Raw genomic sequence first — 72,089 nt, forward strand, 5'->3', positions numbered from 1 at the left:
GAATTTTAAAAATAAAGATGAAGGTACACACATGAAAATTCGTTTTCATGCTGTTCTTGGAAAAGCCCCTAAGGAAGTATGGTCATTGATTAAAATCAAGAAAGTGATCAGTATGAAGAAGGATGTGGTTTTCGAAAACACAGTCCAGAATGTTAAGTATGTGGTTGCCAGGGCAAATGGAAAGATTTGCGAATTTACAATTGCTGATTTTCCTTTGATGAACTTGTATGATCTCATACAAGTTTCATTGCTCTTAAAAGACAAATCATTTTCATTCCTTCAAAACACTGAACCGGATGAATTCAAGCTTGGAGTTGCTCACATCAAGATTTTTATCGAAAATTATTATGAGTGCTTGGTACTAACAGATGTGGAGTTAGCTACTGCCAAGGGAATGGAAATAAAAGCACCTATGGCTCCTACGAAGACTCAGGTTGAATTGAAAAAGTATGCTGATGGTGAAATTTGCCTGAAGCCTTTTGGAATGGTCTTCGCAGGAAAAGACAAAGCTGGAAAAGCTAAAAGGTTTTTATTCCAAGCAAGTGAAGTGGAAAGGTATTCAACGTCACAGTATACGAACTTAATTGTTCGTATGAATCATTGCAAGAAGAACAATGAGGGTGACAAGAAAGAGCTGAAGAAGATTATCTCCTGGTACACGGAGATTCGAAGAGTATTACTATATTTCATCACGCTTCTTACAAATTGAAGACTTCGACTATGATTACAAAGGGGGGGATTGTAAGGGTCGAATTGTTGTAATTAGTCGAAGTATGTTTTGTACTCTTCGAATATTTTGTAATGTATTTTACTAGGGCACTTTTATTCGAAGCTTTAGTGTCTATGCCTTAGTATATTTTTTGTACGCTTTCAGTTCCATATAAATAGGGTTATTTACTAGAGTTAGATAAGAACTTTTACAGACTTGTCTCTTGTACTCTGTAAAGAATTTGAAAGCGTAATAGAGCATAACAAATCATATTTACATTCCGTGTTCAAATCTCGCACTCTTACTTGAATTCATACTCTGATTAAATCATTACTCGATTCTTTGATTCATCAGGAGTCCATCGCTGCCAGTGTTCTGCAGGACTGTCATCAATTACTCCGGTAGTCATCACCTATTTATCACCAATCTAACATCACCAATTTCTTATCACTCGTCACTACCCAATTCATGTTATAAGTATAAAATACTTATATAATTAAATCAATTCAATATCATATGATATTATTTTATCTAACACATATCACCTTTGGCACATACAGTGTTGTAAATATCGGCCTAGGCGGCGCCTAGGCGCTAGGCGGTCTCCAACCGATTACGAATAAGGGTTAGAGGGTTAATTAATCACCCCTAGTCAATATCGGTCAAAACCGGTCCAACTCAGTCCAAATCGGACTAAATCGGACTAAATCGGACCAACTCGGACCAAGTCAAGCAAACTCTAAGGTTTCCGAGCTCAAAAGAGTTAGCTTGCCCAAAAATTAGATGGGTTTGGTTTTTCAACAGATAGAAGCTCCTTTTTATAGAATAAGTTGCCTTTAACGAATGTGTCCGGAATAAATCCAAGACGACGAATGCGAAATATCAAGAATCAATCACCATAATATGCAATTAATCTGATAATGGTTTTGTGTATATTGATTATGATATGAACGTACAAAGAAAACCCTAATCAGGAAAAAGCTTTTTTCAAAAGCTAACCTAATGATTATTTATAGGAAACATAAAATATTTACCAAAAATATAAAACCAATGCCTTAGAAGAGCTCGATGAAGAACTTCTACTGTAAAGGCAAAGTAGGGAATCACAAAAAGATTAACCCTAAAAAGGCTTCCCTAAATAACCAAACATGCCAAATCAGTTTCAGTATCTCAAATACTCAACAATCTCCCCCTAGATGATGAAACTGATGAAGATCACGATTTTCGATCTTCTTGAATTTCTCCGCCTAAATTGTGAGACTCATCAGCACATGGGGTCTTCAAAGTGAGAGAAACAAATATTATCTTCCAAATACGAACTCCCCCTTGAATAATCATCACTCCCCCTTGAATCTTCAACAAATACCATGGAGAGAATCCGGAAAATTAAGAAGAATCACCAACAATCTTTGCTACCTCATAGAGTAAGTCATATAACCTGCTCTGTCATAAGGAGCGATTTTACCAAAATAGATCTTCAAAACCCGTCAGATTTGATGAAATAATTCCTTGTAGAAAAATTCGCAATTCTCAAAAATCAAAATCGAAAAAATAACAAAAATTAATTTTGCATTTTTCGATTTTTAAATATTGGATAAAAAGAATGGAGTAAGAAGCAATTATTTAGAAGGGTTTGAAAAGAATAAGACCAAAAAAAGGGATAAGAAATGAAAATAATTTGAAAAGGAAGGGTAAAAATGGTAAAACCCACAAAATTGTAAAGGAATTAGGAATCTGGGGTAGAAAATGTTAAGATCTGAAAGACTAGGGGTTGATTTTGACAGAAATAATGCATCTTCATGTAAATGGAACGAAGAATGCATGATCTTTGACTCCAAAAGTCAAAATCCAGTTTAACGAGCATATTTGAGTCGGGACTTACAACGATCCAAAGAAATTCCGATTGAGACATATTCCTAGTCATGATTCCGAGACCATATCCAATTCCGATCAGCAAATAAATTTTGATTGCTTAAATTCTGAACTCGATTTTGAAGCTTCAAAAGTCCGATTGCAAGTTTCAACAAATCTGAATCACGATGGACTCCAATTCCGATTCTGAACGATGACTCCGATTGGTGCTGATTAATAACTTTATTCACTTGCGAGTTCGATTTTGAGAATGAATTTTCCGATTCCGATGCGAGGAATGATTTGGACGAGAGCAGTTTCGGATGTCAAATATTGGTTCCAAAACCCGATTCCAGAACTCCGATCCCGGTGAATGATTTCCGAGTTCGTGACATCCAATGCCAATACCGAACGTATACAGATGAAATTCGATTCTGATTTCGTATACGAACACATCTTCAGAGCTCCGAACGATTGCAACCTCCGAGCCTAGAACACCGAACGCAGAACTCCGAACACAGAACTCCGAACGACTCCGAGCGTTCGGAGATGAACAGTGAACTCCGAATGTAACAGTTTCGTATTTGATTTTCAGTTCCGATACCGAGAGATTTGAGTTTCCGATTTCTGTTTGCGACTATCAACTCCGAACACGACGTCAAACATAACTGAGTTTAACCAAAGTTTCAACAGCAACCCTGATGCTTTAATAAAATGACAGTTTGTAACCACGATTCCAAAAGTAACATCTTTTGGCTATAATTCCGAAATTAACCTTTAATGTTTTAATAAACTCGCAGTTTTTACCCAAATTCCGAAAGTACATCTTTTTGGCAAGAATTTCGAATCTGACCCTCTTTTTTGCAGTACACTGACAGCTTGCACCACTTTTGCTGAAATGTGTCAGATGACAGTCCTCTTTTTGCAGAAAATGTCCGTTTTCACCCCCTTTTCCAACTTTTTCAGTTTTAGTCATTTCCCACAATTAAAAATCAATAAAAATTGATTTCTTCAACAAAATTTCTCCGTTTTGACCAAATTTCATCAGCTTTCACCAGATTTTGTCTCATTTTTCATTTTTTTAGACAAAACTTTATGAGACCTTTGGTACCCATTTAAGATTCAAGATTGAAGTTGGTTTCTTGTACACCCATTTATTCGAATAGAATCGATCATCTTCTAAAAATAATACATGCTTTTTAGTTGGAAAACAAAAATTTCCAAAAAATTCATTAAACCAACCAAATACTCTTTTCTTTTCCTTCCAACTTCTAACATTTTTATCTGAAGAAAAATGAGAATTGAAGTTTATTTGAACATGCTTGACTTCAACTTTCTCAACTTTTTCACAAGCTTGAGGGACTTGTACCTTGGGCATCCAAACATTCTTTATTTTACTCTTGTTCTTGTTCTTCTTGTTCTTCTTTCTTTTCTGATTTCTAGACTTTAGAAACGAATTTCAGATCTGAACAACCTCTTCATCTTTCTGAATCTAAACATTAGAAATCTTTTATACACAAACTTTTGGAGTTTGGTAAATCTGAACATCTTGAATTATTGGCTTTCTGTAAGGAACCATTCCTTCAAAAACATTATCAGAACAAGAAAAATCATCCGTTTGAGTTCCAATAGAACAAAATGTCTTTACTTTCACAATTTCAGAAGATTTGCTTTGAGATTCATCTTTATAACAACTAGATGCAGATAGTGATACTTCTGGAAAACTTGAAACTTTAGACTCCCCCTCAACATGAAGATCTGGAGTCACTTTTCTTCAGAAACATGAAGAACATTATGAACTTCACCAAGAACACCAAGAACATCTTCCTTTTTCTTTTCAGCTCTTCTCATCTCCAAAATCTGTTGTTTATTTTCCCGATCTAAATGTCTATGGATAATACGAAATTGTTCCACTATTCTCTCATTCTTTTTTAACTCACCATCATCAACACATGAGAATTCATATATTTTCTTATCAACAATAAGCTTATACAACTCAGTAACATCCCTCAACGTTAATTGGCCAAGAATATGAAACATAGTCACTTTGTTAACACCATAGATTGGTTTAGTAACCTTTAATCCATGTTCTAAAATGGAGTCAAACAATAAATTCGTTTCATCCATTAGATCTTTAACAAGACACTGAACTTGAAGAGAGAGAAAACGGATCTGAGATGGTTTCTAGAGAGAGAAAACAGATTTAAGACGATTTTTAGAGAGATAAAGTAGATCTGAACATAAAATGCGAATAAACACGAAAATTTTCTTCTATTTCTCTTCCACAACACGATTCAAGAACAAATCAGAGAATATAATAAGTAGAAGATAACAAATCTGAGATGGGTTTTGCAATAAAACGAGATATTTTACTTTTTCTTTTCAGAAAACTTACAAAACTTGAAGAACAAGGTGAGATTCATGATAGAATATCGCCATAAACAAGATCGATTCTTGCAATAATCGCTGAGTTCTAAAAGAACCCGCTCTGATACCACTTGTTAGGAATAAATCCAAGATGATGAATGTGGAATATCAAGAACCATCAAGAATCAATCACCATAATATGCAAGTAATCTGATCAAGGTTTTGTGTATATTTATTATGATATGAACATACAAAGAAAACCCTAATCAGAAAAAAGCTTTTTTCAAAAGCTAACCTAATGATTATTTATAGGGAACATAAAATATTTACCAAAAATATAAAACCAATGCCTTAGAAGAGCTCGGTGAAGAACTTCTACTGTAAAGGCAAAGAAGGGAATCACAAAAAGATTAACCCTAAAAAGGCTTCCCTAAATAACCAAACATACCAAATTAGTTTCAATATCTCAAATACTCAACAGAATGTTCCCACCAACGATGTGGGATGAATTTTAATTGTTTCATATAACTTCTTAGTATCTCGTTCTTCCCCATTTTTCTTTCTTTGATCGATCGCAACTTTTAGGTCACCGGCCCCAACTTTCGTTTATTCACCCTTTTGTTTCTTTGATCGATCGAACGATTCACCCTTTTCTTTCTTTGATCGATTACCAGTTCCATTAGTTACTTCAATTTACCTTTTCTTTCTTTGATCAATCACCGGTTCCATCAGTTTCTTCCATTCACCCTAATAGTTTATTTTTATATGTAAGAGTGGAGACGACGGTGTTCTTATGTAAACCTAAATCGATCGGGACATGTTCCATTGCGTCTCAGTATGTGTTCTGGGATAGTTTTCATCCACCTGAAGCTACTAATCAAGGTTGAAGGGTAACTATTACTTATGTTTTTCTTTATTTCTGAATTAAAATCATCGACTACAACTTTTATTCAAAAATTCCAGATTCAATTTACACGTATTTGTTTCTATTCGTTCCATGATTTAGTAGAAGAATTTAGAGTTCAGACTTCAGATCTTGTAAAGCAAAACCGCCATTACTGGAGCTTGTTAATCGAGTTTCATTTACTTGATGATCATAGGGGAAACCGAGTTTCAAAAAATCCATTTAAGTTACCCTTCAACCTACTGTCTCCTGGTTTCGACTCCCTGTGACAATGTAATATTAATTCTGACTCCCTGATTTGCAATTCCTGGAAGCAAGATTCCAAGTCCGATCAAACTATAAAATTATGGGTACAGAATAGCTTTGAAGTTACATCACAAATGACATACCTGGGTGATGGGTTTTGTGATGTGTGGTGTGTTTCGTGGGAGTTAGAAGTCTCATCAATAACTTTGTTTTTGAGTTCTGTTTTCACGAGACCTGTATATTGTTAGTTTAGTCAGTGGGATATCTTAATAATGGTTAATTTTATTCATATGTTTTGGGTTTGTTATGAAATAACTTAACTAGCATGCCAAATGTTTGAGAAAATGCTTAAGAGAAGAAAGTTACAAATTGAAAAGAAAAATAAATTATGTATTACATATTTATTATTTGTTAACTTGTTTATTTATATTCTTAGGATAAATGTTATATTTATTAATTTTTAATACTTTTTTTAATAATTATTGGTCCCCGATTAATCCCCGCCTACCTAATTAATCCCTTGACCCCAGTCCACCGTCGAGCTACCGCCGAGCGATTTCAGCAACCTTGGGCACAAATAATAAGCACATAAGCATGTAATTAATCTAGCTACTTCATATCTATGTGTAAGGTGAAAAGAACTATGCACTCACTTGTTAAAGTGATGAATCGAAACTTGGGCAGAGCTTCTGTAAGTCCCCAATATGCTTGTGTATCAATCAGATCCGTTTGATGGTGCGGAATCCCAATCAAAGGGATGATGCCAGATCAAAATAGAAGAGAAGGAGAAGAAGAAGAATCTTGCAAGAATTGATATGAATAAAGATCCATATATAAGATTCACACACACTAACACACACTAAAGCTCCTCTCTTCTCTGTAACTTTCTCTCTCTACAATATGCTCTCATTCTTAGCCTTACACTCCTTCACCTTTTCCTCACCTACCACTACTCACCCTATATATAGTAGGCATGGGCCGTGAATGGGTTTACGGCCGTAAAAACACAGCCGTAAACTCATATACAGCCGTAAACACGAAGTTGTTTACGGTCCTAGACATAAAAAGTACAGTTGTCTAGAAAAGCAAAGTATAAACAATAATTTTAGACCCAACAATCTCCCCCTTGGTTTATAGCTTTCTTTTCTAACTGACCCAACAAACTCCCCCTAAAAAGGTAGCTGGCTTTTCTTGTTAATCTTCATTGGGAGCTTTGGCTTCAGTATTAATCTTCAAATTCTTTACAGCTTCAAGATGAACATGATGAATCTTCAATAACTGACTTCATCTTGAGCACTTGGGCTTTTCTTCAGAATTTGGCATTGAACGCACGTTGGATGAGGAGGCTTCTTGAAAGATAGCTCTTTCAGCTTGAGAATCTTCAGAGAAAACAATAGAGAAATCTAATCTACTGGATTACTTCAGCAGGTACAAGATAGTAGCAAATTGATTGAGGAAGCTTCAATGCAATCTGTCACATAATCTTCAATTACAACTTGACCTTGCTTATGGGGTTGAAGGATTGAATGTTGGAAAAATAGTCTTCATTTTTTGCTCCTTCGAATGAGAATTCTTCGATGCTCACGGATGAAGCCTTGGCTCAGAAATTTTCGATTCAGTCTCATCTACATCTGAATTTACTTTTCAAGACAAAACAAAACTAAGAGAAAACTTAGCACACAATATTTTTGGATTTTTCATATTTTCTGAAAAAATAAAACAGAAACAAAAATATTTTTGGATTTTTGATTTTCTGAACAAAAAAATAAAACAGAAATAACACTATTTTTGGATTTTTAATTTTTCTGATTTTGGTTTGATTTTTGAATTTTTTTTTAATTCTCCCCCTAAATTTGTGCATAGAGGAAAACTATGAACAAATTTAACAAAAACAAAAATATTTGGGATCAAAGTTGTCAAGCAATCCAATATCGTTTACCAGCACACGCATGCATGTCTAGATCTGGTCAATCACCGGTATTGTGGTCCATTTAAACACAAAGGATGTTGACAGTTTGGACAGATTATAAGTGACAAGTCAAATGATATATATTCCTAAATGGACATTTAGCTGACGACGACCAAGGATATTGTTGTCCACTTAAATTAAGCAGCGAGATCTACAGACAACCTCTAAATGGTTGAATTTTAGTTGCACTAGAACGTGTTCTCCACTTCCCGATATACCCCGGTAATCAAGAACTTCCAAAGAACTCCTTACTTTAGGTGAGTATTCAATCATTAAGAAAGAAGTAAGATATAGAAGTGTATATGTTGTGTCCCAGGTCAGATCTCTTTCAATCACGCAGAGGGGACAACATATGGCTAACTAGGATAGAGGGATTGAGAGGTAGAATATTGCATATGCTGTGTTCCAGGTCGGATCTTCCGATCACGCAGAGGAGACAACATATGACTAACAGATAGAAAGAATTTCATAGATAAGGAGGTGCGTAGAGATAGAGTTGCATGTGTTGCATTCCAGGTCGGATATGTTCCAATCACGCAAAGGAAACAACATATGACTTACAGATAGAAAGAAATAAAATAATTTCCTACATACCTACTTTATCAGAACCCCCCAGTTGCCCTATCAATACCGAAATTAAGGACATGAATCCATATATCAAGGAAATGTTGAGCCATAGTTCTAGATAATTAACTTTTAGTGTATCTCGCAGGTTCCCATGTTTATCTCACTGCTCAATCTACCCGAGCCTTGTATGGTCAGTCCAAATGAAACTATCTAAGTTCATATTAGTCAAGTCCTTTCATGTTCAATCAATGTCTAGTCCTTTTGAACCCTTTGTGCCTACCAGCACATTGAATATAGAGTCTAGACAATTCGGCTTTAGTGTATTACACGCATCATAAATTGCCCTTTAGCACTATACTTCATATCACTTCCCAATAATACCTACTAAAGAAAGACATATAAGGAAATAAAAATTTGTCTTCAAAATGAATCAATTTAAGTTAAGCTCAGGAGTATAGAGAAGAAAACGCAAACCGTAAGTCACTGATTGAATTTGCATCCAGAAGGTCTGAGAACAGCACGCATAATCTCAGAACAGATCCGAAAATTCTTCACATCGTTAAGCACAAACCCCATGAGTGATCCCTTCCTTTCATCCTTTCCCGCAAAGGACACATACTCTCAAACAATGTTCTGAATGTTGTACAGTTGAGAGATGCCTCCTATCATGTGCCAGAAGCAGCCACTGCCAACAAACTGAAGTCTGATGATATGCCTCTATAGCTACTCCAGCACAGATCGGGATCAGTTAGTCTTTGGAACCCAGTCCATTTTGAAACTGGGTTGACCTTTATCATCCGTGCAAGGAACTCTGTCCCATGACATATCCTGCTTATCACAAACAGAAGATGTAGAAACGTTAGAAGCATTAGGAGATTTGGGAGAGTGACCCTTCGGAACCCATCTGTAGTTAGGTTTAACCCATTTCTTTTTCGAGCGGATGGGTGCCTCGGCACTTGATTTTGAACTGGAAGCCGATCGTCGAGATGACTTTTGTGACACCAGTCAAACTTTGGTCAAAACTAAATTGATCAATAATCGTAATTGGGATGAACCAAGTGGTAGAGTTTGTAACAAGGTTTCCAAAAACATAAAGAACACTGAAATCTGAGTTATAACGAAGAAGTTATGAACAATCGAAAATCCGCGATAAAACCGGCAAAACACTGTTCAGTGTAAAAAGAGAATTTTTGATAAAAGGCTTTTTAACCTTAACAATCTAAATGAAAGTTGTAGAATATGTTAAACCGATAACGTTCATAAAAAGAACGTAAAAATCTGACTTCGTATAAGGAAGTTATGATTTTTCGAAGTTTCGGTTTAGCAGTAGACAGCTAAAAATTCGAAATATAAATCGATCGATATTTAGCCGACGGAACTTAAACGAGAATCTAATATCTCGTCAAAAGTAGCCCAACGGTAAAAAGACTGACGAAAACGGACGTCGGATGAAGTAATTATGAATTTTTAACGGATTTCCTGTCCCGGTCTGTTAAAAATAATAATATTAAAAATAAAGTCAAAGTCAGCCGACGAAGTCTAAACGAAAGTCGTAGACTATGAATTTACCTACGCGTACATATAAAGAACGCCAAAAACGGAGCTCGTATGCGAAAGTCATGATTTTCGCAAGTTTTTGGCACAAAAATCAAGAAAATGTGGAAAATCGGGCAAATTCGCATGACTCAGCTTCGGACACGTCACCTCGCATGCGAGGCCTCCACGTGTTCGCTTCTCATTGGACCGCAGCCTCGCGTGTCATCTCCTTATAGGTCCAAAGTCATCACCTCGTTTCCCCATTGGACCGAAGTCCGGTCCACTTAGGAGCCTCCACCTGTCCGAAATCACGTGCCTCGCACCGGGTCCGAATTTGCGCACCGCCTTAGTCTTCGCACGTGGCCTTCGCAGGAGCTGCCACATAGCTGCTGACTCACCTCCTCGCCTCGCCAGGTGGCTGCTGAACCGCCTTTGGACCGCACCCTCGCACCCCTATATAAAGGGTGCGAGACTCCTCGGCTAAGAAGAGTTTTTCACCCCAAATTTCCCCAAAATTCACATTTTCACCCCCTCGACTTTCTCACGACCCCCCAAGGCCCCGGTATCGTGTCTAAAACCTGAAGCAAGCCCCGGAGCCCCGGAATTCTCGAGAAGTTATCCTCTTTCCTGTCGAAACTCTGCCCGATTTGAGCCGGTTTCTCGTCAAATAAACTCTTTTCGGGAAATGAAACGCTGCCCGAATCACCGCTTATCAAAGTGAGTTCATACCCTTATAATATACCTTTTTAAATGGTTTTATATGCTTTTTAGGGGGGGAATACAAGTTTAACACAATGATAAATTGTGTTAATAACTGTATGTGATAATAATCACACAAAGATTTTACGTATGCTTTTAAGAATTACCAAATACTTCCAAAATAACGTAAAGCCATGTTAAATCTTTAAAACCATGTAAAATCCGTTCAATTCTTTGAAAAATGTTTTATAAGCTATTTCAAAGTATAAATTCCAAAATCATGTTTATATATGTATAAATATATAAATAAGATTTGAAGGGCTTAGGACTAATGAATTATCTTATATCCTTTTCCTTGTTTGGATGTGGAATTAAGGTTGTGTTATTTGTCCGAAGGTCGTTTCCTTCTTAATTATATATATATATATATATATATATATATATATATATATATATATATATATATATATATATATATATTATACATATATGAATACAAAAGCTTACTCCTTTTGGTATCATCACCTTTGTATCAGGCTGAGCAAATGTGTTTATCCATGAGAAACCATGCTAATCAGATAGAACATATAACTTATAATAGGTATAATTTATGATTCAAAACTAAATATACAAGTATGATTCACGACTGTATACTTTCCAAGGAAATTACCAAAATACATTCAACTATAACAAGATATGTATAATACCTTTAATATACGAACAACATATTGAAGAAGTAAAGATACATCATACCAGGTTTGCATTAACAAAGGTACTATACAGAGTACCAGAGTTAGGAAACATGAGGTAATGTCGGGTTTGCATTAGCAAAGGTACTATACAGAGTACCCGACTTAGCAAACACGAGGTAATTATACATCCTACCGGGTTTGCATTAGCAAAGGTACTATATATAGTACCCGAGTTAGCAAACACGAGGTAATAATACATCCTACCGGGTTTGCATTAGCAATGGTACTTACAGAGTACTAGAGTTAGCAAACACGAGGTAATAATACATAATACCGAGTTTGCATTAGCAAAGGTACTAAACAGAGTACCCGAGTTAGCAAACACGAGGTAATAATACATCATACCGGGTTTGCATTAAACAAGGGTACGATAAAAAGTACCAGAGTTAGCATTCATAGGGTAATAATAATACATCGTAAATCTCGTTGAAACAATAAATTTGTGAGACCCTTCACGGTGTACTTATCTAAGTACGACCTTTTAAGTCCTGAACTATTAGCCAAAATCTCTTGTAGGGAGAGCGTGAATTTGTGTATAGATCTATATGGGAATGACAATCACGCACCTCTACTGTTCGCTACAGTTTGGCCGGCAGGCCTAGGGTGTCAAATATCATATTCATTCCGACGCCTGAAGAACGTCGCAGCAGGCATTTCCGTCATATTAGTATGGTTGATAGGACTCACATGGATAAAACAACGAGTGAATTACAAAGTAATATACTTCTCTTATAACAGTAAGAAAAGTTAATTACATCCCTGTCAAATATACCTTCAGTAGTTTTTACTTACAGTAAAAGCTACGTATCATGAAATCAAGTATTGTACTTCTGGTTTTGAACATTTAAAACCACAAGGCAGTATTATAGATAATACAATACTCTCCAGGATTAATACTAAGGTTTTTACTATAGAACAGGTATAACTAAGAACACTTTTACAAATGAAACGGTTTATGGGATTAAACCACTTTTACAAATGAAACGTTTATGGGATTAAACCACTTACACAAAGGAAACGGTTTGTGGGATTAAACCACTTATCAAATAAAACTTAGTCATTCAATCTTTGTAAACTAGTATAACATAAAAGACCTTTAGTGCTTAATTCTATAATTCCTTAGTTATTACATCAGAGTTGTACATAAGTAATATCCGATTGACAGTGAAATGTGTGACTTCCGCCTTACTTCCTGTTCCTTGTTTGGTTATGGGCTTAGGGCAGATACACCCATTTGACTGTCCATTCGATATTGGGTTATATATAATCAGTATAAACTAAGTAATTACAGAGGGAGACTATTGAGGTTATCAGTTAATCACCTCAGGAAATATAGGATTTTCTGGAGAAATCAGTGAACTTATCCAAAGAACTTAGAGTATACTTAACAGAACTAAAATACTTATGAACTCACCAGCTTAAATGCTGATATACTCTTTCCAAATAACTTGTATTCTCAGGAATCCAGTAGACAGGTACACTCCATAAGCTTTTGAGAAGACTACCTACTACCGTACCGCGACTCTTGTCTTCTATTGTACCTACTTTAGTGTTTGAATATGTAATGTTTGAACACTTATGTAAAACTTATACTTATTAATGCAATGGTTGTTTGTATTTTGATTACTATATTGCATGTGATGTGATACTTACCTAAAGTCCTCCGCCCCCGAACGTTTCTGCCGTTCTGGTTTGGGGGTGCGACAGATTGGTATCAGAGCAGTGTTTATAGTGAACTCAGTATAGCAGTCATAAAAGATATACAACTATAAACCCATTGGGATAAAAACACTTTGACCAAGAGTTACACTTTAAAAATATATCAATATTTTATAAAAGTATAAGTACATGCAGAGTATATATACCAGAATGAGTATCACAAGAAAAACAAAACTAAAGTATTTGGATGTTGGACATTGCAGTTAAACCTAGATAGTGACGTAATCATATCTGGGATCAATATAGCCTGATCAACTATATTCATCCGAGATATGACTAACACGTGTTTGGGGAGTGATTGTAGTGTTGCAACTGGTCTAAAACTTACCTAAGTATCAGAAGAATTCTAGAACCAAACATAAAGACTAAAATACTATGGGAGTATTTTAGGATACTATAACAAGAAAACTGAAAACTTGTCAAGTTCTTATATCTAGAAGTCCAAGAATCAAACTCATAATTAAAATAACATGGAGGTATGTTACATACCTTTGGGGAAATGTTAAAAAGATCTTTTCTGATAAGTCTATAATTACTAAGTGGATACGTTAGGGTTATATATAGCCGAGATTTTATGGACTTAGAATATGTGATTTTCACTCTACTTCCTTTTCCTTGTTTGGATGTGGTTTTAGAGTAGGATTACTTATTCAAAGGTCTATTTGATCTGGATTATATATAATCGGTACACACCATGTGATTATAGGAGGGCCAGGAAGGATCACCTTCGTAAAAATTTAAATTTTCTCATAGATTCTTTAGACATTCCCATTCTCGTATAAACCCGTTAGATAAACATAGTTACTCCAGCAATCAATAGAAGAGTCAAGGAGGATCCAACAGAATTTCATTAGGAGAATTCCAAGAAAGAAACATATGAAAAGTAAATAAACTATAGAAATCATTTAGTGCCCCTACCCTTTTAAGGACACCAATGAGATATTCGCATGAACATCCGAGATTCAAAATCTTCATTACGAAGTAATGGGGATCAGTGTCAGAATTGGAAGTAACATAGCTCAGGAATTCAATATGCCTACAGAGGAGAAGGACACCCTATGGATACCAGGAGGAAACAAATCATTACCACTCATAATAGAACAGAGAACAAAGGAAAACCACGCATGATTCATGTGAAGTGTTCGAGCACCTTTTCATCTAAGTAATAACTAGTAAATCGGTTCAACCTAGTGATTTAGTGATTTCATTACTCACATTAGGTTTGGAGCTTATCCTCTTTTCCTGTCACGGCTAATAACAATAAATCAGATCACGGAATCTTAATTGATAGTGATTACTTCTCAAATTCATAAGTCTATTTTATGTAGACACTGTTATGAATTATTTTCTAATATTTTTGAAAATTGGGAAACGATATCCACCAAACGAAGGTAACTTAGTTTGGATAATACTCGGTTCATAACCATTCTAGAAACTTATTTTTGTTCCTCACCAGGACTGCATCATAGGGATGCAGGTCGAATCATTGAGAACAATATAACAAAACGAAAGATTAATACATAAATACAAATGGTTAGAATACATCTAGAGACACGATAATCGCTCACGAGCTCATTTTCTTATCATGTAACAGAATCATGCCTCCAAAGAAATGTGACCAACCCACCAGCGAAACACCAATCCTTCAGATAGATGTGGCTACGTTTCAAGCTGCGATCACAACAGCTGTAGCAGCTGTCATGGCACACCTTAATGCTAACAATGCAAATGTTAGTAGTAATGCTATCGGTAACCCCGATCGTGGTGATGGCCAAGTACAGCCACAAGCACCTACCTGTAAGAACACCTCGAACCTTAAGCCTAATATCCTTAAACGAAAGTTCGAGAACACAAAAGGGAGTTGTTCAACTCAAGAACCTAACAGAGGGCAACGAACTGGGACAGTCAATAACCCCATCAGCCCTGTTATTCTAGCACCAACCAAGCCGTACTTAGGAAACCTCCCACACTGCAGCAAGTGCAACTACCATCATCATGGAGTTTTCCGAGAGCTGCATTGCAATAGATGCAACATAAAGGGGCATACCGCCCGCATCTGTAGAACTCCGGTTGAGTTCATCACTTCAACTACCGATGTTGGAACCATTCCCATATGTCACCTTTGTGGTGAAATAGGACATTACAAGAGGGATTGTCCAACAGAGAAGAACGATGGGGGAGCAGGAAGATTTTGATCCCAATACATGGGAAAGCATCAAAGAACCCTGCTATATTTTGGTACGCTTCCAAACCCCGATAATTATCTATAATTATGATTACTCTTCCGTTCAAATTAAATCACAACCATTATATAAAATTTGAAACCCTAACAGGTAAGCTATGATGACTTAGTGTATACATAAGGGTCATTTATATATAAGATTTGTAGACTTAGAGTGAGTAATCCCGCCTCATTTCCTGTTCCTTGTTTGGTTGTGGATTTAGGGCAGGGTTGCTCAGTCAAAGGTCTTACCAATCTTAATTATACATGACTTGTATACACCAAGCGATTATAGAGAGACCTAGTAAGGATAGTTTCATGAAAGTCCATAATTTCAAATTATCAGAACCCTCGTATTGGTAGTACCCGCCAATTTTGAATCAAAAAGGGGTTCGTAGCGATAATAACAGAATAAAACTAGAAGCGCTGAAAACTTAGGTACATAGGATATCATCATAGTAATCATTCGTCCCAGAACGACTTAATATCTATTTCGTCGAGAAAATTCTGACATCCTCATTCGACATGGTTTGGCCTAGCCCTTACCATGTGAAAATTCTTATGATGTATAAGAGAACTTTTTCCTTAATCAGTCGTAAGATGAAATTCTTCTAATCCATAACACAAAACCCTTTTGTTGTCTCTCATTTCAAAACTTCAGAAGTACCCATACAAAGGGCACCCCGCTATTCTAGCCTACTCAGTAGACAGGAAACTTCAAACGAAAAGCACCGAAGTAGTCTTAGAAGTCAGTAACTACCAAAGTACCTCAATAGATCTCATAGGAAAATCATCGAACCATAGGTCAAGTTCAAGAATAGAGACTAAGAACTCATTAAGTTAATCTATCGTTGCTAAGTGTATACATGAGAGTGGTATATAAGTTAGACTTAACAAGATTAAGGATGTGTGATTCCGCCCTATCTCCTGTTCCTTGTTTGGTTGTGGACCTGGGGCAGAGTCACCCATCCGAACGTTTTGAGAAATCTAAAATATATACGACTTGTATACACGAGGTAATGGTGGATGAGCCAAGTATGAGTCGGATCATGAACTTCGGAGCAAAAGCCAGCATCATGTATTCTACCAGGTAGAATTCAACATGAGACCACGACAGTGGGTCGAGCTACTAAACGACTACGAATTTGAAATTCGTTATCATCTCGACAAAGCCAATATAGTAGCTGACAACCTAAGTCGGAAAGAGTACCCAGGTCATAGTGCCAATCATGGACTATGATAACCCTTTCAAATCTCTCCACACAAAGTAAGGAGGCTCAATAGGAAGCCTTGAAACCTGAAAATGTGGCAAGTAGAGAAGATAACTAGAACGTGTAAGTGTATGGTATGCCAATATTTGTTATCTCCACCAAGATAATAGAATCATCTCCCAGTTCAGGCTATCACTCAAAAATCTCTAAGAACCAGAGTAGTCATGATTCTATGGGATCGACTATGGTAAAGAATGGGATACCCATTTATCAATTAGTCGAGTCCTTTATCACGCTAGCATTCAAGTTGCTCCATTCAAAACATTCTGCAGTCATAAGTACAGATCCTATCTGCACTGGACTAAAGTAGGTAATACGCAACTAGCTGGAGATCCAATTTCCACACAGCACCCTCGCTGATCTGGAATTCATCCGAGAAACTACCAAAAACAAAATACGAATCAGGAAGCGACATAAAACTTCCAGAGTTAATCAGAGAAGCTACGACTTTGATAAAAGAAAACCCTTGGAATTCCAGGATTGATGACCTTGTCATATGAAGGTCTCACCCTGAAAGGATAAGATACGCTTGAGAAAGCGTGCAATACAAAATTCAAGGTACATAGGGCCATTTGAGATTCTTACCAGAATCGGTCTTGTACTTTTAAACTTAAAACCACCACAAAAACTTAATAACATTCATCCCATCTTTCACATATCTAATCTAAAGAGGTGTCTATCCGATAAAACACTTGTTATTTCACTCAATGAAATCAAGTTAAATAAAAGTCTACACTCTGTAGTAGAACCAATGAAAACCATGGATAGGGAAATCTAAAGAACCACGCTAAGTCTCATCCCGTTAGTGAAGGTTCGCTGGATTACAAACTAGGGACCTGAATTCTCTTGGGAAAGGAAAGATTAGACCTAGTCCATGAGTATCACTTTAGACTTAATTTCGGGACGAAATTCCCTCTAACGGGGGGATAATGTGACACCAGTCAAACTTTGGTCAAAAATAAATTGATTAATAATCATAATTGGGATGAACCAAGTGGTAAAGTTTGTAACAAGGTTCCCAAAAACATAAAGAACAATGAAATCCGAGTTATAACGAAGAAGTTATGACCAATCGAAAATCCGCGATAAAACCGGCAAAACACTGTTCAGTGTAAAAAGCGAATTTTCGATAAAAGGCTTTTTAGCCTTCACAATCTAAATTAAAGTTGTAGAATATGTTAAACCGAGAACGTTCATAAAAAGAACGTAAAAATCTGACTTCGTATGAGGAAGTTATGATTTTTCGAAGTTTCGGTTTAGCAGTAGACAGCTAAAAATTCAAAATATAAATCGATCGATATTTAGCCGACGCAACTTAAACGAGAATCGAATATCTCGTCAAAAGTAGCACAACGGTAAAAAGACAGACGAAAACGGACGTCGGATGAAGAAATTATGAATTTTTAACGGATTTCCTGTCCCGATCTGTTAAAAATAATAATATTAAAAATAAATTCAAAATCAGCCGACGAAGTCTAAACGAAAGCCGTAGAGTATGAATTTACCTACGCGTGCATATAAAGAACGCCAAAAACGGAGCTCGTATGCGAAAGTTATGATTTTCGCAAGTTTTTGTTACAAAAATCAAGAAAATGTGGAAAACCGGGCAAATTCGCATGAGTCAGCTTCGGACAAGTCACCTCGCATGCGAGGCCTCCACGTGTTCGCTTCTCATTGGACCGCAGCCTCGCGTGTCGTCTCCTGATAGGTCCGAAGTCGTCACCTCCTTTCCCCATTGGACCGAAATCCGGTCCACTTAGGAGCCTCCACCTGTCCAAAATCATGTGCCTCGCACCGGGTCCGAATTTGCGCACCGCCTTAGTCTTCGCACGTGGCCTTCGCAGGAGCTGCCACGTAGTTGCTGACTCACCTCTTCACCTCGCCAGGTGGCTGCTGAACCGCCTTCGGACCGCACCCTCGCACCCCTATATAAAGGGTGCGAGACTCCTCGGCTAAGAAGAGTTTTTCACCCCAAATTTCCCCAAAATTCACATTTTCACCCCCTCGACTTTCTCACGACCCCCAAGGCCCCGGTATCGTGTCTAAAGCCCGAAGCAAGCCCCGGAGCCCCGGAATTCTCGAGAAGTTATCCTCTCTCCTGTCGAAACTCTGCCCGATTTGAGCCGGTTTCTCGTCAAATAAACTCTTTCCGGGAAACGAAACGCTGCCCGAATCACCGCTTATCAAAGTGAGTTCATACCCCTATAATATACCTTTTTAAATGGTTTTATATTCTTTTTAGGGGGGGGATACAAGTTTAACACAATGATAAATTGTGTTAATAACTGTATGTGATAATAATCACACAAAGATTTTACATATGCTTTTAAGAATTACCAAATACTTCCAAAATAACGTAAAGCCATGTTAAATCTTTAAAGCCATGTAAACTCCGTTAAATTCTTTGAAAAATGTTTTATAAGCTATTTCAAAGTATAAATTCCAAAATCATGTTTATATATGTATAAATATATAAATAAGATTTGAAGGGCTTAGGACTAATGAATTATCTTATATCATTTTCCTTGTTTGGATGTGGAATTAAGGTTGTGTTATTTGTCTGAAGGTCGTTTCCTTCTTAATTATATATATATATATATATATATATATATATATATATATATATATATATATATATATTATACATATATGAGTACAAAAGGTTACTCCTTTTGGTATCATCACCTTTGTATCAGGCTGAGCATAGGTGTTTATCCATGAGAAACCATGCTAATCAGATAGAACATATAAATTATAATAGGTATAATTTATGATTCAAAACTAAATATACAAGTATGATTCACGACTGTATACTTTCCAAGGAAATTACCAAAATACATTCAACTATAACAAGATATGTATAATACCTTTAATATACGAAAAACATATTAAAGAAGTAAAGATACATCATACCAGGTTTGCATTAACACAGGTACTATACAGAGAACCAAAGTTAGGAAACATGAGGTAATGTCGGGTTTGCATTAGCAAAGGTACTATACAGAGTACCCGAGTTAGCAAACACGAGGTAATAATATATCCTACCGTGTTTGCATTAGCAATGGTACTTACAGAGTACCAGAGTTAGCAAACACGAGGTAGTAATACATAATACCGGGTTTACATTAGCAAAGGTACTAAGCAGAGTACCCGAGTTAGCAAACACGAGGTAATAATACATCATACCGGGTTTGCATTAACCAAGGGTACGATACAAAGTACCAGAGTTAGCATTCATAGGTAATAATAATACATCGTAAATCTCGTTGAAACAATAAATTTGTGAGACCCTTCACGGTGTACTTATCTAAGTACGACCTTTTAAGTCCTGAACTATTAGCCAGAATCTTTTATAGGGAGAGCGTGAATTTGTGTATAGATCTGTATGGGATTGACAATCCCGCACCTCTACTGTTCGCTACAGTTTGGCCGGCAGGCCTAGGGTGTCAAATATCATATTCATTCCGACGCCTGAAGAACGTCGCAACAGGCATTTCCGTCATATTAGTATGGTTGATAGGACTCACATGGATAAAACAACGAGTGAATTACAAAGTAATATACTTCTCTTATAACAGTAAGAAAAGTTAATTACATCCCGACCAAATATACCTTCAGTAGTTTTTACTTACAGTAAAAGCTACGTATCATGAAATCAAGTATTGTACTTCTGGTTTTGAACATTTAAACCCACAAGGCAGTATTATGGACAATACAATACTCTCCAGGATTAATACTAAGGTTTTTACTATAGAACAGATATAACTAAGAACACTTTTACAAATGAAACGGTTTATGGGATTAAACCACTTTTACAAATGAAACGGTTTATGGGATTAAACCACTTATACAAAGGAAACGGTTTATAGGATTAAACCACTTATCAAATGAAACTTAGTCATTCAATCTTTGTAAACTAGTATAACATAAAAGACCTTTAGTGGTTAATTCTATAATTCCTTATTTATTACATCAGAGTTGTACATAAGTAATATCCGATTGACAGTGAAATGTGTGACTTCCGCCTTACTTCCTGTTCCTTGTTTGGTTGTGGGCTTAGGGCAGATACACCCATTTGACTGTCCATTCGATATTGGGTTATATATAATCAGTTGAAACTAAGTAATTACAGAGGGAAACTATTGAGGTTATCAGTTAATCACCTCAGGAAATATAGGATTTCCTGGAGAAACCAGTGAACTTATCCAAAGAACTTAGAGTATACTTAACAGAACTAAAACACTTATGAACTCACCAGCTTAAATGCTGATCTACTCTTTCCAAATAACTTGTATTCTCAGGAATCCAGTAGACAGGTACACTCCAGAAGCTTTTGAGAAGACTACCTAGTACCGTACGGCGACTCTTGTCTTCTACTGTACCTACTTTAGTGTTTGAATATGTAATGTTTGAACACTTATGTAAAACTTATACTTATTAATGCAATGGTTGTTTGTACTTTGATTACTATATTGCATGTGTTATGATACTTACCTAAAGTCCTCCGCCCCCGAACGTTTCCGCCGTTCTGGTTTGGGGGTGCAACAACTTTGACCAAACCGGTCTTGATTTCGCTGGAGCATCTCTTGGATTGGACTTCTTGGCCAAAATTCCCTTCTTACCCTTGGGATTTTGATTTTTGGCCTTTCGGGCGTTCCAGTCGCTGTTGTCTGAACGTGACCTTGAGGGGTTTCTTTTAAAAAATCTCCCTCTTGGCTTGTTCTGCCACCCTTGTGCATAGTAGGGAACGTATGCGTGATTCGGACAATTTCGGGCAATGTGACCACGTGTTCCATAGTGAAAGCAAGTCTGCTTCTTCAAGTAGGAGTTGTTTCTTCCTGCCACTGGTGGCGTATCCATGCCTTGTCTCTTGTTGTTCCCACAAGCACAATTACAGCAAGCACTCTGTTTTGCTTGTTTTGGTGGCCTATATTTCTCAACGGCAGGTTGATCAGAAGCAACTGAGTTTGAAGCAACAGATTCAGAGTTCAAGGAGTCATTGGTTTGTTCAACAGTTTTCTCCTTGTTCTCATCTTCCGTTACTTTACCTGCACAAGAAGTAGAAGCATTAGAGTCGTTCAGCTCAACACTTTCTAGCACATCCACGGCAGAATTATCAAAGATATCATCAAATATATCGAAAAAATTTAAGTCATCAGACTTTGAAACAATCTTATTATCAGACACACTCTCTTCAGAAACTTGCTGGCAATGACTTAGAGGTTGATCTGCATAAGAAGTAGAAACATTAGTACTATCAACATTAATACTACCTCTTGACACAAATCCATATTTTAGATGTGGCTCTCTGTCCATTTCCTCTTTTGTCAAAGGGTTATTAGAATAGGTATGATTAAAAGGAGGAGGCACTTTATCATACCCTAAACCCTTTGACTGATTATTTTTAAATCTCAAATTATTTTCCATCATTGTTGCAACTACTTCACTCGACACATCGAATTTTCTAAAAGTAAAATCTGCATTTTCAAATTTAGCCTTCAATGCATCAAGTTCGGCAGTTACAGCAGCAAGTTGTTTTGTCACATTTCTATAGTTAGCACATTTATTGTTGTACTCTTCCTGAAGTTTTCGGAAATCCTTGATTTTGGCTTCTAGCTGTGCTTTTAATGGTTTTTGTTCTTCCCTAATAGTGTACCTCTCATATATTAGGTCCTCATTCTCTCTATGTAATAATTCATAGTGTTCACGTAAATTTTCCAAGGAAATTTCATTGATATTGATTTTTGAAGAACTCATTGTTTACCAAAAATGCCCTTTAACTTGAAAACTCAAAAGTCAACCTTAAAAAATCAAATTTAAAAAGTCAAACTTGAAAAGTCAAACTTGAAAATTCAAACTTGAAAAGTCAAACTTAAAAGTCAAACCGAAAAGCTAAATTTGAAATTTTGAAGGTTAAACGAGAAAGTCAAAGTTTAAAGTCAAAGGTCAAACTTGAAAGTCAAAGTCAAAATTTTATGTAAAAAGTCAAAATTAAAAGTCAAAAAATAAAATCTAAAATTTTTGGTTGAAAAAGTAATTTAAAGATAAAGGAAATTGATTTTTGGGTTATAGTGTCAAATTTGCGAAACTAGAAGCGAATGGGAGTGCTTTTGAATTAAAATCGAAAAGAACGAAACACGAGTGATGCTAGAGGAGTTGGTAAGGCGGAGGATTCAATACGCAGAGCACCCGGGTTCGAATCTTGCAACCCTCGATTTCCTTTTGATTATTTTCTGCTTGCTGCGTATAGACTATATGAACAAAAAACGGAAGAGGTTTAACAAATTCCTTGCTAGTTCAAGTGGTTTGATGCGTGTGTTGATAACTCAAGGGACCCGGGTTCGATCCCCGGCACCCCCAATTCGTTTTTTGAATTATCTCTGAAGCGAGGATGCAACTTATGATGGCCGTAAACGAGACCGAACACGCCTGACCGAGACCGAGGACCATAAACGAAGCAGACCGTGAACGCGAGGGCCGTGAACACCGAAGCCGTACACGTGCGAAGACCGGCCGTGAACCTTGGACCGTAAACGTCCGAGGCCGTAAACTCCGAAGGCCGTACACGTGACTTCGGACCGTAAACCCTCTGACCGCAAACTCCTCGGACCGTAAACTCCGACCGCAAACTCTTCGGAAACCCTAAGTGCTGGTCGTACATGCCGCCACCCCCTCGCTGGTTATGACCAAAAACAACGTTTTTCACCCTTTTTGCTCCAAAACTCGTTTTTATCAAAAACACGAAGAACAAACCGCCCTTATTTTGCCAAGATCTATCCAAAAACGCAAGAATCCATCCAAAATAAGATCAAATAAGCTCCAGATATGACAAAATAGACTGATACAAACCAAGCTCTAATACCACTTGTAAGTCCCCAATCTGCTTGTGTATCAATCAGATCCGTTTGATGATGCGGAATCCCAATCAAACGGATGATTCCAGATTAAAATAGAAGAGAAGGAGAATAAGAAGATGATGAACCTTGTATGAATTGATATGAATGAAGATCCAGATACAAGATTCACACACACTAACACACACTAAAGCTCCTCTCTTCTCTCTAACTTTCTCTCTCTACAATATGCTCTCCTTCTTAGCCTTACACTCCTTCACCTTTTCCTCACCTACCACTTCTCACCCTATATATAGTAGACATGGGCCGTGAATGGGTTTACGGCCGTAAACCTGTTCACGGCAGTAAACATAGCCGTAAACTCATATACGGCTTGTAAACACCAAGCTGTTTACGGTCCTAGACATAAGAGTACATTTGTCTAGAAAAGCAAAGTATAAACCATAATTTTAGACCCAACAGCTTCACTTCTAGAAATCGACCTTTCCTTTGACGTGACTAAGGTATAATTACTACAGAGTTTTAGTCTAATGATCCTGGAGACTAAGAATAGTCTATATCCTCACTAATCCTAATGTCTACATCAAGATCTATCAAGTAAGGATCAGTCAGGCAGGACAATTGGGAGGTAGGATCATTTTGGCATAATAACTTTTCTAAAATCCAACAACCAAGCCAACATAACCATTCTAGACACCTCTCCCGTAAGTAGATCAATCAGTATAACGACATGGAATTACTGATAAATCTTATTTATAGGTTCATAATAATGACTTATGACCATAAATATAAGTTACATTGAAAAGACTAGAGTGTAGCTTAACTTACAGAGGATTTAGCGAAAAGCTAGGAATTACGCGGGCAGAAATCTGATCCGGGAGCTTCTGTTCACCGGCTATCTGACACCGCAGGGCTTCTACCTGATAACTACTACTACTTCGGTATCATAGGGCTTCGCCGAAGCATAAAACTAAGAGAAAATGGGGCTAAAATCGAAGGGAACCAAGAGAGAGAAGGATGGGTGGTGTAAAAGAGAGTGAGGCCGAGCACCTCTATTTATAGCCCATATGCGCGTCGCGCCTGGCGTGCACGCCTCGCACACCTGAGACGTCGCTCCTCCCATTTGCTGCCACGTGTCGCAAATATGATGGTACACTCCCCACCTTCTAGAAGGTGCGTCGTGCAACCCACCTTCGTGTGGCGCTTCTGGGAAAACTTCAAAAAAACATATCTTCTTCATACTAGCTCTATTTTCGACGTTCTTTATCTCCGGAAAGCTCTCGACGAGATCTATAACTTTTGTTTAGACCCCGTCGGCTAATTTTGACTTTATTTTTAATGTTATATTTTTAATAGGCTTAGACTGTTAAAGTCTGTTAAAAATTCATAACTTACTCATATGATGCCCGTTCCCGAATGTCTTTATATCCATGGAACAATATGGACGAGATCTTCAACCCCCGTTTAGATTGTTTTTCCTAACAATCAACTGATTTCTACTTCGGTGTCTGAGCCGTACACTGCTACACTTAAACTTCTAAAAATCCTAACTTCCTATTACGAAGTCAGATTTAGACGATATCTATATGCACGAATTCTCTTTTACAATATCTACGACTTTTGTTTAGATTATTAAGGCTAATAAGAAACCTATCTCCAACTCACTATTTACGACATGTTGTTCGAACGCGAAACTTCGGAAGATCGTAACTTCTTCACTCGAAGTTGGATTTGAGCGTTCTTTATATGTACGAAATCATCGTCACATATACTATAATTTGGTTAAGATTATTTATCCTAAATAATCCCTATTTAAAATTCATTATTATGGCTTATAATAATTTTATTGCCTAGCCCAAATTTACGGGTGTTATAACTCCAATACGTATAATTCTTTTCATCTAATCGAGTATTGATTGAATGACGAGAATCATCCTTTCCTCTCATGTTAGTAATAGATTGATAACCACAACAAGAACAAAAACAACAATAGACAAGCAATCAGAGAACAACAACAACAACAACAACGACAACAACAACAACCACAACAACAACAACAACAACAACAACAACAAGAAACTAGCGGAAGTAGCAAATCGAACAAACAAGAGTTAAATAGCAGAAATCAAATCATCATAAATCGACCCGCGCCAGAGATGACTGCTACAAAACCTTCTAACAACATATCAAACCTCAACTCTAATACCATGATAATAGAACCATATTCTTCTTGAAAGAGAGAAATTATAAGTGTTCTTGATAGAAAGGCTTGAGATCTACAATCAAGAAGAGGGAGAATAAATATTAGCTAAGAACCAAACTCTAATGAGCTAAAGGCAAAAGAGCCATATACATGTTGACTAATAACATATGGGCTAACACCCACCCCCGCCACCCCTACCACCACTGCCGCCGCCACATCTACCACATCCTCTGCCACCTCTTCCGCCTCCGCCACCACCCCCACCGCTACCTAAACTCTACTCCTACCTCCGCCACCACCCCCTCTACCACCAATACCAACTCCAACACCACCATTCTTTTTTATAGAAGACTTTAAAAGACAAACAATTTTTTTATAAAGACTAAAAACATAAGAAAAAACTTTTGATCCACGTCTTATTCCGTAAACATACAAAAAAAACTGAAACCGTTTTTATATCTACCAAAACAAACAACATCTGAATAGTAACATGAATAGTAACAGACCAATAGCCTATAACCACTACCGTTTGACAATTTAAATATTCGATAACTGGTTAATTATTTACAGCCCATATAATTTGACAATTTGACTTTAAAACTAATACATTTATATTTTTTAAAGCATTTGAAACCGTAAAACAGTAAAAGTGGCCAACATTCTTGATTCTACAATTAGAAACATATTTTTTTGATAGCCCACAAAGATACAAACACATTCATTTAAAGTATTAACTTCAAACTAAAAAAGTTGAAAAATACTAACAGTAGCCAACAAAGTAAAATTGAATTTGTTTAAATGTTTGAAGTCCCTCAAAGTGAATTGAAATTATAAATACTATTGACGACGGTGAGTCTAACCGTCGTCTTCAAAATCTCAGCCCTTAAACTCCACGTTCTTTCAATCTCGTCCGCATAAACTCGATTTTGGCGGTTTTTTGCGGTTCATCGCCTCCTGATTCTTCTCCCCACGATTCTGTATGATTGTGTCTCTAGCCACGTTCTACACAATTGCCGATTGTCTCCTCAAGAAGCAATTCAATTGGAAACTGCATTAAACTGCAGCACGCCTCCGACTTTTACCCTAAACCGCAAATTGGTTTTAATCAAGAACCGCACCACACGATTCCATGATTGCTAGAAATCAGGTGGTTTTGATTAACTGTCTTGGCTATATAAGAGTTGAATTTCACTGTAAATGCTTCAATAATAGTTGTTTGTTGACAATTATTGGTAAAAATAGTTGCTTCTGTTGATCCAATGGCTTCCAATTCGTCTGACATACCTTCACTTAAGGTAAAAATTCAATTGTTTACTCGGTTTCGATTCTTTGTATTTCATTGTATTTGTTTGTTTCAATTGGTAAAAGTAATTGATTCGTTTGATTTTATGGTTTGCCAATTCGTATATTGTTTCTTCACATAAGGTAACCTTATTGTCTCGATTGCTTTGATTTTTAGTCCATTGTATAGTCAACTTCGGAACTATTATGATAGTAGATTGGATCGTTAATTTTATTGAATCGGAACTCTGTACGCATGTGAAGCTATTTATAGGATGAACATCCTTAGAGATTCAATGGGAAATGAATGGTTGATTGTAATCTCTGTGATCAACGATGACTAGGAATCGACCAAACAGATGGACGACACCCACCCATGTAATTTGTTCAATCTTCTTTTCACCATGTTCATCTCTTTTGATTATAAATATATGCAAACCAATTTACCCTTCACGATTTTGCTTCTTTGAGATTCGACATTGCACGTAATTGATTTGGGGGTATTTACATATAGCTCGATTCTCATCTTCTTCTACTGTTATCTTTGGATTCAGTTTTTGCAGGCAGAGTACCATCATACACCAACATTGTGAGTAGGATCAGTTAGATAATGCTTTCTGAGAACCAAATCAAACACCATTATGCAATTGTTGGTTCTTGCACAATCTCTTCATTTCGTTATGCGGATTCCCACATTCTCACGGTATGGCTTCCCTTATCTCTAAAACCATCCCCCCAAGATCAACGATCTCTATCTCCATGTCCTTCAACACACACGTTTGCTCATTGTTTTCTAACTGGTTTGATTTGGTTTGTTTGTTGGAGCTTTTCAAGCTTAATATCTACTAAATTTTTTCTCAAATGATTTTATGTTATATCAATTATATTTCAAAATGGGTGTATTTCAATTGAGTTATAGAGGTTGCTAGGGGAGGATTTCATGGGAAGGACTCTAAAAATTGGATTGTAGAAGCTCTTAACATGCTCAAAGAAAGTGCACATAAAGTGTTTGTGGAAATGCCCAAGAGAAGGTAATATTTTTAATTTAATTGGTTCTTGGTCATGTTTTAGTTACGGTTTTCTAAGAAAAAAAATATAAGAGCCTCTTTTGTACTGGGTTATAATAGGTGTTTTAAATGTTTGGTAGCTTCTAAAGAGGGATAGTTCTTGGTAAGGATCTCTCTATATCTTATAAACTGCCACTTTTTTGGCTAATATATAAATTAAAAGGATTTGTCTTGAAGATGCATGAGATTATAGAAGAAATCAAAAATAATATTATTAATATGTCAAAATTGTTTAAGTTTTTTTTAGCTTTTAAAACTTCATCAGTTAATGGTTAATGGTACAGGCAATAGTAGAAGCACTAGAAATTGAAGCTCTTGATTTTTATGTGAGGCGAAGTCGAGTGCCTAATGCATATACTTTAGCCATTAATGGTAAAAAGCCATTTGTTGTTGTTCATACATGCCTTGTGCAGCTTCTTTCAAGAAAGGGGGGGTTTGGTTTTTGTTAATTATTATTGTTCTTGATTCTTTTTTACTTTTTATTTTTTAATAAAAAATTTTATTTCTTTCATGATTATTGTAGGCTTCAATGAAGCATGCAGGTTCTCATGATAATTCCTCTGAGGTTAGTTCGTCCTTATTTTTCTTATGTATATGGACATTTTCTTTAACATTTTACCAAAAATATGATAATATGGCAACTGACAAAAGATTGCAGCTTTTTTCCTTGCATATTAAACAAAGTTTAACCACACATTGGTTACAGGTGAGATCTCTTTTATTACACGGTCGGTGGACGGGCATAACACTAGTTGTTTAATTGTTGAAGCGCTAGAGCCGTATAATTCACAATGTAAGTATATATTATTAGTATTATAAATAATATTAAATAATTACTTTTTTTCTTAAAGGTTGGTGTGGTTCAGTTTATACGCGTAGGTTTGTATCTGTTTTTCTTAATTGGTTTTGGTTTGCTGTGGTTTGTTGGAATACTTTTAATCAGTTTGGATTTTACCAAGGTTCCAAATAAAATAAGACGTGACTTGGTGACAATGTTAAGCCTCAAGTTCTTTTAAATCGTGGCGAGCCACGTCGTTTGTAAACGGTGACTTGAGGCGGCAATTATATATATATATATATATATATATATATATATATATATATATATATATATATATATATATATATATATTCTACTGTTAAATCGGGATAAAAGTGAGGCTGTAATTAAACTGCATTGGTTTGATTCAAACCCGTTCAAGACGAATGTTGATTTTTGAGGTGAAAATATGTATTAAGATTATCCATGTAATAATGGACCAGATCATCACCTATATCTGTTTGGGCTTTTAATAATGGACCTGATCATTAACCATTTATAGAAAATATGTATAATGTATTTCAATATTTAAATATCGGAGATAATGCATTACTTTTAGTTTTTTCTTATTAGTAAAACGTAAAATCATAATTCATGTTTTATAAACACACAAAAATTATAAAAACAAACTGCTAAGAGTCTTTATTTTCTATAATAGTTATTATTATCAACAACAAGCATGTCAATTATTTCACTCTCATCATCATAATATTTATTTTTTTATCTATGATCATTAACTTAGTTTACTTTAGGCTAATGATGGAATAGCGTCTAAATTCGTTCCAATCGTCCGGAATAGTGACCGCTATTTTTGTGAGATAAATTTTGGCCGTCATATTTACCAGTGTATCTCATCCATCACCAAATCACTTTTTATTTATTTTTATTAATTTATTCAATAAAGTGTCTTCAAATAAGTTGAATTGAAATATATAATAATAAAGAAAATGTTATTTTATTATAATATTATTAAAATATATTTTTAGTGTGTTTTAGTGTTTTGTAGTTGGAGTTGGGCTTAGCGAGGTGTGCGCGGTAAATTGTATGCAATGTATTGATGTTAAAAAAGGTGAGGTAAAATATCTTGTTTCTCACGTGGATTATCTTCAAGAAAAATAATAGTCAAGTTAGAGGTTGTTTGATATGTTTATTACTGAGTCAGGTCAAAAAATGAGTCTAATTCAGTCAAGTTCAGACTGCTTGATACAATACTTAGAAGCCACTGAGTCGGTCCGGACTCCTCTAATATACATTTTTAGTTGGTCAGATTTGTTATATCTTGCAGTTTGTAGTTCTTAGGTGTTGTTTTTGAGTCTTTATGTGAAATGTTTCGTATTGTATATCATAAGTCTTCATTGTTATTATGAAAGTGAATGTTATGTTTTATAGTATTTACAGTAGGCTTCACAGTTGATTGTTAGTTTGTTTGATAGACTATCTTAACTTATGTGTCATGACTTGATTGGTTATTTCCTAACCGAATCCTTGAGTAGTGATCCTAACATGCAAAGTTAAACATAAAAATAATAAAATGACCCGGAGAGTACATATATTATAAACATACTTTGGTGAACTGAGTTTACCTAGTTATAATATATTAAGTTTGTGCTCAATAGTTGGACTTAAAAGATAAACTTAAAACTTAAAGAAATATATGCACTTTAAAGTTTTGAGAATCACATTTGGTGAATCAAGGATTCATCTGATTTATGATTAAACCTAAGTGTTACAATCAATTAATCAAGACAATAGAAGTGAATATATTGTTAGTTACAAAGACTTTAACATTCATTTGTGAAGTTATATATTCTAGAAAAACTAAGGGTCGGGATTCATCATGCCTCATATTAATAAAAATCCATTAAGTTTTGTAGATTCATTTGCTTTGGTAAAAACATTGGCTATTTCTTCATGTGAAGGAACAAAATTTTATTCAATGTTACCTTTCGGAATATGATCTTTGAGGAAGTAATACCTTAATTCAAAGTATTTTGTCTTACTATGTTGAATTGGTTTATGCGAGTTTGCAATTGCGCTCTCAATATCATAGTTGATGGGTATGCGAATCGTTTTATAGCCCTAGTCTGTGAGTTGGGTTTTCATCCATAAAACTTGCAAACAACAACTCGTTGTTGCGATGTATTCAACTTATGTGGTGGATAATGATACACAATTTTGTTTATTGGATGACTAACTTACCAATCTTCCGTCGAGGAATTAACATCCCTTATGTATACTTTTACAATCCAATCTACATCATTTGTAGTCTGTATCCGTGAAAGACAAAAAACTAAAGTCATTTCCTAATGGGTAACATAGTTATAAGGCTTTGATTCATTTAAGATATCTAAAAATATGCTTAACTGCGATCTGATGAGATACCTTGGGATCAACCTGAGACCTAGCACACAAGCCTTTTGGGAAGAAAATATATGGTCTACTTGCAGTTAGCTATAACAAAGAACCAATGATTCCTTGGTAAATCTGTTGATCAACTGATTCTCCAGTGGGATCATCTGAGATTTTGTAACGGAAAGCCATTGGTACCTTGGTTGATGAATTTTCCACTGAATATTTCTTTAATAGCTCCTTTGTGTATTTCTCTAGATGAATGAAGATTCCTTGAGTTACTTACTTGATTTGAAATCCCAGAAAGAAACTAATCTATCTATTCATACTCATTTGGGATTTGTTAGTCATAAGCTTTATGAAGTCGTCTACCATGACTTGATATGTCGATCCAAAGATAGTGTCATCCATGTACATTTATACAAGCACTGAATGCTTTTTGCTTGATCTTCTAAAGAGGTTGTAAGGGTCGAAGTATGTAGTGAGGTGTTGATGTATAGTTAGGCCTGGTTAGTGTCGAAGTTGTTGTGACGTATTTCGAATGTATGTATTACATAAGCAATGTTAGAGGTCGAAGCTCTCATGTCTAGTCCTTATGTATTTTTTGTATGCGTCTGTATGTCACTGTAAATAGGGAATGTATTTTTCTAAATCTTATCATCATTTCAGTCCGTATAACTATGGTGAATTTCAACATGAACACAATGTCTGGATTTTCTCATCTTCTTGGATCTTCTACTAAAATTCCTTTGTTAATTCTAGAATACTACGAGCAATGGGCAGATCGCATAGAAGACTACCTCAACGGGATTGACGAGGATCTATGGCGATGTGTTACGAGTGGTAGTTACCGTCTAGGAAGGCTAGAACAAATTTGAACAGCAGGTTCTTCTACTGATGTTGGTTTGCAAGATGATAAACAAAAAGCGAATGAAAAAAAGTGTTTGCGTGAACTTCCTGGTGCTCTTCCACCGGTGGTTTACAATTTTGTTCGGGGATGCAAATCGACAAAAGAGATCTACGATACTTTGAAAGAGAAGTATCAGGGAAGCGAGAAGACGACAAAGAGCTCGGTGAAGCAGTGTCTACTTGAACTTGGTGAATTCAAGCAAAAGGACGGTGAAGCCATCGAACTCTACTACGATCGCTTGAATGAACTGATATTCCAGTGTAATCTATATGGAGTTACACGATAAACTCTCGAATACAATCTTACGTTCTTGATGGGACTTCGAAAGGAATGGAGAAACATCCGTTTAATGATCAAAACACAGCAAAGCTTCGATGGCTACTCATTGGGAGATCTTTACAATGTACTCAAATCTCATGAGAGAGAAATTAATGAGATAGCTGAAGAGGGGAAAATGAATCTGGGAGGTCCTCTTGCATTGATGTTGAAGCTGTCTGTAAAAGAATGTGAGAACAAAGTGGCTGAGAAGGTTGATACTGAAGATGAAGGTTTTATTGTGAATTCGGAGGATGAGGCAGCCGCATATTATTCCATCAACAAATTTAAGAAGTTCTTTAAGAATCCGTTTAATCCTAAGTACAAGAATAACAATGAATTTAAGGGAAATTCCTGATCTTCGAAAGGAATGAGAGTAGTGTTGAAAGAAGAGAAAAAGGAGAAGATGGGTGTTGTTGAGAAGGCTGAGAAGAAGTGGAAGGCTGATTCGGGTTTCAACTGCAATTACTACAATGGTTCAAACCATCTGGCAGTTGATTTTATGCTGAGAAAGAGATTGGAGAAGAAGGAAAGAGTCAAAGATGAGGTGTATTATGTCGAGAGGCTGGAATAAATGAGATCTAAGAAGAAAGGATTGTCACTTGTTGCGAAGGGAAGTGTTGATGGGGATGGAACATACTAGACTTGGTCTTCTGGTTCCGATGATGAGGAGATGAGAAACCCCACACATGGCGCAATGTATGCAAGGTACGAAGAGGGTAGTTCTGGAGAGGAGAAGGTGACTGGAAAATGCTTCGTTTCAATAGGAGCAGACAAATCTCCTATGACATCAAAGGTACGTGCTCTTCTTGAATCTTTTGACATTCCTTCCAGTTCTTATCTTAACGTTTTATCTAACTTTGATGATACTATTTCTTATGTTAATTACATGCTTATTTCTGTTAGTAGCGAAGCTGAGAAATAAAAAACTTTGTTGCTAGATACCCAAAAACATTTGGAGTCTAAGAGAAGCCGAATAGATAATCTAGAATTACAACAAAATAATATTACTCTAGGTAGGGATCATGTTAGAACAGACAATGTAATGTTGATGAAACAAAGAAACATTTACTGTAATAGTGCGAAACGATTATATGCAAAACTAACTGATCTTCATCACTCCTCTGAAATTAGTAAAGAATAACATAGGAAGTTGTTGTCTTTCTTGTTTTATTAAATAGAGAAAATAGATACAACTTCTTATGATTGTGAGAAGAAAATCTCAGAATTCGACAAAGTCCCTAATGATTGTTATGCTTATGGGATTGTTCGAATTGATGAATTTTTGGATGCTAATAATTTAGTGAAAATTGTGAATGAGACTCTTACTAAAATTAAACAAATAAAAATTTTGAAAAAGATTGAGACTTCGACTTTAGACTCTCAACAAAATTTTGCTGATATCGAAGATGCTTCTGACAATATCAGTGAAATTGAGGAAGAGGAAAAAATTGACTCTTCTCAGTTGTCTGTCATTAATGTCACTTCGATGGCCAAGGGCAAAGCAATTTGTCATGATTCAATGGAAGAGGTTACACTGACCAACCCTCTACATCGAAAGTTCATGATCATAATCATGTGGTTGTTGAAGATTGTGAGATTGATAGTGATGAAGATGATGTTACGATTGAAACAATTGTTCCCAAAGTTGTTGTTGATTAGGTTTATGAGGAAACAAAATAGTTCGAAAAGGTGATGAAAGAAAAGGGTCCTCATTATCTTGGATCTAACTTCGTTGTCTATCCGAATTTTAAATGCACTGATGAAGTGGTGTTCCCTAATCAAGTGTTTGTTACCACTAGAAATGGTGACAAAGTGAATCTTGAAATCAACAAAATTGTTGAGGAAGATAACAAAGATGCAACGAAAGAATGATTCTTTTCCAATCAAAGCACAATCGAAAATACACTAAACAATAACTCAACGACATTTCAAAGGCAAAAAGCTAAACGAGCTTGGGAAGTTAAATCAGAAAAATCAAAATTTTGATACTCAAACAATTGAACCAATTTCGAAAACTCAGAAAACAAAAGCACAAATTTTCAATGAAGATATTCAAAAAGTTGCAAAAGAAGAAGGTGTTTCGTTGTCAAAGGCATGGAACAAAGTCTCTTGGAAAAATGTTAAGGTTTTTCAGAAACAAAAAGATTTTAAACAAAAATCGACTGAACAAATTAAGAATTTTCCACAAAATAAGACTTTTGATCAAAAGAAACCCACTAAAAAACAAAATGATTTTCAAAAGGGTCAATCTAAAGTTCAAAAACTAGTTCGAACACCGATTGTTCAAAAACAAAGAAATGAAACTTTTGTACAAAATCAACGTTCAAGGAATTTTGTTCCAAATTCTCAAAGTGGAAGGTTTTCACAAAAAAAATTTCAAAGAAATGTTGTTCAAAGTAATGAGCAAAGAAATTTCAATCAATTTCAAGGTCAAAAAAATTTCTGACACGGACAAAAAGTTTTTAATCGAACATCAGTCGGTTGTAAGAAACATTTTCAAAATCGATTTCACAATTCTCCAAATCCATCTTTTTCAAAACAATATTTTCCAAAGCGGAATTTTGAAAAGTTGGAAGTGAAAGGAAAGAAACACGAACCATTTAAACCAACACAACCTCACTTTCCAAATCCGGAATTGAAGTGGAAAGTCAAAGCTTCATTTGTCAAAGGGAAAAATGATGTGAAAAATATAAACCATTGGCTCGAAGGCAAAGGAAACTATACCAATCTGGAAAGTTTTTTTAAGAACAAATTAAGTATGCCCACGAAAGCTAGTTGAATGAGTCACAAAATGGTAGTGCTTCATCATTGGAATCAAATCCATCAGTGAAATGGTGGAAAGAAGTGTCCATGAAGAAGGTTGAATCATAACGAAAGGTTGATGGAAAAGGGAAAGTTGGTGTTGAACCTAAACCATTGAATGATTATATTTCGATGCCTAAGTCTGTAGAAGTTGACTTAATCGATAGTCTCAAATCGAAGGTTCGAAATTGGGTGTTAGGATCTTCCTTTCACAATGCATTTCACTCTAATATCCAAGGAACCAAAAAGCCTTGGGGACCTAAATTCTTTTAATTTATCGCAGGTACTGTGTGATAAGAAATACGACGAACACTGGTATATCGACAGTGGTTGCTCTCGTCACATGATAGGTCGAAAGGAAAATCTACGAGACTTTCGAAGCTTGGAGAATGCTAGAGTTGTGAAGTTCGGAAACAATCAATAGTGTAAAGTAAAAGGCTATGGCAGAGTAACGAATGGGAAGTTTACATGGAATCGGGTGGCATACGTCGAAGGTTTACAACACAACTTGATAAGTGTTTCACAACTTGTTGTGGGCACTAGAAATCAAGTAGTCTTTGATGAAGAAGGTATTGTCATCTCGAATAGAGAAACAAACGAAGTTCTACTCAAGTTGAAAAGGAAAGGCAACATGTTCACTCTTGATATGAAGCCAATCGTTGGTGTTCCCTCAGTCTGCTTACTCTCGAAGGCCTCGTCAAATCTAAGCTGGTTGTGACATCGAAGACTCTCCCATCTGAACTTCAAAAATCTAAAAAAATTAGTTATACATGATCTTGTATGTGGCCTTCTTGTTTTAAAATTTGATAACGATTCGTTATGTGCAGCTTGTGAATAGGGAAAGCAACATCGTCAAGGTCACCATCGTTATCGATGCAAAGATCATCGAACCTCTAGAACTTCTTCATATTGACCTTTGTGGAGCTTCGACTATTGAGACTCTCAACAAAAAGAAGTACATACTGGTCATTGTTGATGACTTTTCAAGGTTTACTTGGGGTTTCTTTCTTATTTAGAAGTCTGAAACTGCCCAAGTGATGATAGATTTCATCAAGAGCATCGAATTGAGTCTGAGAAAAAAAGTTAGAAGAATTAAAAGAGACAATGGCTCTGAATTCAAAAATCAAACTCTTGATTCATTCTTGGCTAACCTAGGGATTTTGCATAACTTTTCATCTCCTTACACACCACAACAAAATGGTTTTCTCCAACGGAAGAACAGATCCCCATACGAAGCAGCAAGAACACTGCTGACATATGCGATGCACCTCGAGCCAGGAATGCAACTGTTAGTAATTCTTGAAACTCTCTAAATTTAAACAAGGTTCAGTTGATGCTACTCTATTTCGAAAGAAATTTGGGGATCATCTCATGCTAGTTCAAATTTATGTAGATGATATTATTTTTGGCTCGACTAACCCTTTGTTGTCTAGGCAATTTGAGAATATGACGAAAAGACAGTTCGAGATGAGTATGATGGGTAAGATAAATAATTTTCTGGGATTGAATATTCGTCAAAGCAGAGAGGTATTTTCATAAATCAAGACAAGTACTCTCGTAAATTGCTTGAGAAATTTGGCATGAGGAATATTTCCAAGTTGAAAGTACCAATGGCCGCCGGCACACGCTTAGAACCTTCGTTGGATAAGCCTGCTGTGGATCTTCGTTGGATATCATGTTTGATGTTTGTAATTGTGCCAGGTATCAGTCGAATCCTAGAGAACCCCATCTAACAGCTGTGAAGAATATCTTTCGATATCTCAAAGGATCTGTGTCGTTGGGTTTGTGGTACCCTTCGAAGATTGGATTTTTCATATAAACGTTTTTTGATGAAGACCTTGGTGGGTGTCAACTCGATAGAAAAAGCACTACTGGTGGATGTCATCTTTTGCACGAGAAGCTTGTAAGCTGGCAATCGGAGAAACATACATGTGTCTTGATTTCTACAGCTGAAGCAGAATATGTTGCAGCTACTGCTTGCACTTCTCAGGTCATATGGATTCAAAGCCAATTTCGTGGTTACGCAATCAATATGAAGAAGATACATTTATATTGTGATTCACAAAGTGCCAAACGCATCTGCCATAATCCAGTGCAACATACAAAGACAAAGCACATCACACTTCAATACCATTTTATCAAGGATCATGTCGAAGATAGTAATATCAAGGTTCATTTTGTCAAAACGACAGATGAACTTGCTGACATCTTTACAAAACCTTTGGATGATAAATTATTTCTATGGATCTTAAATGGTCTTGGAATGACTGATGCAAGCTTTGTTCCTGGTTCGTCGTCATCATGAAATAATAGAAGTTGAAGTATTGCTGACGGGTTCAGAAGTTACTGTTCACCATTCAACGTTCGACCACCTTTGTTTTAGAAATGTCTCGGAATGGTTCAGACCAACCTTCGGTGTCTTGGAAGAAAAGTTGTTAGATGTACACTGTCAGGAAGTCAATGCTTATTACATCGAATGTTTGGTAACATTTTACTGTTTTAATTCAAGTTTTATAAAACAAAAATTTCAAAAATATTTTCTTAATTTTCGTCTTTCAATTTCAAAAAAACAAAAATTCCAAAAATATTTTCTTAATTTTTTTCTCTCAATTTCAAAAAGCAAAAACTCCAAAAAGATTTTCTAATTTTTGTCTTTTAATTTCAAAAACTAAAATTCAAAAAGATTTTTCTTATTTTTGTCTTTAAATTTCAAAACAAAAATCCAAAAATATTTTCTTTGTTCTGTTTTGTGTGTTTAACATTTTTCAGTGTTTTCTTGAATCAACATATTGAGGTGGCAAATGCTTATTTGCTTATATTCAAAGAGGGACATGTAAAATTTCGAATCTTTGCACTAGTTAGGTGTCCCTAGAAGCATGTTGTTGTCGGTTGACCAGAAGCCTCACATACTCAATGTGTTTCGAAGCCTTAATGGATCTCTCACTACGAGTGTTCCTTCCTAATCAGGCTATATTCACATTAGTCAAAGAGCTACCTTTATCTTCTCGTTGTGAGTTAAGATATTTCTGCTAAGTCAATATCAAAAGTAGAGGTAGAATGTGTTTTCTAAACAAATCTTTTTCACAACAAATTTTCTTCACGAATCACACAGTTCACTTGTATATCCTCGACATCTCTGGTAGAAGCCAACCAGAATGTAGATATTTCACAAGTCTATGTTAATGATCCTGATTCATTTTTCCGTGATGATGGTGAAACCCAACAATCCCAACTTATAAGGAATTGACGATGAAATTTGTTCAAGATTTTCACGAAACATTTGTTTCAGTACCATCATTTGATATTCAAAATCGTATTCCTTTCATTATGCGTGGTCTTGACAAAATGTTCTTTCACTAAGACATTTTTGCCCAATAAGATAAAATTCTTATTTTGTTGGAATATGATTTCAGTCTAAATATCTTTTCGAACTTGTGTCACTTTAAAACGTTTCTCAACCTCACTTGTTCCTGACTACACCGGTTATACAAGTAATTTTGTTTACTTAACTCACACTTATGTTAAGTTGTGGTTGTGGACAAAATTTAGCCTACCTTCGAAGCCTGTGCAAAATGATGCCCTTCGATGCTCTTTAAAGAGTATTCGATTGTACTTCATGAGATACCACACAAGCAGTTCGTCATCTCTCTTGTTATAGAATGAAGTGATCTTTTCCCGGGACCCAACTGCTTTTACATTGAATGATTATGTGATGTCACTATATGCACATTTTTTTTACTTTGATTATCGCTATTTCTTTGGCACACATTTGCACTGAAATTCTCGAGGTTTGGGTCATACCAACTTAAACCTAGATTTCGTAAAGTCTGGCATATGATTTTGCTTTCCAATCCCAAAAGCAAATGATCCTTACCTCATATCGAAGCTCAACATAACGAAGGTCAAGTGACGATTCTTATCTTCTTGGGGCAAACGAAACGTTCGGCGGATGTGACGGTTCACTTCATTCACGGGTTTTTAGGAAAAAGTAATGATCACCTTTTCAGACGTGGCGACTTTTCGGGAAACCGACCCCATACACAACATTACATGTGGCAGAATTTCATTGGTGAACGATTCAAATTCAAAATCTCCGTTGATTATAAAAGGATTTTGGTGGACTAAATTAAAGACTTTACTTACTCTGGTCTAATTTTCCCCCAATATTCTTTCACGATAATCATCTCTCCACAAAATTCTCAAAAACCGTAATCATGGCGGCACCAACTGGTCATGTTGATCCATTAAACACCACTAAAGAAGCAACATCTCAACCCTTACTGAAGATTCAAAGTTCAAATTTTCGTGTTCAATATGATGTTACGAAGTACCCGGAAGAATTAAAATGTTGATTGTTGCTCTCAATCATTATGTTCTTTCAATGGTTATGTCTGCTTCATTCTCAGTACCCATGACAGGGTTATCATTGGCTGGCTCAACGGCAGTGTTTAACAAGACATCTAAAGTGGTAACGTTTCAACTCATGAATGATAAGAAGTACAAGTTTACTAAGATGCAGTTTGCACAAATCTTAAAGCTTCCAATTACAGGTCTGTTTTATGAAGTTACGAATGAACATGTTGTTCACATGTTCAATGAGACGGGTCATCAACCACCTCTAACTGGACTTAGTTAAATTCGGAAATCGACTTTGCCCTGTATGTGGAATTTTTTATTTGAGATTTTTCTACGTTGTTTAACTGGTCGCAATACCGGGCTTGATAAAGGCAAGTTAGTAGTATATGCTATGATTGTAGGTCTTTAATATGATCTGAATGTTGACTATGTAAGTCAGTTGGGGGAAGAATTCAGAACAGGGATTTCTCATACGAATGTCACGAATGGAGTGTCGTGTGCAAGGTATTTGTGACATCTCCATTTTCATGGCCAGAAAAAACCGATTTGTTTATGCTTCATTTTTAAAATCAGAGTATACTTTTAAAGAAAAGTGTTGCGGAATTTTTGTTCCCAAAAAAACATGATAAATATGTTATCAAAGCATTTCCGAAGAAATGTATTTTATTCATTTTAAAACTTTGGGATGTCAACGTCAATACAGAAACATAAGCATAAACAAACTTACATTCATTTACACTAGTGATCTACATCTCTTTAATCTCTCGGTGTAGTGTAGCTTTATATCGACACATGTGATACAAATAAACTGAGTGGGTCAGGTTGGGAAACCTGGTGAGTACATAGGGTTTACAACCCACAATAATAAAGTTATTATGTTTCATCATCACACAATTAACCCAATTATCCATCCCTATGATCTTCTTTATTTGTTAAGGATCTACCCTAAGAATCGTATATCATTCACTTTTTCATTCCTAAGGATTCTCCTAAGGAATAGGCACGAAGTCCATCGTTGTATATGGCGCAGCTGCCAATGTTATCTATTAGGCGCAACTGCCAATATTATCATTTAGGCGCAGCTGCCATGATTATGACGTTCTGTATTAGGCACAGCTGCTGATATTATCCTTTTGCACAGCTGCTAGGATGTTTAGAGTACATCATAATTCGAAAACATCTACAGGTTGTAGCGTAGCTACCAATATTCATCTATATCATCTTTCATCCCTCATCATTTATCTACCCATGTTCTACCCAACATATTTGTAGATATAAAATACATCTATAGTTTTAGATCTGAAGAAAAGGTTCAGATCTGAAAACAAAATACATCTACAGTCTAGATCTGAAGAAAATGTTCAGATCTGAAAGCAAAATACATCTACAGTCTTCAGATCTGAAAACAAAATACATATACAGTTTAGATCTGAAAAACAAAGAAGTTTAAATCTTTCATCTAGCACAGATCTCAAGTAAATATGCACACATAGCACGTCATTTATATAAAATACTTCATATCTATGTGTAAGATGAAAGCAACTATGCACTCACTTGATAAGGTGGTGATTCGGACAGCACTTCGCTTCTTAAAATAATCTCCTTTGAAGAAACTGGGAGATTTCCTTGAAAACCAGGCTCTGCGGAGGCAGAGTTTCTAAACCGAAAAACTATTTTTGTCGGAGTCTTCTAGTACTCCGGGGCTTTCTTCTAGCGCTAGGGAGGTTTCCTAGGCTTCGGGGTGGTTTAGGGAGGCAAGAGAGAGAGAGAGAGAGAGAGAGAGAGAGAGAGAGAGAGTAGAAAGAGAAAGAAATGGTGAAAGTTGTGAGAAATTCGGCAGCTCTCGTATCCCTTTTGTAAAGGCGAGGCTTTGCATTACGCTGTGCGTACCCTCGGGGGTACGCTGCGCGTAAAGGCAGGTGTTAGAGTTTTGGTGGGGCGACGTGGCTAGCTTCGGACCACAGAAGAAAAGAGACCGTTGAGCGTACTTCGGTTAACGCGGGGCGTACTCGTACGCGAGGCGTCCGAAGGTCTACGCGGGGCGTAGCCTCGCATCCAGCTTCACAATTTACACCTCCGACTTCTAAATTCGTAACTTTCGAATACGAGCTCCATTTTCGACGTTCTTTATATCCACGCTTAGGTCGGACCATACTCTACAACTTTCGTTTAGACTCCGTTGACTAATTTTGACTATTTTTAAAGTTATATTTTTAACATGTCGGGACAGGAAATGTCCGTTAAAAATCCATAACTTCTTCATCTGACGTCCGTTTTCGTCTATCTTTTTACTGTTGAACTACTATTAACGAGACCTTCGATTCTCGTTTAGGTTGTGTCGGACGAAAACCGTTCGATCTACCATTCGAACTCCGGGCTGTGTATTGTTAATCCGAAACTTGGAAAAATGATAACTTCCTCAGACGAAGTCAGCTTTAGGCGTTCTTTTTGTGCATGCTCTCGGCTTAATGTATGCTACGAATTTCGGTTATATTGCTAACGCTAAAAAAGCATTGTATCGTAAATCCGCTTTTTACGTCACGCAGTGTCGTGCCGGTTTTGTCGCGAAACTTCAACAGACCATAACTTCTTCGTTATAACTCGGATTTCGGCGTTCTTCATATCCCCGGAATCCTTGTCACGACCACTACAAATTTCTTCATTGATATGGGACTTACCTAACGTTTTATTTTTGACGCTAATTTTTATTATATCATTACAAACAAGTATATAATCACATAAAATCACATAATTCACATAATATTCAAGTAATTCCTCTTTATTACTTTAAAATATGTTACAATATTGACCTTGAATATTACATTATCAAATTAATGCTTAGCCTCGAAACATGGGCGTTACAATATTGGATATTGATTCTACGAGAGGTTTATGAGAAAAAGGGATTTTGGTACCATCCGAGGATGCAATGGCGGAGTTTTCTATCTATCAAAATCCCAAAATTGTTACTGATGATCCAATTTTGTTTCCAATTGTGGCTCGAATTCCATATGCTATGTTACGCAAAGTCGATCCTGCCAATCCTGTTCTTGTTCATGATTTGACAACTATTAACCCAGATGTTCAAGTAAGAGTTTTGTTGCCAAAAAGAGTGGACAGAACATCAAAGGTTGCTAAAGCTTCGAAGAAGACAAAGAAGTCTAACCAACCGCAGTCTGTTCCTAAGACAATAAAGAATGAGGTTACAAAAGTTGTTCCTGAGAAAGTTGAAAAAGAAGCTTCGAGGAGGTTATTCCCTTGAAATTAGGTATTCTCAAACGCACCAAGAATCCTACTCATCGACCTCGTCATTCTCCTAAACCACCAATTATTGAAGATGCTTTTGATGAACCATTTTCACCAAAAGAGGATTCTGTTTCGAAGATAAGGAAAATTCGCAAACCCCAACTTAATCGAAGGGGTGTGCATATTCGTGATGTTCCAGTTCCAATCTCACCAGCATCAAAGAAATGTAAAGCTCAAGACGTAGTAAAAAATATTAAGAAGAAGAAAAAGAAGCTGGTTGATCCACTTGATGAGGTTGTCGTGGAAACTGATTCCGAAAGTGGAAGCAATAGATCACCGATTCGTTATGATATTAGATTGGGCTTCAAGACACCTCAAAGGGACTCTCCGGTTAAGTCGACCTTCAAGGAGACTGGAAGTCTTGGTGGTAATGTAAACATATCTAATATGGTTACAACCACTAATTTGAGTGAATCTCCAACTACTACCATCCATGCAAAGACAATTGTCATACCACCCGAGGTTTCGAGGACTGAGTCTATTTCAGAGAAGGTTCGAACCTCAGCCATCACTATACACATATCTACTATGGACACAAATTTCAATATGGGTGAAGGGGTGACGAATAACGAAGCTCATGGTACATCTTCTGTTGACACTTCTACTATTAATACCACACTCATTCTATCTTCTACCATCAAAACTACCCTTATCGATACTTCTACTTCTTTACCACCCTTCTCTTCTCCTATTTAAAACTTCATTACCTGCTTCTACCATTTCACCCAATTTTCAAACCTCATGCATCAACCAATTACTTCCCTTTTCTCTTCCCAATCTACTCAAAGGGAAAAGTCAGTTCCAAAAGGTGACCATGATGATGATGATGTGATGGTATCCTTTTTCGAGATCCAGTTTGACCCCGAAGAAGATAACATTCCTGATCATATGCTTATGTCAGGGAAACAATTTAAAATTCTTAATAACAAGCTGAATTCGTTGTTACAAATTAAGGCATATACAGGGGGTCAAAATTCAGTGTCTGGGATTGAGGTGGATGTGAGAAGAAACATGAAGAGCGTTTAACGCTTCATATTGAAAATTTCCAATTTGAGATGACCAAGATTCGTGACGTTTCAAAAGAACATCATATCCTCTTTGTTGAGGAAGTCAAGAAGGTGGAGGAGTCTGTCAATATCAAATTGGAGGAACTCAAGTCAGAGATGTCGAAGGAGGTGGCAAAGATAGAAAAGAACTATTCTAGTCTTCATGGCAAGGTAGACGTTATTGATGAAGTGATAAAGAAGCATGTGGAGTATAATACTTCATCTTCTACCAAGCTTGATGCCAAGATAGAATCTGATTCGAAAGTGTTTGCAAAGTTGGATGAGTTTTTGGGCAGTTTAAAAGAGTCTATGTCGAAGATTGATCTTTCTCAACAATCTTCTGTTTCTCAGGAGTCCATTTCGAAGATGATTTCTTCTCTTGAAACGAATCTCAAAGCAGAACTTGCTCCTCTTCTCAAATTATTACATCTAACGCCAACATATGCACCACCTGTGAAACAAGTGGTGCAAGGGGGGGGGGGGATAAGGGGTTGGCTCTTTGAAGGATCCTGATTAAGGAAAAGTTGTGGGGAAGGTGATGTCGACGCATATTCCAACATCACTTCTTGTTTCTCTAACAACAACTTCTACAACAATGACTTCGTGGAAAATAACCAAAGGCATTGTTATTATTGAAACTGCTGGAGGATCGAGTTCGAGTTCAAAGCCACCACCATCTAAGAATGATAAAGGTGACAAAGGTAAGGCAATTGAGAAAGTGATTTATGAGGAAGAGAAAAAGAAAAATGTGGAGAAGGAAACAGAGAGGTAAAGACAAATAAGCATCATACTGAGGTAACGGGAAAGTGATCCACCTGGCTTGAACAAAGGTGATCCTATTAAACATTGGTGTTACAAGACAATCGAACAATTAGTCTCTTCAAGAAAGATGCATGACTTTGGAAAGTTTCCAAATAAAAGTTGTGAGATCGAAAATTCTGATTTTAATTAGTTGGATTTTCCAATTAATCACTTGATGTTCATCTCTGATGAGTATCAGCTGATTGATAAGTTTGAAGATAAATATCAGTATAAGAGATTGAATTTAAAGTTTCATGCTGTTTTGGGAAAGAAGGAAGAAGAGGTTTTGTATCCTATTAAAATTGTCAAAGTATTACCATTAGAGAAAATTTGTTTGAGGGTCTGTTGCAGAATTTTCGATACTATGTTGTCAGAGCAAACAATGTGGCTTGTGACTTCTCTGTGGCTGATGTCCCTCTTATGAACCTTAATGATCTTATCAATGTGGCGAATATATTAAGCATTCTCGATGTGTCAAAGCTTCAAGTGAACAACAAATATGATTTCTTGATTGGCTTTGCACAGATAATTACTATGATTGCTTAGCTATGACGGATATCGAGCTTGCTATGCAGTGAATAGAACCTCGAAGGATCATCAGTCGATGTTGAAAGGGCAAGGTAGTCTCAAGGACTATGATGCTGGCGAGATTGTTCACAAACCGTTGGTAGTTGTCTTTCTCAGAAAGACAAAGAATAACAAGATGACAAAATTTTTGTTCAAAGTTTGTGATGTGGAGAGGTATATGAACTCTCAGTATAATAGCTTGCTAGTTCGTCCTGGAAATTGTAAGAAGAATACTGTAAGAGATAAAGCTGGAATCTGAAAGACGATTGTCTAGTATACGGAGGTTCCCCGAGTACTTCACCAGGCCGTGAAGATGATGATGACATAGATTCGACACTTCTCACTAAGTAGGAGATTGTAAGGGTAGAAGTATGTAGTGAGGTGTCAAAGTATAGTTAGGCCTGGTTAGTGTCGAAGTCGTTGTGATGTATTTCGAATGTATGTATTACAAAAGGAATTCTTAGAGGTCGAAGCTCTCAAGTCTAGTCCTTATGTATTTTTTGTACACGTCTGTATGTCCCTATAAATAGGGAAAGTATTGGAGTCGGGAGTAATTTTTGAGAGCTTGAGCGCTTACACTCTTTGTTATTCCTGTACTCTTTCTGACGTAATCAAAGTGCCAAACAGATTCTATTTACATCTTTGTTCTTAATTTAGTCTGTTATTGATTTCATTTATAATACTCATTTCAAAAACACTTTAGAGGTTAAGATAAATAACCCCATTCTTGAATCCGTAGTTTATAAGAAAATATCAAGAGAGTTTTGTACAACTCTCATGGTTCCTGCTTCAAGACATAAGCAACTTTTTCTAATTTATAGTAGTTACCTGGGAACTCAGAGTTCTCAAATCCTAGAGGTTGTTGTAAATATACCTCTTCTTTCAGTTCGTCATTGAGGAAAGTGCTTTTAATACACATTTGATGTACTTTGTTATTTTTATGTGCCGCATATACCAGGAAGATATGTACGACCTTTGGTCTCGTAACTAGAGCATATGTCTCATTTTAGTCAATTCTTTATAATTGACTGTACCCTTTTGCTACCATTCTTCATTTCTTTTTTATTACCATAATTGTATCATCCAATCTGTTGTGAAATACCCAACGAGTTCCAATTACGGTATATCCCTTTGGCTTGGGTGCTAGTTTCCACACTTTATATCTTTTGAATTCCGCAAGCTCTTCTTTCATAGAAACATTCCAGTCATGTTCCAGTAAAGATTCTTTGATCATTTTAGGTTTGATTGATGACATGAATGTTGTGTAGTGACAATGTTTCATTAAATCATCGGACGATCGATTTCGGATACTAGCAGAAGAACTTCATATTATCTGGTTAGGTGGATAATCTTTTGTATAGATGTGTAGACGTGTTTGATAATGATCTGCTGCTATATTGTATGGAATGTCTCTCTATTCGGGAGACTAATTTCATTAAGTATCTTGAAGTTGGTCCCCCTATGTTTATAAGCATCATACGGATAAATCTTGAACATTAGCTGACGATAATGGTAGTTCCCCTTCGATTGTTAAAGGTTCCCCCTCGACATTAGCAATGAATCTGTAAATTTCATCTACAATTTTCTTAATGAGTTCATCTTTGAAGTCCTTAGAGACTTGCGAGTGATTTCATTGTACTACAGGATGGATTCCTTCAAATACCGAAATCTTTTCAATGAATGGAACCTCTATGATTGTAACTACGTTAGGATTAGAAGTCAAACTTTCCCACTCAACTGGCAAGGTGGAAGTACCATATAGAGAGTATTCTAAGAGAGAAGGTGTAGATGCTTCGGTATGTTGTACCTGAGCAACATGAGAAATAAGAACTTCAGATAATTTTGCAGTCTCTAGAGGATCAAAGAGAGCATCACAGTTAACTTCAACTATGTTGAGAGATCTAGATTGGATTGGAACATCACTTTCGATGATGAACTTTGTTTCGTTGAACATCAAAGTTTACGTTAAAACTTTCTTCTATTAATCTCGTTCTTTTGATGAGAACCCTGTAGGCAACCTTATTTGTAGATTAACCAAAAAATATACATTAATTTGATTTTGGTGCGAATTTACTAAGATGGTCCTTGTTATTTTTCATAAAACATCTGCTACCAAAAATATGAAAGAAATGAACATTAGGTTTACGATTGTTCAAACTTTCTTCATATGGAGTTCTGTTGAGGCGCTTTGGGATGATGCTTCTGTTTTGAACAAATCAGACAGTTGACACAACTGTTGTCCAAAAGTATAGAGGAAAATTTGTGAAGTTGAGCATGGATTTCGCAGCTTCTACCAGGGTTTTGTTTCTTCTTTCTACCACGTTATATTGTTGTGGTGTGCAAGGTGATGAAAAATTGTGATTGAGACCTTCGGCTACCAAGAAATCATTTTTTATTTTGTTAGTGAACTCCATTCCATTGTCATTTCTTATCTTTCTGATTTCCAGCTTGATCTGCAACTCAATTTCTATGATGAAGTTTATCATAGTGTGCGGTGTTTCTGATTTCAGTCTTAAGAATAAAATCCATGTGAATCGATTGTAGTCATCAACAATGACATGGATGTAATTCTTGTTATGAAGGCTGTAAATTGTAGATGGACCGTCGAGATTAATTTGAAGAATGTAACACCGTAAATTTTCAAACAAAAATTTCATTTTTCAAAAATACATAATTCTCATTATCACATTCCAAAACCACAAGTATCAAATTTCTAAAACACAAATGTCAATGATCGTTTGATAAAATCCAGGATCCACAAAACATAAACTCCATCTCAAGTGTGTGTATAATCAAGTTGGCGCCTTCCCGCGATCTTGAGAAGTACCTGAAACACATATCACATAACACGGTAAGAACGAAGCTTAGTGAGTTCCCCAAAATACCACACATATCTCATTAGCCTCTCATGGCTATAACTCAAATAAGACCCTCCGGTCAATATGTCTCGGTAGGACCCTCCAGTCCAACAACTCGGGTGGACCCTCCGGTCCTAACTCGGTATGCACAGAATAATACACATCATAAATCACAAAGAAATAATGCAGGATATCACAATACTCAATATAAGCACATAAGACCCTCCGGTCACACAAAAATTACCATTCTAGGTAAGTATAGTGAGAAGACTCACCTCGCAAGAAATCGGATAACCTCGAACTCAAATCACCGGTCTAGCCTCCACATAACACATACGATAATTATCTCTAATTAATAACGGCTCTCAAATAAACTAGACTAAACCCTACTACAAACTCACAGAAGGATAAAAGACCATTTTACCCTTCCATGGCCTTAATAGTCCACAAATTGACAAAATTCTAAAAGTCAACTAAAAGTCAACGACAGTGTGTACGCCGTGCGTACAAGCCCTCTACGCTGCGGGTATTGGGATTATGCTTAGAGTATGCCCTAGTTTTGCTCTTTCTACTCATTTGGTCTTAATCCGTTAAGACCTTAGCTCAAATCTCAGATCTGGACTTCTTAAAGGCTCATACTCCATAAAGTTTGTAACTTTAAGCCTTTGCATGGCTGAAAAAGTCACAAACACCAAAACTCTCACTCTCTATTCTCAAGAATGCTCATATCTCATGCATGTGGTGGTTTTGACGTCCAAGACTCCATTTTTATTAAACCACTCCATTAAAACACTCAAAGGGACATATATTAGGCTCTGGAGTTTCAACAATTCATAAAGCTTCAAGCTTTGGGACCAAAAACCCAAAAATGGACCATATTATGCACAAATCAAAAAGGATGAGAAAGCTTTGAGCTTTATACCTTCAAATGATGCTCTAACCACAAAAAAGCTCAGATCCAAAGCCTGGACTCCAACTCTATTCTCTTCAATGCTCCTTCTTCACTCAAAGGATACCACAAGAACCCTTAGAAGCTCACAAATGGACACTCAAGCTCAAGGGACAAAAATTAGGGTTTTGAGAGGGTTGAGGTCTGGAAATGGTGGCCAGAAATGTGGCCATCATGTTCTTTAAATAGGGACACACCCCACAATTAGGGTTTCCATTTTGTGGCTAGTACGCCCAGCATACCCTCTGGTATGCCCAACGTACTAGGTGGCCTCCGCGTCCAAATCACACATATGAGTACGTTGAGCGTACACTCGCGTACACCCCGCGTACTCATTTACCACCTTGTCTCAAATAAGGGCCAAACTTGACAATTACCAAAAGAACAAGGGTTTATAAGGTATACATGGTCTTGGGATGTTACAATTCTCCCCCATTAGAATCAGACTTCGCCCAGGAAGTCATCTTCTGGAAATAACTCGGGGTACTGCTCGCGCATCTCGGACTCCGGCTCCCAAGTCCACTCAGACCCCTTCCGATGTTGCCACTGGACCTGGACCAAGGGCACCTCTTTATTCCTCAAGACCTTCACTTTCCTATCAAAGATCGCTATCGGCCTCTCGGTGTAATTTAGGCTCGCATCTACCTGAATGTCCTCCAAGGGTACCACCGCCGTCTCATCGGCTACACACTTCCTCAACTGAGATACGTGGAAGGTGTTATGAATCTCGCTCAACTCCGTAGACAACTCTAACCGATAGGCCACCTTCCATACTCGAGTGATCACTCTAAAAGGAGCGATATATCTAGGACCCAACTTTCCCCGCTTCCTGAATCGGATCACCCCTTTCCACAGGGATACCTTCAGGAGGACATAATCTCTGACCTGGAACTCTAACTCGGATCGTCGCTGGTTTGCGTAACTCTTCTGGCGACTCTGGGCCGTCAGTAACCTCTGTCTGACCTGTTGAATCTGCTCAGTTGTCTTGAGCACTATCTCAGTGCTACCCATCACTCTCTGTCCTACCTCTCCCCAACAGATGGGAGTCCGACACCTCCTCCCATAAAGAGCTTAAAGGGAGGCATACCAATACTGGAATGGTGGTTGTTGTTATAAGAAAACTCAGCCAAAGGCAAATAGGTGTCCCAACTTCCTCCGAAGTCCATAACACATGCACGCAACATGTCCTCAAGCGCCTGAATTGTCCGCTCACTCTGCCCGTCTGTCTGTGGGTGGTATGCGGTAATGAAGTGCAATCGGGTACTCAACTCCTCGTGGAACTTCTTCCAGAACCTGGAAGTAAAACATACATCCCGATCTAACACTATCGATGTCGGCACTCCATGCCGTGCCACACCTCTCTCACATAAATCTCAGCCAAATCTCCTTGCAGAAGAGCTCTCACTGATAGCAAGGAAGTGAGCACTCTTCGCCAACCGGTCCACAATCACCCACATCGTGTCGACACCTCGTGCGGTTCTCGGTGGCTTGGTGATAAAATGCATGGAAATCTGTTCCCACTTCCATTGGGGAACCTCTAAAGGCCGCAACAAACTATGCGGATGCTGGTGCTCTGCCTTAACCCGGCGACAGGTCAAGCACCTATCAACAACCCATGCCACATCCCTCTTCATACAGGGCCACCAGTAATCTCTCTTCAGATCCAGATCTTAGTGGATCCTGGATGGATCGAAAATCTCGATCTATGTGCCTCCTCCATCAGTATATGCCGAGCTCCACCTGTATAGGGCACCCAAATCTGCCCACAGAAAGTCATAAGCCCACGAGTATCTGTCTCAAACTCAGAAACCTGCCCAATCACCCGCTCCCTATCGTGGTTCTCCGGTCTCACAGCCTCTAGCTGGGCCTCTCGAATGGTATCTAAGACTGGAGTCATCACTATCATCCTCATACTCACATCTCGGATCGGAACACTCTCTGCTCTGCGGCTCAAGGCATCGGCTACCACATTAGCCTTGCCTGGGTGATATAAGATCTCGTAGTCGTAGTCTTTCACCACATCCAACCACATCCTTTGTCTCATATTCAGGTTGGGATGATCCATGAGGTACTTCAGACTCTTGTGGTCCGTGTATATGGTGCACTGGACTCCATACAGATAGTGGCGCCAGATCTTGAGGGCGAACACCACCGCCCTTAGCTCTAAATCATGGGTGGGATACCTCGTCTCATGAGGCTTCAACTGCCTCGATGCATATGCAATCACGTGTCCCCTCTGCATTAACAAAGCTCCCATCCCTAATATAGATGCATCACAATAAACTACGAAGTCCTCCACTCCCTCGGGAAGGGCTAACACCGGGGCTTCGCACAATCTTTGGTGAAGAGTCTCAAATAAGGCCTGCTGCTCGGGCCCCCAAATAAAAGTAACACCCTTCCAGGTCAATCTGGTGAGAGGAACAACAATCTTAGAGAAGTCTCTGATAAATCTCCGATAGTAACCGGCCAAACCCAGAAAACTCCTGATCTCGGACGGGGATCTCGGCACCTCCCATCTCATAACTGCCTCAATCTTGGCCGGGTCGACCAATATCCCATTTTGATTAACGAGATGTCCCAGGAACTGGATCTCTCGTAACCATAAATCACACTTGGAGAATTTGGCATAAAGCCTCTCCGACCTCAATACTCCAAGAATCTCTCTAAGATGCTCCTCGTGCTTCTCTCTGGACCTCGAGTACACCACAATATCGTCGATGAACACGATCACCGATCGATCCTGCATGGGCCTGCACACCCGGTTCATGAGGTCCATGAACGCTGCCGGTGCGTTGGTGAGCACGAAAGGCATCACCACAAACTCGTAGTGCCCATAACGAGTCCTAAAATCCGTCTTCTGGATATCCTCCTCGCAAACTCTCATATGATGATATCCAGATCTCAAATCAATCTTGGAGAACCAAGACTCCCCATGCAACTGATCAAACAAATCGTTGATCCTCGGAAGTGGATAACGGTTCTTGACCGTCAACTTGTTCAACTCCCGGTAATCAATACACATCCGGTGTGAACCATCATTTTTCTTGACAAAATGGACCGGTGCTCCCCACGGTGAGCTACTCGGTCTGATGAAAACCTTCCCCAACAGCTCTTGGAGTTATGAGGATAACTCCTGCATCTCTGGTGGTGCAAGCGATAAGGTGCCTTGGTAACAGGCGCCGCACCCGTAACCAAATCAATCCGAAACTCCACTTGCCTCTCGGGAGGCACACTCGACAACTCCTCGGGAAAAACATCCAGAAACTCGCACACTATCGGAACCTCGGAGATAGAACTCGGCCTCTCTGTAGCAACCTGCGTATCCATCGCGTACGCCAAAAAGCCCATACGTCCCTGCTGTAGACTCTGTCTCGCTCTGGCAGCAGAGCAGAAAGCTGATCCAGATCTGGTACCCTTGCTATACACTATAAGAACTCCCCCACTAGGGTCTCATATAGTCACCAACTGACGCTCGCAGTCGATCACAGCTCCAAGACGGCTCAACCAATCCATGCCCACGATGACACAGACATCACCCATCGCCATCGGTACCAGATCTATCGGGAACTCGACACCAAAAATCTCTAACACACATCCTCGGAATACATCAGTAGCAAAAACCGTATGCTCGTCGGCTATAGAAACCGCCAGAGGTCGACTCAACGCCTCAGGTCGGTTACTGATGTGACGACTAAAAGATAAAGACACGAAGGATCGACTCGCACCCGAGTCGAATAACACCAAAGCAGGTACAGAAATCACAAGAAAAGTACCTATATGCAACACAATATAAGAAAAACAAATCTCTAAATAATAGGAATAAGGAAATACGTACCAGCCACGACATCAGGTGCCGCGCGGACCTCCTCCGCTGTCAGCTGAAAAGCTCTCCCACGAGCCTTCGGCGCCTCGACCTTCGCTGGTCGACTGTCAGTATCTCGCAAAGCAATAGGAGTGGAACCATGGGCTGATCCCTGAATGAGCTGAGGGCACTCAGCCTTCCGATGGCAGGTCTGGTTGCAGTGAAGGAAAACTGCAAACCCCTTGGGGAAATCCTTCTCCATGTGCCCTCTTTGCCACATTTGTAGCAAATCCCCTCCCGACAAGATCCCTCGTGACTCTTGCCGCACTTGCCACAAGTGTGGTCCTTCTGGCCTCCAGCTCTCGCATCAGCGGGCTTAGCCCGCTTCGTCGCCGGTTGCCACTGTACTGGTCTCCGGTCTCTCCCCTGAGACTCACCCTCCTCCCTAGCATGTAACTCTAACTCAATCTCCCTGCGCCTGGAATTGGTCTGAAGCTCAGCCAATGTCTGGTATGATGAGTTCACCAAGAACTTTCGTATATCCCTTCTCAGTATGCTCAGATATCGGCTCACATATGTCTGCTCAGTAGACACGTGCTCAGGGCAAAACAGCGCCCTCTCATGGAACATCCTCTAAATCTCAATCATAATCTCTGTCTGCTTGAGAGGCAGAAACTCCTGGTCTGACCATTCCCTCTCCACCTGGGGAACATACTAATCTCGGAACAGCTGTGTAAACCTCTCCCACGTTGCTGTAGTATGATCTGCAGGAGTAAAGCTGGCAGTCACAAACTTCCACCAGTCCTTCGCTCCCAAGCGAAGCTGGTTAAGTGCAAACCGAACTCTCAAGTGCTCAGGGAATGAACACGTGTCAAAACATCCCTCAATGTCGGAGATCCATCTCATAGCAGCAATCGGATCATGTGTCCAATCAAACTCTGGTGGCTTCGTGTTGCTGAACTCCCGGAACAACAAAGAGTCACTTCCCTGTGGTCTCGAAGTAGCTAGGGCTGCGGTGGCTGCGGCAACAGCAGCCTCAGTAACAGCAGCATAGTGCTCATCGAAGGTCTCAATCAACATGGTCTTAATAGACCCAAACATCTCTGGTATCGCCTCTCGGGTAGCTGCGCCCACCTCAACATGGATGATACTGCGGATCTCCTCATCACTGGTACCACTGGTGCCCTCGGGGTTGTGGCGTGTACCCACCATAATGTCTCTGAAACACAACACGAAAATAATCCGAAACTCATTCGAGCATACTCACACTTGACTTCCCGCCCTTACACGCTCCTTAGTATCCTAGGGATGCTTACTTGGGTTGCATACAGATCCGGTGCTTTTAGTAGTACGGGCCAAATACTACCTTCCACACCAATGTGTAGTCATCCCAAGTCCTCCTCCTAGGATCCTAATTCACAGTACTCTATCTCTGACGTATATCAACTACTCTCTCGGTAGATTCCTCTATGCTTAATTAGGTATCTCTCCTAGATCACTCAACTCTCTCTAAAATATTCCTGCTATGTCTCTCCAAGTCAGTTCACACAGAGCAAATAACAGATAAGTTCACTCAGTCGCATACCCTAGGCTAAGGCATCATGAATCAGGCAACTCTAGCCCTAAATATGAAATACCTAGCCTATCCTCTAGCATGTATCCCAAAAACCTCATAAATATCTCATAACATAAATAAATAAGGGTATTTTGGGAAATCACCGTTCGGGCTCTGGCTGATTGTACACACTGCTCCAACTCATTTTTCTCTTAAAACTCTTACTCGTTTTCAGAAAAAAATCATTTCTTTTGAAATTTTTTCTCAAATCCCCAGTTTGAGTCCACACACACCCGAAGGTACATCTGAAACCCTCAAACCAAGGCTCTGATACCAACTTGTAACACCGTAAATTTTCAAACAAAAATTTCTTATCTTTCTGATTTCCAGCTTGATCTGCAACTCAATTTCTATGATGAAGTTTATCATAGTGTGCGGTGTTTCTGATTTCAGTCTTAAGAATAAAATCCATGTGAATCGATTGTAGTCATCAACAATGACATGGATGTAATTCTTGTTATGAAGGCTGTAAATTGTAGATGGACCGTCGAGATTAATTTGAAGAATGTAACACCGTAAATTTTCAAACAAAATTTTCATTTTTCAAAAATACATAATTCTCATTATCACATTCCAAAACCACAAGTATCAAATTTCTAAAACACAAATGTCAATGATCGTTTGATAAAATCCAGGATCCACAAAACATAAACTCCATCTCAAGTGTGTGTATAATCAAGTTGGCGCCTTCCCGCGATCTTGAGAAGTACCTGAAACACATATCACATAACACGGTAAGAACGAAGCTTAGTGAGTTCCCCAAAATACCACACATATCTCATTAGCCTCTCATGGCTATAACTCAAATAAGACCCTCCGGTTATTGTGTCTTAGTGGGACCCTCTAGTCGCACAACTCGATTAGAGCCTCCAGTGCTAAGTCGGTAAGCTCAGAATAATACACAACATAAATCACAAAGAAATAATGCAGGATATCACAATACTCAATATAAGCACATAAGAACCTCTGGTCACACAAAGATTACCACTCTAGGTAAGTATAGTGAGAAGACTCACCTCGCAAGAAATCGGATAACCTCGAACTCAAATTATCGGTCTAGCCTCCGCCTAACCCATACGAAAATTATCTCTAATTAATAACGACTCTCAAAGAAACTAGACTAAACCCTACTACAAACTAAAAGAAGGATAAAAGACCATTTTACCCTACCATGGCCTTAATAGTCCACAAATTGACCAAACCCTAAAAGTCAAATAAAAGTCAACGGAAGCGCGTACGCCACGCGTACAAGCCCTCTACGCTGAGCGTACTCCTTCACCATGCATGCATCGGGGATTCTCGACCCTACGATGCGCGTACTGGGATTACGCTTAGCGTATGCCCCATTTTTGCTCTTCCTACTCATTTGGTCTTAATCTGTTAAGACCTTAGCTCAAATCTCAGATCTGGACTCCTAAAAGGCTCATACTCCACAAAGTATGTGACTTTAAGCCTTTGCATGGCTGAAAAAGTCACAAACACCAAAACTCTCACTCTCTATTCTCAAGAATGCTCATATCTCATGCATGGGGTGATTTTGACGTCCAAGACTCCATTTTTATGAAACCACTCCATTAAAACACTCAAAGGGACAGATATTAGGCTATGAAGTTTCAACAATTTATAAAGCTTCAAGCTTTGGGACCAAAAACCCTAAAATGGACGATATTATGCAAAAATCAAAAAGGATGAGAAAGCTTTGAGCTTTATACCTTCAAATGATGCTCTAACCACAGAAAAGCTCAGATCCAAATCCTGGACTCCAACTCTATTCTCTTCAATGCTCCTTCTTCACTCAGAGGACACTACAAGAACGCTTAGAAGCTCACAAATGGACACTCAAGCTCAAGGGACGAAAATTAGGGTTTTGAGAGGGTTGAGGTCTGGAAATGGTGGCCAAAAATGAGGTCATCATGTTCTTTAAATAGGGACACACCCCACAATTATGGTTTCCATTCTGCGCCTAGTAAGCCCAGTGTACCCTCTGGTACGCCCAGCGTACTAGGTGGCCTCCACGTCCAAATCATGCACATGAGTACGCTGAGCGTACACTCGCGTACGCCCCGCGTACTCATTTACCACCTTTTCTCAACTAAGGGCCAAACTTGACAATTACCAAAAGAACAAGGGTTTATAAGGTATACCTAGTCTTGGGATGTTACAAAGAAGTTGTAGTTGTTCAATTAATGAAGAGTCTTCTATCAGACGATGACTTCATTTCATTGTTTTCCACACTCGCAAGTAGGCATAAAGTGTCATTATAATATTTAAGGAGAGGCAATAATCGCACCATTTCTACGGTAACTAGGTAATTGATATACTGAAAGTGAAGCTGAGCAAGTTCTCGGTGCCATAGCTAACTAACCTCGAAAACGCTTTTGATAGAAAACACAGTTGTGGTTTTGTAATGACTACATAAATATCCAAACGAAACATGGTTCCTGTAGCTTTGGATTTAACAATACATCATTCTCTATCCTTTGTCATAATGTAGTTGTATATGTAATCAACTTCCACGCAATGGTCAGCTTTTCAAAGTTGCCCAACACTTATCTAGGTTTGTTTTAATCCGTCTACATATCAAAATTACATGTATTGGTTTTCTTCATGGAAAATGATCAACAATTTTTGATAGATTTTTCTTTATTTCAATGGATTATTACTGAGAAGTGACAACTATGATGTTGTCAGTTCTGATGTCTGCAGGACATGGAGTATGTACTTTTGTTTCATCGATTTTCAAAGCTCCATCTTTAGAAGATTTGACATGCAAATACTTTGTAGATTTCCTAGAGTACTTGGACCTTTTGTTTTTGGTGACTTTAAGACAAGACTCATTACTTGTATTTTCAAGGCGAGATTTTATTTAAACTTTTAAGGTCTGCTTAGCTTCATCCTTCGCTGAGAAAATGTTAGAACCATTTTACTTAAATCTCTTTCTTTTGTAAAGTTTACTATTAGAAACAGATCAGGGGGATGATTCATTCGAATTGTAACGTTCATGGCATCTGGAAGATTGTCCATATTCAAAACTTTCCACTTTTACCCCTTCTAGAAGAGTTTTAATACCGACATTTGATATGATTGTGGCTTTATCTTTCACAAAAACCATGGAGGATACTTTTGCCGTAGATGAAGAATGTGATACTACAATGGGTGTACATGTCACATATTTCGTAGTTGGAGAAACTTTTGGGGACAAGTATAGACTTTGTACAATGATTTCTTTGTTATATTTATCTCCTGATGTAGTACAAAGTGACCCAGTGATTGGTATTGAATGATGATTTTCAAAGTCTCCCGATGTTTGTGGGACAATCTCCTTAATCATATAATTTTTTATAACTCGTGTAGCTTAACAAAGTGACATTGGATGTCTTCTGGATATGTCTTGTCATTGACAGGAAAAGTAAAGGTCTAACTTGTAGGACATATGAATGGTCAACATCAATCCTCGGTGGAGATTTCTCTCCTACGTTAAAGCCATTTGATCAACCTCAATTGTAGGTGTTGTACATGGATCCGTTATTAACAAGATTTTTAATTACATCACTTTCAGTGAATAGTTTTTCTATTAATAGTTTCGAAGATACATTTTCAACTCAGGCTAAATCCCATTGATTGGAAGCCATATATTTTTCTTAGGTGTTGTATTAATAGTTTTTCTATTAATACAGCTCTTGGTTTGCTATGTTGTTTTCATATAAGGTTTTGTTATGATCTGAAAGGACGTCAGCACATGTTTGAGTTATTTTATCTAAGCGAACTTTACAATCCTCATAATTAAAATGATTAAAAAAGAACATGAATTTTACCTGCTCAACAATGATGATGCTTCCTTATTTAGTCATGAAATAGTAGTTTTTCTTAAGCTTTGATGATCCATCTTCGCTATCTCCATCCTACCTCCCAACCAAACACAAATTTCCTTGCTTCCGCTTGTTATCGTATTTATCATCTTTATCTCTGTATGACCAAACGTGGTGGCCCCTTCGCACATGAGCAACAAACTCTTTTTCCTTTTCCTTATTCTCTACTTCTGGAGCCATTCTCAAATAAAATGATTAGTTTTTCACCATGTTGGCTTCACAATCCCTTGTAAAGTGGTTTTCTTTGTCATATTTATGGCAAATGAGAAAACTTATTTCTTTTCTTCTGTACTAATAGAGGTTTATGATGGTTTGTCATCGTTTGAAACTTAAGTGAATTTTGTCACCATTAAAGGTGATGCTTGAGTTTTAGGTGGATAAGATGGATGTCTTGGGTATCTGGCGGGTTGGATGAAGTGATGAGGTTGGCTCTTTTTTGTATTGTAGATTTGGTTAAAAGGAGGTCGTTCGAACTGTTGGTTGTTACAGTATGTGGGAGGAGAGAGTCAGTTGAAATATTTACTTATAAGGGACAAAGAGTTTTGAAAAGCTTGTTCATCATCTAGTTCCATGTATTGATAATATGATTATGGAGAATAGTCTTGCAAAAGTAGATACGAAGATTCATTAGAGTGAGAAAATTATAGTGACCTTTTGGAAGTTTGTGGTGAGTGAACAAAGAGAGCTAGTGGTCCACCAAGATCCATAGAGTATTTTATCATGGTGGACTCTTGAGCTTGAAATTCTCCGTATAGCTTATATATATATATATATATATATATATATATATATATATATATATATATATATATATATATATATATATATATATATATATATATATATATATATATATATATATATATATGTAGAGAGAGAGAGAGAGAGAGAGAGAGAAAGAGAGAGTTGTAATTTTGATACCACCTTGAACAATCATCTCCTCCATCATCCACTATCTTTTTAGACCATTTAGAAAATAAAGATTAGATATATTGCTTATTAGTCTTGTGACAATCATGGTTAGCTTCTTATCTTGAGCCTGTTCTGTTCCCTCGTACATATTTTTTAGAATATCCTAGATTTCCTTCGCTGATTTGCAAGTAATGATAAGATCATAAGTATCAGGTGGAACACCACAAGATATTTCATGAAAAGCTATTTCATCATTTTCCATCTTTTCAATATCACTAAAAGTAGGTCTGGTCATGGTGGCTCCACCACCAAGTCTGATTTGATTTTCATCAGTGATAGGTGTGGGAACTGGAACAGAGTTCCTTCTTTAAAAGATCTCAATACTTCTTTACCAAGTCTCCTTAAATATCTTTCCATTCCTCGAGACCAGTGGTGATATTCACTTACAACAAGTATTCGAGATTGATTAGAACCTCCAACACTGTTGGATATGTTTAAATAGTAATGTTGTGCCATATTTCCGTAATTGAAAAATATGAGCTAAGTGTTATTAAAGGTCTTTTAAATCATAGATTTTTCTAAAAAGATTTAAGATTTCATAGAAAAGTTAAAAAGCAACCACTATGACTCTGATACCAATTATTGAGAGAAGAATTTCATAAAGATTATAATGCAGAATAAGTTAATCTCTTAGATCTTTAATTAGCTCAATAATAATTTAGATGCATAATTAATAATAGATAAGAACAATCAACAAGAATTAAATAAACATAAGCCAAGTAAATAAACTACTTTGTTGAATCTTGACTAAGCTTGCTTGCAAGTTTAAAATCAATAAGCGATCAACAAGAAAAGTAAAATGGGGATAAAAAGACTTTCTATTTAGATATGAACGATTACAAGATAGTTGGATAATCAGAAATGCATTTGAACATAAAATGGGGATAAAAAGACCACTCCTTGAATCTCCCATTCATAGCTTCTCATTAAATCCGCCTTCACTCAAACTCCTTAGCTATCGACAGTCACTTCATGTATCAACTGATCGAGAGCTCAATTGTAACGCCCGCAACTTCGGGCTAGATAGTTAAGATATAAAAAGTGATAAAACAACATTTTGATAGAAGATTATTTAGGATATATGGTCTTAAACAAAGTTATAGTATATCTGAAAAGGATTTTGTGCACATAAAGAACTCTGAAATTACACTTCGTATGAACAAGTTACGCTTCTTCGAAGTTTCGCGATTAAACCAACACGGCTACGCGTATCGTAAAAAGTGAGGTTTAGATATATTGCTTATTAGTTGAGCTAATATAATAAAAGGTCGTAGTAAATGTAAAACCAAGAGCATGCATATAGAGAATGTTAAAATCTTACTTCATATATAGACGTTATGATTTTTCAAAGTTTCAGTATAAAAGTGTGTAACTCAGAAACCGAAATTGAGAATGGTTGATTGTTAAGAAAAACAATCTAAATGAGAGTTGAAGATATTTTTAATACATATTCTTCGATATAAAGATAGTCGATAACAAATATCGTATGAGAGAATTATGATTTTTATACAGACTATAATAGTCTATGCCTATAAAAATATAACTTTAAAAAATGAAATGAGAATTAGTCGAAGAAGTCTAAATGAAAGTTATAGATATCGTCGATAGCTATGCGTGGATATAAAGAATGTCGAAAACGAAGCTCTTAACATTCCACATCATTATGCTGATTGATCTACTTATGGTGATGATGTCTAGGCTAGAATTGGTGAGGTGTTTAAAATAGGATTTCCAAATTGTATACTCTGTATACCAAACAGACTCTACCTCTAATCTAATCTTACTAGGTTGCACCTTAATTGATAGATCTTGATGTATACTTTGGGATTGTTGAGAAATCTTGACTATCTTTCGTCACAAGGAATATAAGACTAAGACTTAATAATATGTCACATTAAAGGAAAAGCTAATTGTTGAAGCAAAGCGCTACCCAACTTTCCTGTGATCCACTTTAACAAGTGATTCCATAGTTACTTTCACGTTACACATAAATCTGAAGTATTTAGATAATTAAATGTTATATGTTCTATGATAGATGAAATATTATACGTTGAGTTTTATATGATTTATATCGTATATGTATCTTCATGATTATAATACATTTGGGTAGTAAAGGGTAATGAGAGATGAAAATGATAAGATGTCATAGTATGATAAAAGATGAAAATGATGATATGACATCACGACTTTAATGGTACTAATGTACAAACGATGTAGGAACTGGTATTATTGTACTAACGATGTAGGAACTGGTACTATTGTACTAACGACGTAGGAACTAGTACTATTGTACTAATGACGTATGAACTGGTATTATTTTACTAATGATGTAGGACTAGTACTATTGTACTAACAATTTAGGAATTGGTACTATTGTACTACTGGTGTAGGAACTAGTACTATTGTACTAACGATCTACTCACCTAACAGAGTATAGATGGCAACCATGATATGTACAAAGATAGTGCTTAAGATAGGTCTCTATAGATGAATAAAGAAGATAATAGGGATGTGTAATCGGGTTAGTTGTTTGAAATGAAATAGATAAACAAATTAACTATATTATTGTAGGCTGCAAACTCTATGTACTCACCAGGTATCCTACCCTGACCCTCTAAGTTTCTTTGTATCACACGAAGTAGTACAAAGATAATGATTTTTGGACATAATGAGAGATTCGGCGAAATACAGGCCATAGTACAAAGGATAATGGAAGGCCCTTAATGACTAAGTTTATGCTTATGTTTCTTGTATAAGTTATGAAATCCCAAGTTTTAATAAATCAATGAAAAACATTGCTTCAGAAACACCTTTTTTGGGACAAATTCTGCAATATAAAGAATACTTTGTTTTAAAATAAGCATAAACAAAATGGTCTTTTCTGACCGTGAAAATGGGGATGTAACAGTTGGTATAAGATCATTAGTTTAAGTGAACTAGGAATATTAGAAGATATCTAGACTTAAACTTAAAATGCTAAGCAATGATCATGATGTGTGTATGTCCATTTTATTTTAAGTAGCATACCTGAATTGACACAAGCACTAGCCTACTTTAGGATAAGATGCCTAGTTTTCTATTATGTGCTAAATGATTTATAGCATGCTTTAGTGTCACACCCCAAAACCAGAACGGCGGAAACGTTCGGGGGTGGAGGACGTCATGTTTAGTATCACAAGATATGTATATAGTAAGCAAGTAATGAACAACCATTTCATTTAGAAAGAAAGTGTTTACAATATGTGTGTTCACAAAACATAGAATTCATAAGCAAATAACAAAACAAGACTTGAAGCTATAGTGCTCCATCTTCTGAATTCCCAGCATGAGTACCTGTCTAATAGGCTCCTGAGAATACAAGTTATTTAAAAGAGTTGATCAGCAATTAAGCTGGTGAGTTCATAAGATTTTAGTGATGTAAGTAAGTTGTAGAAAGTTGTTGTAAAATGTAGTTGGAAAATGTAGTACGTTGTAAGTTCTGTTTAGTAAAGTTCGCCTGTTCCTCTAGAGTTAATTGTAATGGTTCCTTTATATTTATTGAAAAGATTCTTTAAGAAAACCCTTATTTCTTATAATAAAATGATGACCACAGTGACTACTTTTATAATAACTTAGTTTATACTGGATATATATGACCTAATATCGGATAGAAAGTTGACTGGGTGAATCTGCCCTAAGCCCACAACCAAACAAGGAACAGGAAGTAAGGCGGAAAGCACACATCCAACTACCTATTGGGTATTAATTATATATAAACAAGGTGTATAAACTAGGGTATTTTAGAGTTAATCACCTAAGATCCTTTAAGTTTAACTGGTTTAATAAAACGGATTAAACCCTTTACTAGTTAAGTTTCTAGTTTTGTATACCAAAAGTTCTGATTTGGAAAGTATGTTTTGTACTAGAAAATTGTGCGTTGACTCTGTGTCTTATGACTTGACTCATACCTGGTACCCTTATGATGACTTAATGTATACTAAGCATATACATATCTAGAATCGAATAGAAAATAGATTGGGTGAGTTCGTTCCAAGCCCACAACCAAACAAGGAACAGGCAATGAAGCGGAGAGCACACATCCTATTACCTGTCGGATCCTATTGGTATATATATATATATATATATATATATATATATATATATATATATATATATCCTATGATGTATACATTAAGGAATCATAAGGTTAGCATTATGGTCCTTTCTATTAAACGTAGCCTTCTACCAAGGCATCTACTGTTATGTGCTAGACTCGACTGTTCTGTTTGTCGTTTGTAAAAATGTAAGTTTTCCCTAGTTTATAACTATCTTAACTCGAAAATAGTTTTCATTTATCTTTCAAATGGTACTGTCACTTTATGAAAGTAATGGGAAAAGTAAGTACACAGTTGTCGTTTATAATGACATGCGGATGTACTTATTGTTGGATTAATGTCTAAGTCCATAACTATAATTGTTAAGACTTGACCCGACCCGACATGGTCCATTTGGGTTGCATGGCATCATGCATTTGGATAGAATATAATGAGAGAAATAACACTTAAGGTTGGTTAATATATTATAAGTTCTAATATATTAATAATATTATTTAATTAGTATTGATCAAGAATTAATCTAGTATTAATTAAGTGATCAAAAGAAGACTAATTAAATATATGGGTTGATTGTGTAAATCATCCATACTTATATAGTGGGCTAATGCTCCATGGATTGTCAAGTTGGGCTAAAACCCATAAGATGCTCCATGGTGTATTTGTACCCATGGATCATGGAAATGAAAGGCCATGACAATTAGGGTTTACATGGTGTAACCCTAACTATATAATGAACTTATTCTTGGAGAAAATCGGCCACTAGAGGATGATAAGAAGGGCTAGCCGATTTGATGAAGTGTTCCAATTCTCTCAAGTTATTCCAAGTGTATTTGGTGTTGTGTGAACCATTTGAGGTGTCACACTTGGGGCACTAGGCACTCAAGCTTCATGAAGACATTCTACATCAAAGAGGTATGTAATTCTAACTTGATATATTCATATGAATCAATGTTATTATGCTAGTTAGGATGAATACCTTGGAAAGTTAATATTTGCATGTATAATAGAGAAAACATAGATCCAAGGTATTTAGGGTTGCATGTACACTTAGGAGTGTTAGAATGCTCAAAACCCAATAGTGGTATCAGAGCCTAGGCTTGTTTTCAATTATACTTGATGCAAAGTGCTGAAAAATGCTGAAAAAGTTGATTTTCGGGCTGTCAGGGCACTGGACTCGCTGAGTCCACTGATGAACTCGCCGAGTCCATGAAGAAAATCATCCTACTCGTCGAGTAGGTTCATACACTCGACGAGTAGGAGCCCCTGACAGCATATCTTCGAGTTTTTTTGGCTAGAAATGGACTAGGAACATTACCATAAGCTGTTTTTGAACCTATAAACCTGTTTTTGATGTGGTAATGTTCATTCTAATCCAATTTAAAAGATAATTGTCAATAGATTCATGTTTTGTATTAGTTTAATGGTTAGTCTAATTACATGAAAAAATTTGATTAAATTATCTTGTTCTTATGAGTTGTTTAGATTAATAGAAAAATTATTAGAAATTTTTGTTTTCAATCCATTTTAATCTAAGAGATGATTCTAAAATGTGTTTGTGTAACTTGTCCTCAAGTTACATGAAAAGTCACATTAAAGTTTCTTAAAACTCATAAAAGTTGGCAAAGGTTACAAAATGAAGAGTCTTGTCTTCATTGAATGGTTTTATGACTCCATAACTTGTCCTCAAGTTATGGAGGTTCAAGAGTCACTTCATTAAGTAATAAAATGTGTAACCTTAATTAGTTCCATAAGTTACAAAAATAAAGAAAAGTTACATTCTTTTATTAGTTTAAAGTCTTCCATAACTTGTCCTCAAGTTATGGAACTTGAAGAGTTTTTTAATTAAAACTACTTTAAACACATAAGTTATGGAATTAATTAGTTTTGAATATTTTCAAAACTTGCCCTCAAGTTTTGGAATATGTAAAGTTTCCCTCAAGAATACTTTAATTCCAAGTTAAGCCCTTAGAGTTTTAAAAGTTAAAATTCAACCCTTATACTTTATAATATTTTAAATTAATAATATATATATATATATATATATATATATATATATATATATATATATATATATATATATATATATATATATATATATATATATATATATATATATATATAAGAGCAAGTCAGTCTTACCATTAGTAGGCCTCATTCACGAAGCCGGTCTATAAGGGGGGTATAAGGTTGTTGACTATAAAATGGCAGCTTAATGGGTGTCCACTCTCACCCACCGCTTCCTTGACTGGTGGAGGGTCGTTAGCCGAACAGGTAGGACAAGGAATATAATTCTCCCTTCATTAAAAGTATTAATGATAAATACTAAGTAACTAAACACTTATAAATTCCCAATCTTAGTTACTTAGGAAAATGTGAATAAGGTGCTAATCCATGAAGTTACACTTTGCACTTTGCTTAAACCGTTAGTGGAGCGTGTGTGGTTAACCGACACACTAACCTGGATTTAACAAGGTAGGCAAAGGGTAACTTAATATTTATCATAGTATCGGTGGAGCTCGTGTGGTTAACCGACACATAGATTGAGGGGTAAATATTAAGGGTACCAAGTATATTTGCATGGTTACTTCACACCTTGTTTTGTGATCATCGGCATCCCAGTCACAAAACCTGAAGGGCACACCCGAGATTGAATGTCACACCCCCAAACCTGAACGGCGGAAACGTTCGGGGGCGGAGGACGTCATGTACAGTATCATAACAATTGAATAGTAAAGAAAGTACACACCACCATAATATAAATATATTTGAAAAGTTTACATGATTTTATGTGTTACATGTTTAAATATCAAATACAATATGGGGATCCAAAATATGTTACTAACGCCAGCGCGTTAGTCTTCAAAAGTAGTTGCTACTTGATTTAGCGTTTTCCTGACAATACAAGTTATTTCAAAGAAAAAGTGTCAACAATAAAGTTGGTGAGTTCATAAGTAGTGTTTTAATAAAATGTATGCCATTCGAAAGTTCGTGTATGTTTTCCAGAAAATCCGATATTTTCTAACAAATGTATGAAATGAGTATGAAAGATCGTTGTATAAACTGTATGTATTTGAACCAGGAAAATCCTATATTTTCCTAAAAGTGAAACGCAGTCTCAAATGACCAAGACCGTAACCTGTAAGCAAATATGACATGCTCAAAAGATGATGTATAGTCTTATTATAAAACAAAACTATAAGAAGATTTGTATTTGAATGTGAAAAGAAATGTATCTGTTACTTTTCCCATTAAAACGTTATACCATAATAATTGTCTATCCAGTGAGTTTTTATAACCGTAATATCATAATTTGCCTGTAGCGATGTTCTTCAGGCGTCGAAATGAGATAACACTTGTCACCCTGGGGACTGTAGCTAGCAGTCAGGGCGCGGGATCATTAGTCCCGTATAGATATATACACACTTGTCACGTTCTCCGGACGGGAGATTCTGGTTATAAACAGGACTTCTAGTGGTACCTTAAAAGGTATATTGAAGATGAATGCCTCACGAATTCTCAATTAAGTCCCGTATTAAAATGAATATGTTGTTTCTGAAATGATTATCCTTTTTCACAATGTTAACAAAGGCATAATAAAAGGTGGATGTTCTTGTATGTATAAAAGTGGTAAACTGAAAAATAGTTACCCTTAATATGATGCAAACGTATAAATAAGCTTATAGTATTTATAATCAGGTTTTATTCCGAGAGGGTAAAGTAAAAGTAAGATGTTTTGCATGTTAACAGATCCATATGATAGTTATTAAAAACAATCTGAAATGTATAACGAAAGATAGATGTTTTCACACAATATTAACCATGTGTTTACTTGTATTCTCCCCCGTAAAGTGTCCAAAAGCATTTAAAATCAGTTAAAAGCGTAGAAATGGGGGTATGAACTCACTTGGTAGTTTGAAGAAAGTGAGACAAAAGTCGAGCAGAACTTCGACTGGAGAAAGTTGATTTCTTAGGATCCTCGGGAATCTCGGGAGCGTAAAACTTCCTTCAGGACTTGAATATGATAACCGGGGCTTCCGGATGGCTTCGAGGGGTTAAACGCAGAGCATAAGCACGACAAAGGGAAGAAGGGAGCAACTAAACTTGGAAAACCCTTGAGATCTATTTATAGGCCAACATTTGGGGTCTCACGTCGTGAGAATTGAGTTTCTCACATCGTGAGGTCGACCCTTATCCTCTTCCAATGACGTGACGCCTGCTGACAGCTCTGGAACCCATCAGTCACAGACTCACGTCGTGAACTTCTGGCTCACGTCGTGAGCTGTCTGACAGCTTCGATTTTCGTGTCTCGAACTTCATAAATTCATATCTCTTGCATATGAGCTCCGATTTTGACGTTCTTTATATGCATGCGTAGGCGAGATTATGATCTACAACTCTCGTTTAGACTTCGTTGGCTAATTTTGATTTATTTTTAATATTATATTTTTAACAGGCCGAGACAGGAAAAGTCCGTTAAAAATCCATAACTTCTTCATTCGATGTCCGTTTTCGTCAGACTTTTTACCGTTGCAATACTATTGATGAGATCTTCGATTCTCATTTAGGTCATGTTGGCAAAAAGTGGCTCGATCTCTAATTCGAGTTTTTAGCTGTCTACTGCTATGTCCGAAACCTCGAAAAATCATAACTTCCTCATACGAAGTCAGATTTGGGCGTTCTTTTTATGTATGTTTATGGTTTAATGATATCTACGACTTTCATTTAGATACGTAAGGCTAAAAAGTATTTTATCGGAATTTCGTATTTTACGCTTAACAGTGTTTTGTCGGTTTTGTTGCGGATCTTCGATTGGTCATAACTTCTTCGTTATAACTCGGATTTTAATGTTCTTTATATTTTTGGAAACCTTGTTACGATATCTACCACTTAGTACACTCAAAGTGAGTCTTTCGAACATTTCATTTTTGATGTTATTTCAATTAATTCAAAAAGGGATTACCACATTTGACTTTTAGTCAATACATTGACCTGAAATATCGGGTTGTTACATCATCCCCCCGTTAGAGGGAATTTCGTCCCGAAATTAATTACAAAGAAAAAGTTTATGAACTAGGGAAAAGATGCGGGTACTTTTGTTGCATCTGATCTTCTCACTCCCAAGTGAATTCGGGTCCCCGCTTAGCATTCCAGCAAACCTTCACTATTGGTATGCGACTCTGCTTAGTTCGTTTGATTTCCCTATCCATGATTTCGACGGGTTCTTCCACGAAGTTAAGATTTTCATTCAGCTCGATTTCCTCGAGTGGAATTACAAGAGTTTCGTCGGATAGACACCTCTTCAAGTTTGACACGTGAAACACCGGATGTACTTTGCTAAGTTCGATTGGAAGTTGAAGTCTATAAGCTACTTGACCAATCCTTGCAGTAATTTCGAAGGGTCCAATGTACCTTGGGTTTAATTTTCCACGTTTCCCGAAGCGTATCATGCCCCTCCAGGGTGAGACCTTCAATAGAACGCGGTCACCAACCTGAAATTCCAAGGGTTCTCGCCTTTTGTCGGCATAGCTCTTTTGTCTATCTCGTGAGGCCTTCAGTCGCTCTCGAATTTGAACGATCTTTTCAGTCATTTCCCTGATGATTTCTAGACCAGTGAGAGTACTATCAGGGACTACACCTTTCGCCAACTGCGTGTCGCCCACCTCCGCCCAGCACAGAGGTGATCTGCACTTGCGGCCGTAAAGGGCTTCGAATGGAGCAGTCTTGATGCTAGTGTGATAACTGTTGTTATAAGAGAACTCCACCAATGGCAATTGGACGTCCCATGCTTTACCGAAGTCGATTACACATGCTCGCAACATGTCTTCTAGGGTTTGGATCGTTCTCTCACTCTGCCCGTCAGTTTGTGGGTGATAGGCTGTACTCATGTCGAGCCTAGTTCCCAAAGCTTTCTGCAGCGTCTGCCAGAACCTTGAAGTGAATCTACTGTCTCGATCCGAGATGATAGATTTTGGTACTCCATGAAGTCGCACGATCTCTCGGATGTAGGTTCTTGTTAGTTTCTCCATCTTATCGGTCTCCTTGATAGGCAAGAAGTGGGCAGATTTGGTAGCAATTTCTGCTTTCATGTTTGGCCACCAGTAGAGTTGCTTGAGATCCAGGTACATCTTATCTGAACCTGTGTGCATGGAGTATGGGGTCTTGTGTGCTTCGTCCATAACCATTTCTCTGAATCCACCGAACTTCGGTGTCCAGATTCGGTTCATGAGGTAACGAACTCCATCACCTTTGATCTCAAAATTCTTGTCCATCCCTCTAAGTGCTTCACATGTCATGATTTCGGGTTTCAAGGCTTCCAATTGAGCTTCCTTGATTCGTGTTGACAAGTGTGAATGGATCGTCATGGTTAATGACTTCACTCTTCGGCCAGAGTACTCCTTACGACTAAGGGCATCTGCCACCACATTGGCTTTTCCTGGATGATAACGAATTTCGCATTCGTAGTCGTTAAGTAGCTCAATCCAACGTATTTGCCTCATGTTAAGTTCCTTCTGATCGAATATGTGTTAAAGGCTTTTGTGGTCTGTGAAGATGGTGCACTTCGTACCGTATAGGTAGTGCCTCCAAATCTTCAGAGCGAACACCACTGCTCCAAGTTCTAAGTCGTGAGTGGTGTAGTTGACCTCATGTGTTTTCAGTTGCCGTGAGGCGTACACAATAACCTTTCCTCGCTGCATTAGCACACAACCTAGCCCTTGATTGGAAGCATCGCAATCTACTACGGAGTCTTCTGTCCCCTCTGGAAGGGACAAGATGGGTGCACTGCACAGGGCTTGCTTCAAGGTTTGGAATGCAGTTCTTGCTTTTCCCCCCAGTTGTAGGTTACACCCTTCTGAGTCAGGGAGGTAAGAGGTTTTGCAATGCTGGAGAAGTTCTGTATGAACCTGCGATAATAGCCAGCAAGGCCTAGAAATTGGCGAATTTCGGTTGGCGTTGTTGGCGCAGACCAATTCTGGATAGCCTTGATCTTGGAAGGGTCCACGTGGATTCCCTCTTCGCTAACCACGTGACCTAGGAAGTCCACCTTCCTAATCTAAAACTCGCATTTTGAGAATTTCGCGTAAAGCTTCTCAGTTCTTAGCGTCTCTAAGACATGTCTCAGGTGCTGACCATGTTCCTATTTACTTTTTGAATAAATGAGGATGTCATCTATGAATACTATCACAAAATTTTCCAGGAACGAACGACATACCCGATTCATTAAGTCCATGAACACGGCGGGTGCATTGGTTTGTCCGAACAGCATCACTACGAATTCGTAGTGACCGTATCTGGTTCAGAAGGCCGTCTTAGGAACATCGCTCTCTAGGACTCTCAGCTGGTGATATCCCGATCTCAGATCAATCTTGGAAAAGTAGTCTGCTCCTTGGAGTTGATCGAACAAATCATCTATTCGTGGTAGGGGGTACCGGTTCTTAATGGTAAGTTTGTTGAGTTCTCGGTAGTCGATGTACATTCTGAATGATCTGTCTTTCTTTTTCACGAAAAGCACTAGTGCTCCCCAAGGTGAGAAGCTTGGTCGGATGAATCCTTTGCTGAGTAGTTCATTCAGTTGACTGGATAGTTCTTGCATCTCTGCTGGGGCTAAACGATACGACGCTTTGGCCACAGGGGTGGCTCCAGGAATTAAGTCGATTCTGAATTCGATTTGTCTCGCAGGCGGTACTCCTGGAAGATCCTCAGGAAAGATATCAGGAAAGTCACAAACGTCAGGCACGCCCTTGAAGTCTTCTATTCCTCTATTAACATCCACAACATGTGCCAAGAACGCGTGGCACTCCTTGCGTAGATATTTTTGAGCCTTGATGCAAGAAATGATACGAAGAGGGGTGCTAGGTTTGTCGCCATAAATAACGAGGGCTTCGCCATTTGGCAGATTAAGGCGAACGGCCTTATCGTAACATAAAATGTCCGCACGATGAGAACTTAGCCAATCCATGCCTATGATGACGTCGAAACTTTTTATTGAGACTGGCATGAGGTTGATTGGAAAGGAATTATTGTTTAATGAGAGGGTACAGTTTAAGTATATTTCCTTAGCGCTTTCTGTTTTCCCGTTAGCCATTTCTACTATAAAAGTTTCACTTAATGATTGAGGGATTTGTTTGAGTAGGTTTTTAAAACTATGAATCACAAAACTCCTCTCCGCTCCACTATCAAATAACATATAGGCATATGAGTTATTGAGGAGAAACGTACCCGTAACAACAGTGGGGTCTGCAACGGCTTCCTCCTGGCCCATTGCGAATACTCGGCAACTTCCACCCGTATTCCCATTGTTTGCTTTCGGGCAGTCCCTTCGAAAGTGTCCCGTTGCTCCACACTCGTAACAAGTACGACCTATTCCCACATTTGCGGCTGGAGCGGTTGGTTGGGTTGGTTCCTTGTAGAAGCGGACAGTGTGTCCCTTCCGGTTGCACT

The 72,089-nt window shown here is 37.4% G+C and overlaps 1 long non-coding RNA gene across 9 annotated transcripts; it reads left to right on the forward strand.

The window, feature by feature from the left end:
* Positions 1-26,728: 26,728 nt before the first annotated feature.
* Positions 26,729-30,429, forward strand: LOC145167009 (uncharacterized). 9 transcript variants are annotated; one of them, XR_013740850.1, is made up of 6 exons: positions 26,731-27,163; positions 27,328-27,527; positions 27,704-28,180; positions 28,277-28,319; positions 28,501-28,781; positions 28,923-29,222. It is a non-coding gene; the product is annotated as an uncharacterized LOC145167009 (long non-coding RNA). The 9 variants fall into 9 exon arrangements; XR_013740847.1 differs by adding an exon at positions 30,023-30,429 and having other exon boundaries at positions 26,729-27,163; positions 27,704-28,781; positions 28,923-29,009; XR_013740849.1 differs by adding an exon at positions 30,033-30,429 and having other exon boundaries at positions 26,729-27,163; positions 27,704-28,781; positions 28,923-29,009.
* Positions 30,430-72,089: the final 41,660 nt, after the last annotated feature.

This window comes from Lactuca virosa, chromosome 3, assembly GCF_052849685.1.
Source record: "Lactuca virosa cultivar CGN04683 chromosome 3, Lactuca_virosa_CGN04683_v6, whole genome shotgun sequence".
In the NCBI taxonomy this organism is placed as follows: Eukaryota; Viridiplantae; Streptophyta; class Magnoliopsida; order Asterales; family Asteraceae; genus Lactuca; species Lactuca virosa.